This window comes from Humulus lupulus, chromosome X (assembly GCF_963169125.1).
Source record: "Humulus lupulus chromosome X, drHumLupu1.1, whole genome shotgun sequence".
In the NCBI taxonomy this organism is placed as follows: Eukaryota; Viridiplantae; Streptophyta; class Magnoliopsida; order Rosales; family Cannabaceae; genus Humulus; species Humulus lupulus.
This window is the reverse complement of record NC_084802.1, coordinates 217,559,230-217,631,318: the sequence shown is the minus strand read 5'-3', so window position 1 is coordinate 217,631,318 and position 72,089 is coordinate 217,559,230. Positions and strand designations below refer to the sequence as shown.

General features: G+C 38.4%; 1 protein-coding gene and 1 non-coding gene across 3 annotated transcripts; one reads left to right on the top strand and one right to left on the bottom strand.

The window, feature by feature from the left end:
* The first annotated feature begins 45,621 nt into the window (after window positions 1-45,621).
* On the top strand, window positions 45,622-50,707 carry LOC133804488 (uncharacterized). 2 transcript variants are annotated; one of them, XM_062242645.1, is made up of 9 exons: window positions 45,622-46,111; window positions 46,213-46,397; window positions 47,586-47,665; window positions 47,755-48,039; window positions 48,132-48,190; window positions 48,285-48,321; window positions 48,403-48,474; window positions 48,609-48,933; window positions 50,167-50,707. In XM_062242645.1, exons 1-9 carry the CDS (start codon window positions 45,988-45,990, stop codon window positions 50,551-50,553), a joined length of 1,554 nt encoding a protein of 517 aa, XP_062098629.1. In that variant the 5' UTR covers window positions 45,622-45,987; the 3' UTR covers window positions 50,554-50,707. The 2 variants fall into 2 exon arrangements, with proteins under 2 accessions (XP_062098629.1, XP_062098628.1); XM_062242644.1 differs by having other exon boundaries at window positions 45,633-46,111; window positions 47,481-47,665.
* Window positions 50,708-57,862: 7,155 nt separating this feature from the next.
* On the bottom strand, window positions 57,863-57,969 carry LOC133807910 (small nucleolar RNA R71). The gene has a single exon (XR_009879794.1). It is a non-coding gene; the product is annotated as a small nucleolar RNA R71 (small nucleolar RNA).
* Between the last annotated feature and the right edge of the window lie 14,120 nt (window positions 57,970-72,089).

Below are 72,089 nucleotides of genomic sequence, written 5' to 3'. Positions count from 1 at the left end.
ATGACAAGTGTCATATTCCTATTGGCTCTATCTAAACCTTAGGTTATAATAAATAATATATTTAGGACCAGCAATATTAATCAAACCTTATGTTATAATTAATATTCTTAAACTATAGGTTAAAGTTTAAAAATCCATAACTGTTGCTATGAGTTTCCAACTAAGTCCCGGCTCGAACCAAAATCCACAGTAATAAACATACTATAACTACTACTAGTTATTACTACTACTACTACTATCTAACTAGCTAAGTAAATATTCTGGGACTCTACACAATGATAGACTACAAGAAGAAGATGGTAACCTTTGAGGCTGAAGGTGGGGAACCCTTTGTATTCTCTGAGGATGTGTATCGATTATAGAGAAGTGAACAAGTTGACTATCAAGAACAGGTATCATTGGCCAAGGATTGATGACATGTTTGATCAGTTGGAGGGTAGGACGATATTCTCCAAGATAGATCTTCGATCTGGTTATCACCAGCTGAGGATCATGGAGGAGGATATACTGAAGACAGCTTATCGCACCAGGTATGGGCATTATGAGTTTTTGGTGATGTCATTTGGATTGACTAATGCCCCGGCATAATTTATGGATCTGATGAATAGGGTGTTCAAGGATTACCTCGATCGGTTTGTGATCGTCTTTATCGATGATATACTGATATAATCTCAGTCAGAGACAAAACACGAGCAGCACCTCATATTGGTATTACAAAGGTTGAGAGAACACAGGTTGTACGAGAAATTTAAGAAATGCGAGTTTTGGTTGTCACATGTAACTTTCTTAGGTCACATAGTCAGTAGGGATGGGATTATGGTGGATCCAACGAAGATAGAGGCGGTCAGAGATTGACCAAGACCGAAGAATGCTTCAGAGATCAGAAGTTTCTTGGGATTGGTAGGTTATTACAGATGCTTTGTAGAGGGGTTTTCCAAGATTGTGTCATCACTGATAGAGTTAACACGCAAGAATCAGATGTTCATATGGTCAGACGAGTGTGAAGACAACTTCCAGAAGCTCAAGAAAAGTTTGATCACCGCTTCGGTTCTGAGTCTTCCTACAAATCAGGAAAAGTTTGTAGTTTATTGCGACGCCTCGAGGCAAGGCCTGGGTTGTGTTCTTATGCAAATAGGGAAGGTGATTGCCTATGCATTACGTCAGTTAAAGGAATATGAGAGTTGAATATTGCATACATTTATTAGTATGATCAAATAACATTCAATAGTACAATATTGCGTATACCATTGTATTGAGACAATTACCCTAAGAGTATTGTGTGAAAACTGTGTATGCAATATTACACAGTTTAAGATAGTCTTTACTTAGGGTAATTGTCTCAATGTATTGGTATACGTATTATTGTACTATTGAATGTTATTTGATCATACTAATAAATGTATGCAATATTCAACTCTTGATATAAATATTTATTCCCGCATATATCTTATAAGATTGATTATAACATTAATATTGATATGTCACATAAGTTAATAGGATAATATACATGATTAATTATAGTTTTTAAAATAATGATTAAAAACTATTATGAATAACATTAATATCTTTATTATAATCATTTACAATGTGTTGCTTATGATATATAGGTAAATGTGTTATAACAATTGCTATGGTTTAATATATCTTATTAAACCATTATAACATAACTAATCCAATATATGTATATGCCATGACACTAATCATGTACATCTTATAAATAATAAGTTAGTAGTTAAACTATTACACTGATAACCTCAAAATTATAAATATACATATTATAGGTCACATATTGTGTGTTACCCTAACAAGCTGAATACTAATTAAATGGAATATTTTATATAATTACTGTTATAACATGATTATTGGGTATGTTAAATAATATTCTTGTCCCCACTATATTAATGACCAATTGATATCAATAAATAATTATTAGATAACAATAATATTCATATTATTAATAATAATTATTGTTAATGTAAATGATAACTTTCACTATTATTAGTATTAAATAACATATATATTAACAAGATTATTAGAAGATAATACATTACTATATTACATGATCATATAATATAACAATATTATAATTATGAACAAAATATTTATATTATTATGACCAAGTTTAGTGCATTGATAATATTTATAGTAGATCTAAAATCATATTCTTACTACTCAAAAACTGAAGGGATTGGTCAATCAATGCCCTAATATTATTATATAATCATCATATAAATATTATCAAGTTAATTATGTTATATTATAATATAGTAATATAATATCTATTAAGATTAACAATACTAAATGAGTCTTGTTATGTTTTTAATAATCACGTAAGGTTATTTGCATTATTACTATGAAATATCAATATTTATTCGATAAGTATAATAATATTAGGACATTTATTATAATATCTTATTATGACCAAGTTTAGTATATTGATAATATTTATAGTAGATCTAAAATCATATTCTTACTAATTCATTTAATATATAATTGTGTGGTTATAATATATTATAGTATATGTATAACTATATCATATACTATAATATATACATTATAATATCATTATTATATTGTTATCATATTATTAATATAATATGTACATCTATTATATACCATTATGATATAATATTATAATGTACATTAATATTATATGTATAATGTCAAAACTATATATTATTCTAAATAATATACTATACAATTATAGTGATATTATAAATTATATAATATCATTATAATTCGTATAACAATGTCAGTATTAATATTATATGTTACATATGATAACATTATTGTTGTCATGTTATCATATAATATTATATTGGAAATTAATTTGTATAGTTTGTTATTACTTTTGTAAGTATTAATAATCACATAATTATTAATACTTATGTGATTATATTAGTAATATCATGTGTAATATTTATAATATTATATAATCAAGGTAAAAATTATATTAAACGTTGTACGCCCTAAACATCCACGGGTTATTAGCAAGCTGGAAAATGGTATAATCCTATCAACCACGTGGAAGCCACCTACCCGGAGCTGCTGTTACGAGTCTCTACCTCTTTAGCTCGAGGTAGTCAAAGGTTTAGTAAGAATACTCGAAGGCATCGGGTCAATAGTGTGGGCACCACGAGCTGAGACTACATCAAGCTCGAGGTACGACCTGGAGCTGACACCTCCGACCCTTTATAAAGTCAACCACGCAATGTAAACATGCGCATATCAGACATCACGTGTCTACTCCATTCATGAATTCTCGGACACGCAGCATAAACATGCGTGTTCAGGCACCCCACGACTGGTTTGGGCCATGCGGCCCATTATCCCCATTACCTATTGATTAGACAACACTTCATTGTCAGGTTTTAGGAATTAATCATAAGTGTCACAGAAGTGACATGATGGGTAAGAAGGTCACGGGATGACCCCCTTTGCCAACACCCAGGTGTCCTCTCCCTATAAATATGGAGACCCTGGGCATTTCAAAGGGTTGGCTTCTAATTTGTAAAGAAATACCCTGTAAGGAATACCAGAGATATATCAATAATATTGACTGGTGGACTAGAGGGATTTTAACCTTCGAACCACCTAAAAGGAAAGGAGTTATAACCTTCCCCCTAAACCATTCTCACCAGTTTAACACATAAATATTTACATATTACGGTTCATCATTAAGCACCAATCCATCCCGTTTATTCATATAATTATCTGTTGCCGAAGAACCGCGTCAACAGTTTGGTGCTTTCATTGAGAGGATTTAGATTGGTGCTATTGCAGAAACCTAATCATGGTGGTTACTCGCTCAAGGCATGGTAACGAAGCGGATCAACGTGATGGGCAGAAGGCCCACCATGCCGCCATATCTGATGAGCAAAACCCTGAGGTTCAGCAGCCAATGGGCCAAGACGACACTGGAAGTTCGGCTCCCTGGCCGCCCAATCTGAACCCGGATTTCTACACGGCGGTAGAAATGGAAAATGAACAGTTGAGGAGTCAGCTGGCGAAAGCAAACAAGCAGATCGAAGAAGTTTTGGCCCGATTACCCCCTCTTACAACCGATGCTAACGTCGGAAAGAGGCATGGTGGGACTCATAAGTTCCGCCAGGGTAACCGGTCCAGGCCCAGTCGGTCGGTCAGACCCTCAACATCGAATTCTACTCCCACGTCGCACCACCATGAAACTGTATTTGAGGAACTTCCTAGGGTCGATCAGCAATTCAGCCGATCGATCTGGACCTCAACTCCTAGCTCGATCCCACCCTCGAGTGTGCCCAGGAGGGCTCCTGATGACAACCCGCCCCGGCCAACCGTCCTGCACCACGATCAGACCGCCGAGCGGCCGCGACCTAGCCTAATCCGTCCTTACGGGACTAGGATCGCGTCACCGATTAGGCATCCCTCGTCACCAATAAGATACCCATCTCCTCCCCATCTAGTCCGAGACATTCTGGCTCATGGGAGCAGCAGGAGAAATCCTCCTTCCGTCAGACCTTCCCATCGCAGCCGAGCGCCCAAGGAAATCCCGGATCCTCACCCTCAGCGGCGGGCTCCGAGCTTTTCAAACGGAAGTTACTGGATTGAGAGTCATCGAAGTGGCACATCCAGCGAAGACCTGTGCCATCGTTTAAGTTCAGCTCAAAGCCCTCGGGCCACCCCGAGGGCCGACCTCCGAGATCGCCTCAACTCTCAAAGAGGAAGCCCAGCTAAAAATGGTAGTCGTGCTCACCAAGGGGAAGGTCTATCGGAAGTACGTGACAGCGGGAATGTCCCACATAACCTATCTCAAGATAGAAGGGACAATAACCCGCCTAATGCGTACAATGGAACTGGAGTCGTTGAACAGCCCCAGAACAACCAAGGAAGTAAGGACCAAACCCTGGAGCGTCTAGCTCAGATGGAGGAGCTGATGAGGAAGCTCTTATCGGAAAAAGAAAAAGATGAGTACGACTCGGGGGATGAACTCGAGCTCTTCGCCCCCAGCATAGCAGCCACGGCGTATCCACCTGGTTTCCGTATGCCTCACTTGTCCAAGTTCAATGGAGACGGGGACCCGTCAGATCATTTGGGTATGTTCAACACCCTGATGATGGCCCACAACATCGGTCCCGAGCTGAGGTGTTTAATATTTCTTTCCACCTTGACTGGGCCGGCCAGGCAATGGTTCAAACAGAATAAAAAGCAGTCCATCAGCTCGTGGAAAACCTTTTCTACCGACTTCAAGAGGGCATTCCGAGCTTCTCAGGCTGCCCGCGTCAAAGCCGACACCCTGGCAAACGTAAGACAACAGCCTGAAGAAGCTTTGAAAGCTTACCTGAGTAGATTCGCAAACATCGCGGCTCGAGCCAGGGACGCAGATGATAGTTCCAAGCTTATGGCCTTGAGGACTGGGATCCTCGTTGGAGGCGAACTCTGGGAAGAGATACAGAGAAAAGGTGTCAAAACCGTGAACGAATTCCTAAATAGGGCCCAGGGATGGATAAACATGGAGGAGGAGCGAGCATCGGTCGCGGGAACCAGCCAAGCCTCTGACCAGCCCGCTGGAGTGGGAACGGATGTCATGACAGCGACCCAAACCGTTACACAGAATAACCAATTTGGTGGAGGCAAGAGAAAAGGGAGTAGCGAGGGCGGCCAGCATGACCCGAAGAAGAACAAGCCCGCAGAAAAGTTTAAGCCAGTCTATGCGACTTATACCGAGCTCACAAACACTAGGGAGAACATTTTCCTAGCGAACTCTGCTCGCCTCCCCTGGAAGAAGTCGGAGCCTTTGAAGCACCAGAAGGCTAAACGAGACCCCTCCAAGTTTTATCGATTCCACAACGACATTGGCCACAACACTGACGATTGTAGGCACCTGAAGGATGAGATCTAGACTCTCATCAGAGCTGGACCCTTGGTTCAGTATGCGTGGAATAGAGTTCCCGCCAGTCAACTCGCTCCAGAAGCTCCGATAAGCCAGCTCGGGTCTCGGATAAGTCAAGACACCCCTCCTCCTGTGATAGGGGGAGAGATCTCCACGATCTCCGGAGGCCCCCATCTGGCCAGCACGAGCAGAGGCGCCCAGAAGAGATATGTCAACGAACTAAAAGCTCATAATGGAGTGGAGTTCATCCCAGAGCAGCATTTACCTAAACAGCAACGACTGGAGAGGCAACCAATCATATTCACCGAGGAAGATGCCAGTCACGTCCAGTTCCCTCATAACGACCCTCTTGTCATAGCCACCCAGCTCGCCAACCGAAGAGTTAGGAGGATACTGGTCGATAATGGGAGCTCGGTGAACCTGCTGTTTCGGTCTACGCTGAAAAAGATGGGTTTGTCTGTCACCGAGTTGAAAGCCACCTCCATGATGCTATATGGATTTTCTGGAGAAGGGTCGGCAGCAATAGGAACAATCGAGCTGGTGATCACCTTGGGAGAGGGACCCCGGACTGTCTCAAAACTCCTCGAGTTTGTGGTCATCGATTGTCCCGCCGCGTACAATGCTATTTTGGGCCGACCTACATTGGTAGCGTTTGAAGCCATAACCTCCATCTGCCACCTCACGCTAAAATTCCCCTCTTCCACAGGGATATGCATGGTCTGAGGTGATCAACTCGCTGCCAGGGAATGCTATAGCATTTCTATGAAGGGAAAATCAAAACCCGGGCAGCAGACAATGACCATCCAGGGTGGGAGTGAGGAATCTCAGGAAGTTGTGCCTAGTCCTGAGATTGAAAAACCTCAGAGTGCCAGAAGGGAAGATATCATCTTAAATAATGATATCGACCCCAGAATAGGCGAGGATAGATCCGAGCTCCAGGCCATCGAAGAGGTAAATATCGACCCACAAGACCCCTTGAAGGTGGTGAAGTTCAGAAAAAATCTATGTAGCAAAAGGAGGGCGGAGCTGATTAGGAGACATGATAGGGATCAGTCCAAGCATCATCATGCACACCCTCCACTTGGATAAAAGCGTGCCTGCAAAATCCCAGAAACAAAGGCGCCTCAGAACGACCCGAGATGAGGCCCTGGAGGAGGAAGTATTCCGGCTCTTAAAGTGCGGCTTTATCCACGAAGCAAAGTTCCCGGTCTGGGTTGCTAATCCTGTGTTGGTCCCGAAGCCCAACGAGAAATGGCGAACTTGCATCGACTTTTCCGATTGGAACAAAGCCTGCCCCAAAGATTGCTTCCCCTTGCCAAGGATTGACCAACTGGTAGATGCCACAGTGGGGCACGAGCTCATGTCTTTTATGGATGTGTACTCGAGCTATAACCAGATCGCCATGAATCCAGCAGACCAGGAACACACTAGCTTCATGACCCCAACTAACTTTTACTATTACAAGGTCATGCCTTTCGGGCTGAAAAATGCAAGAGCTACGTACCAGAGGTTGGTAAATAGGATGTTTACCAATCAGATCGGGAAAAATATGGAAGTGTTTGTTGAAAACATGTTGGTCAAGTCGAAAACTACCGATAACCATGTCTCCGATCTGGAGGAATGCTTTAAGATTTTTAGAGAATACAGCATGAGGCTAAACCCCCAAAAGTGTACTTTCGGGGTCGCGTAAGGAAAATTCCTGGGTTTCATCGTCAATACCAGAGGAATAGAAGCGAACCCCGATAAGATCAGGTCGTTACTCGAGATGCCCTCACCCTGGTCGTGAAAAGACGTTCAAAGTCTGACAGGAAGGGTGGTGGCCCTTAATCAGTTTATTTCTAAATCTACCGACAAGTGTTTGCCATTCTACAACCTGCTCCGGGGAAATAAAAAATTCGAATGGACCGAGGAATGCGAACGTGCCTTCCTCGACCTGAAAGCACATTTAGCCGAGCCACCGGTATTATCCGAACCAACAGCAGGAGAGCCTCTTTTCCTTTCCCTAGCTGTCACGGAAGATGCAGTTAGCGTCGTATTAGTCCGAGAAGAAGACCGATCTCAAAAGCCAATCTATTACATCAGCAAGAGGCTTCTCGGAGCTGAATCCCGATAACCGTTGATGGAAAAGATGGCTTTCTGCCTCATTACGGCCTCCCGAAAGCTCAGGCCATATTTCCAGTCCCACTCAATACACGTCATAACCGATCAGCCTTTAAGGCAGGTTTTGCAGAAACCTGAAGCATTGGGGCGTCTGTTGAAGTGGGCTATCGAACTCAGCCAATTTGAGATACTGTACATACCGCGAACTGCAATAAAAATCCAGGCCCTGGCTGATTTTGTGGCAGAGTGCACAGGGTTTTGAGAAGATCCTGTAGAAGAGTCAGCTCAGGCCTCATGGAAGGTCTTCGTAGATGGCTCGTCTAACGAGAACGGCTCCAGGGCTGGAATCATATTGATATCCCCAGAGGGACATAGATTCCACTCGGCGTTACGATTCGGATTCAAAGCGTCCAACAACGAGGCCGGATACGAAGCTTTATTGGTGGGGCTAAGGGTGGCTCAGGAGCTGAGGGCCAGCTCCATCCAGTGTTACAGCGATTCCCAGCTCGTGGTAAACCAAGTGTTAAGAGAATACCAAGCACAGGGAACCAAGATGGCTGCTTACCTGGCCAAGGTAAAGAAAGAGCTATCCGCATTTGAGCGCAGCTCAATCGAGCAGATACCTCAGGAGCAGAATGCCAATGCGGACGCCCTGGCAAAGCTCGCTACCTCTGGGGAGGCGCAGACTTTAGGGCTGGTGCCAGTAGAGTTCTTGGAAAGACCGAGCATAAAGGAAGTCGGGGCGGAGGTCAAGATGATTGACGCCAGACCGACTTGGATGACTCTCCTCCTCAAGTATCTCACAGCAGGAAGGTTACCCGAGGGATGAAATGACGCAAGGAGGATACTTTACCAGGCCCCAAGGTATACAATGATAGATGGGATATTATACCAGCGTGGACACTCTTTACCTCTCCTACGGTGTGTTCTGCCAAGCGAGGCGAAGACCATTTTGCAGGAGGTGCATGAGGGTTTTTGCGGAGATCACACTACGGGGCAAAGCCTATCCCTGAAGATACTAAGGCAAGGGTATTATTGGCCCACTCTGTCAAAGGACTCGATCTCCTACGTCCGAAAGTGTGACAAGTGCCAGCGATTCGCCACAATTTCCCGGGCTCCTCCAGTCGAGCTGAAGATGATCTCGTCCCCATGTCCATTCGCGATCTGGGGGATTGACTTGGTTGGTGCCCTCCCTACTAAAAAGGGAGGAGTTCACTACGGGTGGTGGCTATCGACTACTTCACAAAGTGGGCAGAAGCAGAGCCCCTGGCGACGATCACTTCAAAGAGAGTCCTCGACTTCGTGGTCAAGAGTATTATCTGCCAATTCGGGCTGCCAAAGAAGATCGTGTCGGATAATGGGATGCAGTTCGATAGCGACCTCTTCACTGAATTCTGCGAGAGGCACGGAATTGTTAAAAGCTTCTCCTCCGTGGCCTATCCCCAGGCCAGTGGGCAGGTCGAGGCTGTCAATAAGACGCTAAAGGCAAGCCTTATGAAAAGACTGGATGAAGCCAAGGGAGTTTGGCCCGAACAGCTCCCCCAGGTACTGTGGGCATACCGGACCTCGCACCGAACTTCGACAGGTCATACTCCTTTCTCTCTGGCTTTCGGGAGTGAGGCAATCCTTCCTGTCGAAGTAAAGGTAGCCTTGCATAGAGTCCAGACATTTGACCAGGAACGGAACGACGAATTGCTCTGCGCATCCCTCGACCTAATTGACGAAAAATGAGAAGCTTCACAGCTGCAGTTCGCGCATTATCAACAAAAGATCACTCGTTATTTCAACTCAAAGGTCAAGAAACGTGTCTTTAGCGTTGGCGACCTGGTACTCAGAAGAGTCTTCTTGGCCAGTAAGGATCCCAAGGACGAAGTGTTGGGACCAAACTGGGAAGGGCCCTATCAAATAACGGAGGTCGTGAAAGAAGGAACCTTCAAGCTAGCTCGTCTTAACGGAGAAGCGGTCCCACGAACTTGGAACGCTATACACCTAAAGAAATATTATCAGTAATATCTTTGTAAGGCTTAGTTAGAAAAGCCACCTCTGTTTATTAAGTAATAAGAATTAATCTTTTTACATTATCATATATGTGGATGTAACGTCAAGTAACCACAAAAGACCCTTTCTTGATTACTTGGGGGGCATATATCCTGGACATAACCAGGTCCTAAAACTTAGAAGTTGATTCAAATTGATTGATCGACATTTTTCTTAAAAAGCGCGAGATATCAATTAAGGATTAACCTGAACTAAGTTTTTAAAAATAATGTCCTGGATATAACCAGGTCCTAAAACTTAGAAGTTAGTTCAAATTGATTGATCGACGTTTTTCTTAAAAAGCGCGAGATATCGATAAAGGATTAACACGAACTAAGTTTTTAAAATCAATGTCCTGGATACAACCAGGTCCTAAGACTTAGAAGTTAGTTCAAATTGATTGATCGACGTTTTTTCTTAAAAAGCGCTAGATATCAATAAAGGATTAACACGAACTAAGTTTTTAAAATTAATGTCCTGGATACAACCAGGTCCTAAAACTTAGAAGTTAGTTCAAATTGATTGATCGACGTTTTTTCTTAAAAAGCGCGAGATATCGATAAAGGATTAACACGAACTAAGTTTTTAAAATTAATGTCCTGGATACAACCATGTCCTAAGACTTAGAAGTTGGTTCAAATTGATTAACAGATGTTTTTTCCAAAAAGCATGAAATGTCAATCATAACACCAACAGAAACTAAGTTCTCACCAAATGCATTAAAGAGGAGTAACAATAAGGTCAATCCAAATATATATAAATAGATTAAAATAAATCTAAGGAAATCAATTGTCTCGAGGATAAAAAACCTCGTAATGTAAAGTTACAAATAAAATAATTAGAGAAAAAGGAGCAGAAAATCCTAAGCCCCGCCAGGCCGCTCCGACGAAGTCACCCCCCCCAGCGTCCTGCTCGGTTGCAGTGCAAGTCTCCCCGGTCTCAAAGGGCGCCTCTTGTTGAAGGCGAGCTTTGAACTTCTCCAAAAAGGACTCCCACACCTCTGGCCCCAGGAAGGAAAAGTCACCATCCTGGTTGAAGGCCCAGCAATGATACAGCATGGCCTCCATGGAGGAGCTGGAAGATGCCCTCTCAGCCACAAGGGCGGCCTTGGCCTCTTCAAGTTCAACCTTCGCAGCGTCCAGGGCGACCTTGGTAGCCTCGGCCTCCAGCAGCTTAGCCCGGGATGCCTCCAGGTTGGCCTGCGCAGCAACCAAGGCGGCCTGCGCGACCTTCTTGCTTTCCCTGGCAGTCGCCAGGGCAGCCTTGGCATCCTGTTCGTGTTGTTGAGCAGTCGCGAGGGCGGCCTGGGTAGCCTGGTGCTCGCCCCTGATCTCATCAATCCTGGCCTTGGACCGAGATATGCTCCAGTGGAGAGCCAAAGCCGCCTGCAAGATAAAAAGATAATAAGGCAAGTGCTTTAGAAAAAGTAAAGAGAACCAGTGGCAAAGCATACTTACCGTGAGGGTCATCCCTAGTGAAGACTCCATTATTATATATTAATATAATGTTTGATTGATTGATTAAATAAGTGTTACAAAAAGTGATTATTTAATCTAGTGGGGGAATTTTATATTATTTCATATAATATAATATTAGATTAAATAATGTGACAAAATGTGATTTGTCACACCTTGTAACATATTATTGAGAGTCACAAAATTGGTCACATGTGTGTGCCCAAATGTGACATATTTTGGAGTTACAAAATCAGTTACAAATTTGTAACTCTCAAATATTACCCAATAGCGTGTATATTATATGTTACACATTTGAGATTGGATTTCATAAAGCCATTATGAAATATGACTGTTGGAGATATGATTTTAACCCCAATAATGTTTTTTGGGAGTTACAAAATCATTTGGGAGGGTTTGGAACCGTTTGGAAAAATAGCACATTTTCAAGTGCTGAAAATGGGCTGTGGCCGCGGCCACTGAATGATGGTGGCCGCGGCCTGGGGGACAGAGAGCAGTGGCTGCGGCCACTGATGTCCCTGGCCATGGCCACAGGTGCATTTCAGGCTAAATTTTTCAGTTTTTTCCAAATGTGTTGAACGGTTCTAAAAACCCAAATAACTCCCAAATCTCAATTTTAATTCCATATTAATCCAATTAAACATTGGTAACATCCATGGGGGTTGATGGAATTTGAAATCCAAAGGGTATCTCAAACTCTATAAATAGGAGCCTAATGCTCACTTGTATGCATACTTTTTTTCCATCCACAAAGCACTTGGCTGGAAAATACACCAAAAGGCTTGATAATTCCAGAGAGCTATTTCCTAGAGAGATCCCTTAGTGCTTAGAGAATAGGGGGGAAATAAGCTTTTGGACAAAGGTCTTGAACCTTGTTCAAGTTAGTGATCCCCACTACTCTACACTTTGGTTGTGTGAGAGTTTCTTTGTGTTTTCATTCTTTTGATCTTGTTGATCTTATTTACTTATATTATTATAGTATTGAGTTTGTAATCTTCTTCTTCTACATCTTTCTAGTTACTTGTATTTTGAGCAATTGAGTTGTAATATTTATTTAATCAATTACCTTGTCTATTGTAATTTTTGCATAGAGTTGTATATTGGTTTTTCCACTTTTCCATTGAGAAATTACAAAATATATTCTCTAACATCCATAACATTCTCAAGGCTCCTCGTCTCAATCTCCTGCAAGTCCCTCGGGGTGGCGTTGTAGCAGTGGTCCACCATGTAGGTAGTGGTCTCGTAAACCGTCCCCCAAAAGGCCTCGGGGATTTTCTCCAAGGCCTGAGTGTTAACCGGGACGCGCACGGTGGAATTCGGAGCTGGCAAGGTCTCGATTGGTAGCTCCAGTTCCCGGCTGGAGACAGAAGGTCGCAAGGGAGGTGGAGCCATCTTCTCTATGGCAGGAGCGAGCGGAGGCACCTTCTCTATGGCGGAAGGGCCCTGGCCCTTCCCCTTGGCAGGAAACTTGGAGCTGGTCCCGGGGGGAGGATTTTTCTTGGTCAGCCGGAGCCTCTTCACCAAGGGTCCAAATGACCCGGAGGAAGGATTTCCACCCTGGAACATAGATCGCAGAACGTTGTCCCCGGGCTGTGACATCTCCTTGCCTGAAACAAAGAACGGAGCATCAGTATGCATGTAAAAATATTTGATTGCAAAACAAAAAATCTAAAGTATGTATTGAAAAAGGTCCTACCCTCCGAGCTAGAGGAGGAATCTATTGTCAAGACCTTCGGCCCCGGAGCTTCTACGGGGGAGTCTAAGATAATGACTTCACAAATGAGAGGAGGCTCTGGGTCCGGATCCGCCTCAAGACTGGACTCCTCTACATACTGCCTAAGCCCCGGAGCTACTACACCCTCCAGAAGGGAGGGCCACGACCTAAGGTTTTTCCCGTACTCCTCAAAGAAGGCCGACCTAAAGGCCAGGGTATTATCTACTACTACAGTGCATCTAGGGCGGCCCATATCATGACGCAACACTAGCTGGTCAACACACTGGAGTAGAGTGATGTTACGATTTGGGTCGTTTCGGTGGCGGTGAACGAGTTGGCTGGGCTTAAACCTAGCAAGACGTAAGTCTGCGGCGGCCCTGTCTAAATCCCTAAACAAGTAAGGGTTACCTTGGCCGGAGGGGCCGGCTGCTGCCCCAGACCGGGTCCGCTCTGTGTTGGTCTCCTGGGCGACCTCAAGAGCCCACTTCCGGCGCACGAAGGGCACCTCGTCTTCCTCATCCTCGTCGTCATCCGCGGCCTCCTCCTCGAGGATGGGCGTCATCTCGCGAGCTGTTGGGGCAGTCCGCAGCCTCTTCAAGGCCAGAGTCTGGCCCGAAGAAATTAACTTACACGCCAACATCGTTTCATCAGACACGAGCTAGCGGTAGTCTTTTTCACTTGGGGGGAGCCCCGCCAAGGTTTCGTATTGCCCCCGAGGGTCACCGATTTAGCCGTCCTCGCAAAAATAGTTGCACGATAGTACTCGAATCAATAACGTATGGAAAGAAACTAATCAGCGATGATCTTGCGAGCTGAGGTTAGATAGAACTTACAAGGGCGGTTGAAGTAATGGTATTCGCAGTTGCGGAACCCCGTCGACATGAAAAATTGATCCTAGAAGTCATTGGGGTGGCTGGGCAGCTCGATGACCGCGGCAGAGTTAGGAAAGCGGGTCAAGTAATAGAACCCATCACCTTGCCCCCATTGCTCCGGGCTGGCTTTGAGACAGAAAAAGTAGAGGATGTCCGCCGATGTGGGGACCTCCCATTCCTGCTTCAAGAACAGGTACTTCAACCCCGCTAACAGACGGTAGGAGTTAGGGGGGAGTTGAAAGGGGGCCAGCTTCACGAAGTTCAGGAAATCCACGAAGTACTGGTCCAAGGGAAGAAAGGCCCCGGCCTTGAGGTGTTCGTCGCTCTAGGCCGCGAACTCCTCATCGAGCGGTGCGCAGCTCCACTCGCCCTCAAGGGGAGGACGGGCGACTAGAGCACCCTTCCCTATCTCGATGTTGTGGGAAAGCATGATCTTATTGACTTTCCCCTGGTTGTAACCTTCGAGGCAATCTTCTCGGCCTTGAAGAAGGCGTCAGGTCCCACCTCGACCTCCTTCTCCACGGTGGGACCGAAGTAGGGGATGGGGGAGTCAGTTGCCACCTTTTTCCCCTTGCTGGCCTGCTGGGATGACGAGCTGGCGGCACTCTTCTTGGGCATACTCTTCCTGGGTCCCATCTGGTCGCCTAACGAACAAAGATGAAGAAAGTTTAGAAAAGGCGACCTAAGCATAAGAAAGAATCTAGCGCAAAGAATGGTTTCCTTTACACGGGCTGAGGTAATCTCAGCCCGCGGCGAGTGAGACCACGCGGTTCTATGAACACGCGCCTATGCTCCCAACGGGTCCCCGATTGCTCGGGATTCGTGTGTCAGGAGGGTCAGGATAATGTTTGTCTTGGAGGGAAAGTTTCAGAAGGCAAAACCGCCTAGAAAGCGTGGCCCCTAAGCTACCCGGTTTTTGCACCCCAGAAACTTGTTGCCTTCCCCTCTCCAAACAGGCATTTAAAAAGATTACCCAAAAAAATCACCCCAGAATTTTGTCCTATGTGTCATGTTCCTAAGAATTCTATTTCCTATGGTCGATACCCCTAGGATAAAAGCCTATGCACAAAATACCAGCCAAAAAGAAAAACAACCTACAATATGCGGCTACGAAGGGAGTTTACCTAAGCAAAGAAAAATGGAAACATTTAAAGCATACAGCAAGCAGAGGACTTACACAAGCTTTTTGCTGCATAAAAACTGAAAAGGGGGTAGGAGTTGGAATCCTGGTGGAATCTTTGGAACCAGAGTCACGGAAAAACCCTCGTGTCTGGAACTCAGGAACGTCTGGAACAGTGACCGGAAGGAAAATGGGTTTTGAAACTGAGAAGAGAGAAGAAAGAAGATGAGAAAAAATTTCAAATAAAAGGTGGCTCATGTGAAAAGTGGTCAACCTTATATATACGTAAAAGGCAAAAGAATGAGGGTCGTTCGATTGTCTTGATGTGGGATACGTGGGTCGTAACTCGAAAGACGAAACGACGGCCAAAGATAGGCTAGGCTATTTAATGCGGTTCTCGGAAGACGGACCGTCACCAACCACGATGCTCCACGTGTCCGATACCAGCGCAATGGGCGGGACATGAAGAGTCGACAAGGAAGCCTAAAAGCCCCCACTGTGGCCACAGATGACGTCATAGGCCACGAGCAGGGGCTTGGGGGGCAAATGTATGCCCTAAACATCCACGGGTTATTAGCGAGCTGGAAAATGGCATAATCCTATCAGCCACGTGGAAGCCACCTACTCGGAGCTGCTGTTACGAGTTTCTACCTCTTTAGCTCGAGGTAGTCAAAGGTTTAGTAAGAATACTCGAAGGCATCGGGTCAGCAGTGTGGGCACCATGAGCTGAGACTACATCAAGCTCGAGGTACGACCTGGAGCTGACACCTCCGACCCTTTATAAAGTCAACCACGCAATGTAAACATGCGCATATCAGACATCACGTGTCTACTCCATTCCTGAATTCTCAGACACGCAACATAAACGTGCGTGTTCAGGCACCCCACGACTGGTTTGGGCCATGCAGCCCATTATCCCCCTTACCTATTGCTTAGACAACACTTCATTGTCAGATTTTAGGAATTAATCATAAGTGTCACAGAAGTGACATGATGGGTAAGAAGGTCACGGGATGACCCCCTTTGCCAACACCCAGGTGTCCTCTCCCTATAAATATGGAGACCCTGGGCATTGCAAATGGTTGGCTTCTAATTTGTAAAGAAACACCCTGTAAGGAATACTAGAGATATATCAATAATATTGACTGGTGGACTAGAGGGATTTTAACCTTCGAACCACCTAAAAGGAAAGGAGTTATAACCTTCCCCCTAAACCATTCTCGCCAGTTTAACACATAAATATTTACATATTACGGTTCATCATTAAGCACCAATCCATCCCGTTTATTCATATAATTATCTGTTGCCGAAGAACCGCGTCAACAAACGTAATATAAATTTTTACCTTGATTATATAATATTATAAATATTACACATGATATTACTAATATAATCACATAAGTATTAATAATTATGTGATTAGTAATACTTACAAAAGTAATAACAAACTATACACATATATTTGTAATATATAAGAATAATTATTTAGTAATACTTAATTAAATTAGTCTTGAAATAACAATTTATAAATACATCAATTCATATCATATAATATGATATATCGCTGGAAAGATATATGTTAATTTCTTATATTATAATGCTAATAATATATACAACACAATAAGTTGTATAAATAATTGATGTATTATTTAATTAGTTACACATAATAGTATAATATGATTATACTATACATGTTATTAGTTTTATTGTTGTATATTTAATATTGTTATAACCACATTTAACTTACATAAATATGATAACTATGGTAAGACATATGATAAGTTATTTAGGTAATAACTTAGTTAAACTATGGTACTAACACTATGATATTATATAATAAAATGTTTATATTATGTTAATGTTAAATTATACATTGTACTAAATATTACAATGGGTTCTCTACATTGTAATATTTGTTCATTAAAACCCATTATAATAATATCATTATAATATTTAGGGTACATTGATTTATAATTGATACTATCATTATAAATATTATAATGATAATATTATTATAATATATAATATTATCATATATTTAATTAATGTCATTATTATGATAATATTTATATTATGTTATTATAATAATAATAATTGATACTATAATAATTTGTTATGATATTAATTGATATATTATTAATTTGATTATCATATAATTAAACTATAATAACATATATTCAGTTACCTATATGTTTATAATAATTGATATTAAACAATACTCATAATTTAACATACTTATATTTATAGAGTATGTTAAATAAATATGATATATATTACACATATTAAATATTATGATATGCTATTTGTTAACACCGTTTTTTGTCAACTTAAAATGTAGAGCACGTAAACAATAAAAACTATGGCAAAGATGAATAGTATAGTAGAACAAAGAGGATTTTTTACGTGGTTCAGCAGTTAACTCTGCCTAGTTCACGAGTCTCTTTTATTAGGACTTTGGAGTTTTCTGTAAATCCTTCAGGGATGAATTCTCCAGAAATTCTCTCAGATAACAAAATTTCGTCCCCTTCAAGTGTTCATGACATCTCTATTTATAGAGAGTTTTCAGAGTTCGTTCCCACATATTTCGGGAAGATACTCCTCTTCATTAATAGGAATAATGACATTAAATTCTGTAACTCTTATATTCAAGGAAACGTCCCCTGAAGACCAGGAGACACATAACAGACTAGTTAATATCCCTTTAATGTAAGGAAGTTACAACAATAAATATCTTTATTTGTGGGAGACACGTTACTTCAGATGACTCATCAAATCTTTGAAGTCAGCAACCAGCATTCTATCAACCAAGGTCTACAGGTAGGTTGCGAAGTGGCCTTCTTATTCCGAGACTTACTCGGAGCAAACAAATGCCATCGAGGCTGTCACATTTCGAACTCGTATCCCTTTAAGCTCGGACCGCCTAATTCGAAGGCACTCGACAACGGATGCATCCCGCTACTATGTTCTTTCGAGCTTAGAAACAATTTCGAACTTACACGCCTTTGAGCTTGCCATCTTGCCTCGAGGGTTTTACAGCTAGACCTTAAATATGCGTTTTATATGTTCCGAGCTCACACTTGACGAGATCAAATTTCGAGGTCATAATCTCATGTCTTCAAATTTGGGAGTAACAGTTTGCCCCCTCAAAAGTATTAGTTCGAATCCTATGAGAAGGAAACTTTTGAACTACTTCCATTGGGAATTGTTCCATCAAACATACTCGAGTGTGGACACGCGTCAGCTGGGTATTGCCCACTCAGAGTACTTGAGTACCTTGGAAACCCGCCCACGTCTATCCGCCTGCTACGTGGGTTCCTAGTCGCTTGATCTGATACGGAATCTGGCCAATGGCCCAGATTGATTCGACCCTTTGCATTCCCCCAGACCTATAAATAAGACTCCAGTCGTCTTCCTCCTTTCATTTTTACATTTATCAGAGGAAAAAGAAAAGGAAAGAAAACTAGAGGCAAACTCAGAAAGAAACTTGCTTTGTTTTTATTATGTTTCTCAGCCAAAGAAACAAAGAACCATCAGCTTGTTCGAGACTGTGAGAGTGTACTTGCAGCCTCTCCTTCAATCATCTGTCTCTCTGCAACCACCATCTACAGTGTGTAAGTATCTGTTCTTGGCTTTATATATTTTTTCCTTTTTTACGTGTGTTTCCGCTTCTGTTGCCTTTTAGTCACCAGGATGCTTCGACTGATTGATATTAGGTTTAGGTTTCCACATTACTGGTTCTAATTCCATTTCATATGTAGGAAAACCCAAATATGGTCTTTTTTTTGGGTTTTCAAATTTCAGAAGACATATCTTGCATACCAAGATATCGGGTACAAAATCTGGGTTTTAAAGAATGCACGATTCCCAAAAATACCACTTTGGAATAACCACCACCTTTTTTCCCTGATATTTCAGGATTTTTTTAAAAAAAAATTAAATCCACTCTCCTTCCTTTTTCGTGAAATACACGCCCTGACGCTAGTCAGGTCACTTTGATCGAGCTCACTTCATATCCAAGCACTTTTGATCTTGAACCATCCAGAACGTTATTCTTGATCCCTTGCGTGCATGGCCCTCACCATTTTTTCTTTCTTGCTAGATGTCACAGAATCTGGAAAGATGGTGGGGGTCGTTGCTTGCAATCCCATACTCGCCAAAAACTCCGAGCCCGGAGTCGTTGTTTTCCCGGAACCAGCGTCTGATTCGCGAGCACGAGCTAGCACGTGAACAAGAAGAAACCCGAGCTCACTGTCGACGTCAGATCGTCGAGGTCATAGAGAGGAAAATAAAAGTTCTCTAAGAGGCTCTTTACCCGGATTTGGACTCTAAGCTTAGACCGATTCCCCTCGATCCCAAGCTGAAAGTGACAGTCGCGTACAAGCTGGGAGATCTTCGATTCTCACTGATGGGAGAACCCTCTACTTCACAGCCGAGGAGGGAATTTTTCGAGTCCGAACATTATTGGAGTTCAGTCACGTCGCTGGGACAGATATCTGACATTCTGGCCCCGCACGACTTGGGACTGTCGGGCTCACTTAGATGCCGAGCTCCGACTACCCACGAGCGGAGTTGTCGTGCTCCAGGGGATGGAAACCCTGACAATAAGCTGAGGTATGCAACTTGGAGCCAGGAGCACATGAAGGCGGGAGCTGTTCTACCTTTGAAGTCCTTCTTTAAAGGCTTCTTGGACTATGTTGGGCTGGCTCCCTTCCAGCTCAACACCAATTCTTATAGGGTTCTGTCCGCCCTAAGGTCGCTTTACCACAAGCTGAAGTGGGAAGGACCTTCTCCTGAAGAGATCTTGTATCTCTTTTGCTTGAAAAGCAATCCCTCCCGAGCTCGAGGAGGAGATGGCTTCTATTATCTCTCGAGCTATCCCAAGGAGAAAAAGATGTTTGAAGACCTTACCAACCATCCTCCTGATTTCAAGAAGGCCTTCTTCTGGACAGATGGCCTAGCCCCGTCTCGATTCTATTCGTTCAGACGGATTCGTAATTATTTCAACCTCCTTCTTTTGTGCTCGAACTTTGCTTTAGGCTCTTGCTTAGCTAAAATGTGCTTAACTTTTCAGCCAACTATCATCGCCCTACTCCCACTGATGAGATGAAGGAGCACAGAGAGACTCTGCTCTAACTTCCTTATGGCAGGAGATCCCTTTCATACCTCCTGCATGAAGACAAGCTCCGGGCATGTGGGCTCTTAGGGGAGGATCAGTCTACATCGGACTGGTCCAATAAGAAATACGACCGGTGGGAGCTCGTTCCTATGCCAACCGGCAACCTCCCCCCGAGAAGAGAGGCGAGGCCTCCGCCTCCAGTTTGTCATAGGAGCCCACAATCGGGGAATGAGGCCAATGACGAGGCCTCAAGCTCGGGCTCGGATGAGCAAGGTACAGTCATCCTTAGCTCGAGCATGTGGTCCCCTTCCCTACTAAAGCATAAACCCGATAGGTTAGTATTGTGTGAGGATGATAGGAACCATTTTTATGTATGGTCTTGGGTATATGAACGAGTTCATAGGTTTGATAGTTGGCTTAGGAAATACGACACCATGTATAGCCTAAACGAGGTATGGAACGGAATAGCCATCCAATATGGGACCAACGACTATAGGGACCTTTCGAGGTTGACGTCCACCTATATGGAGGGTACTCCCCCTGCCTCTTCTGAAGATGGGGGAATTTCATGGTCGCCGAGCTTAAGCTCGGGGGAGAGTTCCAGTTAGGTTTCTCTCCACTTTTCTTTTTATCCCATGTATGTTTGTATTATGCTGAGTTACTTTATTTTTTGATAACTCATTTTGTGGGTAACTGTGCAGGCGAGATGGACTCCGATCTCGACAATATCCTTGAGAGTGGCGGAGCCAAGAGGAGTAAGCGTCCCAGGGGGTCGCGAAAGACCGACCGACCTGCCAAGGTCCTTAAGAGGACCGAGAAAACACCACCTCCCCCGGCTCCGGTTGTTCCAAGCTCAGCTCTAAGTCCATCTGCCCAAGTCGGGACTTCCTCATCGACCCTACCCTCGGCTCCTTTTGCATCCCAAGCCAATCCCCCAGCTGGCCTGCCTCCGAAGAAACCCTCGTCCTCGAAGACACCACTGCTCTCGATCTCTACTCATGTTGACGAGTATGTGATCGACAATGCTGCTGGATCCCACTGGGCAACACTAGGCTCGGACATCCTGTCTCGGGTGGGCCAAAGCTTTGGGAACTTTGACGCTCCTCACTGGCAGTTTCTGAACAATGCCAAAGACTGCAACACTCTTTATGAGAAGAGTGTTGAGCTCCACGCTGCAGTAATCTTTCTTCTCCCACCAGTTAGTTGCATTTACACTTAGTCCATATACTAATTTTGTGTTTTTTGTATGTCGGGCTCTTGCTGTCGATGCTCAGCTTAATTATAGGCTGAACAACGAAGTCCACTCGAGCAAGACTGCATTTGTGTATCAAGGTAATAAAAGGAAATATAATAAATATACTTATTACAAGATTGCGTATCCCAAAGGAAGTAAATGAAAGTATACGACCAGATTGGTCGCACCTAATCGCGAGATTTGACGAATCAATAATTGTCTGGTCGATAGTCAAACAGTACTCATTCATTGCCACGTCCCTGCCACGTGTAGGTCAATCCTGCCACGTCACCATGAGTCGTTTTTGGGTAAACAATTATAATAAGCTCAACATTATCAATAATATTATATACATATAATTTATCATGTTATCATATTGTATAATATATATATTATAACTATACACTTATAATTGATAATATTATGAGTGTATAAGGATCTAATTAAACATGTATTATTATAATTATACTATATACTATATTAATATGTATATAGTATAATATATATTTATAAATTAGTGTAATAATGTAATTAATATGTATAATTAGCTATTATTATATAACAATACATAAGATTTTATTATAATAATAATATAAATATTATATTATGATATTATAATAATATAATATCATATAATAAGATTACTAATATATTTATGTTACGTAATTTTATGATAGGATACTTAATATGACTTATCATGACATAATATAATTTATCATTATATGTAAATTAATATAATAATACTATATAAATGTTTTATCATAATGGTATTTTAGTATAGGGTTATTTTATACATTAAATTATAATGTAAGTATTATAATTAAGTATAATAATGATATCATATATTAGTTATGATATCATAAAATTAATAATGATTATCCTTAGTATAGTCTTTTTTATGTGTCACTTCAATTCTAATATGTTTACTCCTTTGAATCTATTACACTATATAGATTGGTGATAATGATAATAAATAATATACATATATTAATAGGATATTAATATATGTATATAATATCATAACATTATATTAATAACTTAATAACATTATATGTAATTCTAAGAATATAATAATGATATTTATGAAACAATGTGAAAATATATTTATACTTATTGTATTATATTTTATTGCATAAAATTACACATATGATATTACAATAATTAAACTATAATCAATTATTACAGTTTGTTAACTATATTATTATAGTTAACTGAGATTATTACGAAAATATCATAGTTACACCGGGATCAGATTATGAATACGATAATAATCTCAAATATCGTATAATATGTATTATATCCCTTAATGTATAATATATATAGATGTGTTTTATATGTTTAGTCTTATATTATTTACCTATTAGGAGTATATACATAGTAATTATAATACAATATAAGCACATAATAGTATAATTACTATGTGAAATAATACCATTATATAAATATACTATAACCAATATATAGTGATAAGATTATATATGTATTATATAATACCGGAGGTTGAGCTTGTGCTTGGGGTAGCTGATTATTGTTTGTGAAAACTCCAGCTCCCTGCCCCAGTACAGGGTTATACTGGTTCCCATATGCTGGCTGCATGGGCTCTTTTCGGCTGTTCAGATGTGCCCACAAATCGAGGTTCGAGGGGTTAGCCTGCCCCCAGTTTTGATTCAGATGATCTCAAAGATCAGGATTATTCTCATAATTCCCAGTATTCTTGGGTTCGGTATTATATACACTCACCGACCTACGAAGCTCCAAACTTTCGCTCATGAAACTAACATTTCTTTTTGGTTGAGAGGCTCGATGGTTGCGAGGTGGATCTTCCACTCGCCCCTCGCTCCGGTTGTTTGTGACCTCGACATGTGACTTCCTGCTGGTTGGGATGCCGTATGTCCTCAGGTTTCCTCTCGATCGCCCCCGTCTCCAAGTCGAGCTCTACGATTTCTGTCTTGATTGCCACTCCGAGGAGGTCTTTGAGGTGCTCGATCCTCTGTTTGGTTCCTATGAGGAGCCGGTTGGGGTGCCTCTCGAACCGGAGATGGGTGCCTTATTGGAGATGAAGGATGCCTTATAGGCGACAGTGGGGGCCTTCCATTGTTGGGCCTAGAAGGTCCAGAATTGGCACGAAATGGATCCGGGTTATTCCTGACAGGCTCAGGGTTAGTGTTTCGAGCTGCTGAGGGAGCTCGATTATTCCCCATTCCTGCAGTTACACTCACCGTCGGATTTCCAGTAGTAGTTTGAGTATTCCTCCCAGGGTGATCGTTGCCTATGTTTCCCCTGGGCCTTGGATGGGTCTGTTGGGCCCTTTGTTCGGCTATTTTGGCAACCGTACTCCCGTGGGGATGCCCTCTGGCCCTTCGAGGAGGTGCCTGGGCCTTGGCAGCCTGCCTGGCCAATACTTCATTACGCCGTGTGGCTTCGGCCAATTATTGGCGCAGTTGGAGATTCTCCGGTTCCACAATGGGCACGTACCTCTCAAGATTATAATAGAGGTCCTCGTCAGGCCTGGGGTTGGAGTAGGTGGCCCCCTATATTTAGATGATGCACTCCCCTCACTGGGCTATGGTTCTTCATGGGCAGCTTCCCAGGTAGTTATCAGTCTGAGGAGTTCACTCCTCAGGGATTTGGGGCAATGGTCGTCCACTAGTTCCTGGATTGTTCGTGGCGGCCATTGATTCTATGCAAGAGGTTTCTGATTAAACAATACGAGGATTTGCTTAATGTTGTCAACGAAAGCACCAAATTGTTGACGTCATTTTTCGTCAACTTAATTTTGAACAGTACTAAACAACATTTTATAAAGAATAGAAGAACATAAGAACTTTTACGTGGTTTAGCAGTTAAAATCTGTCTAGTCCATAAGTCAATATTATTGATCTTGATACTCTCTCAAAGCTTTTTCAGAGCAATTCGGCAGGGTATTCTCAGTACCATTTTGTGTGTGAATACAAATGAAATTTCCCAAGCTATTTATAGGTCTGTTTGACAGAATATATTCCCCCTATTCAGGGAAGTTACAATCAATTATTCAAATTGGAAATAAATGTAAATAAATACATTAATTACGTAATATCTCATGATAATTGAGATTTAATATCTGATAACAATAAATCCGCAAGGAATAGGGATTTCCTAACAACTTCCATGTGTAAAATGCATTCCTAAACTCAATCGTAAGGTGGACGTGCTTTCGAGATCGAACAAGACTTCGAGCTTGTTATTCCAATCACCCCTCCTCACCTAGCAGTTTCGTTGAACCCATTCTTCGGAGACCAATGCCTTCGAGCTTGTAACTAAGGCTCGAACAATACACATGCCTCGAAGGAGATTCTCGCTTTCGAGCCTCAAACTCGTGCTCGATTGCCAATAACAACATATCAAGAATTATGTCAATTTATACAAGTGTTTAGTCAATGTTTGTTATTTTCGAGCTTACGCTTTTCGAGCCTATATTTTTAGGCTCATTTGTTCATTCTCGAAATTTGGATGTAACAAATGTTGGATTAACTTATACAGGATCTTTATTTATTTTCATGTATATCGAATATTAAACAAATTAATACAAGATAGCCTAAAACATGTTTCTAAAATTGAATTCAAAGAGAAACAAAGAATAGAATACTTACAGTATACGCAGCGAAATGAAACAGTCCTTCCTTCAATTTCTCTAACTCGTATCCTCTCTGTCGCGGAGTATTATCAAGAAACTGAACCGGTCTTCTATTTTCTTCACAATCTTCCAATGTATCCTTAGAACCACCTAGACTAGTGTGGGCAATTCTCAACACATGAGATAGATATAGAGAGAAGAAGAGAAAATAACAAAGAGGCTTAGAAAATGACTTGTGTTTAGAGAGAATCTAAAACTATACGAAAACCAGTGATTAAACTTATGTTTTGACTTCTCTCTAAGCACTCCTTTATAGACTCAATTAGGTCATTTAATTTAATTAAAAAATCAATAAAATAATAGTCATTTTGAAGCCCTAGGTCGAAATTATCATGGGCTAGAGGCCCGTGAAATTTCCCATTTGATTATAAGTCCATTTGACTTAAAATCAAGACCTATATTATTTTCTATTGATTTAATTAATTAAATAATTATTTAAATCCTTTATCAAATTAATTATTTATAATTTGAACCTTGATTTAAACTTATTTATTAATTTAGATACCAATTTATCTTAATTAATAAATCTGCCATAATTTCTTTTTTCTTCTCAAAATTACACAACTCTGTGAAACTATCCAAAATTGACCTAGTCAACTTTGATAATTCTAATTGATGATTAAATCAATTAATTGAGACTATCTAGATGATTTTATCCAATGTACAATGGGGATTATGGGCCTATGAAATCAAGCTCCAATAAGTTATCATAAATCTAACAAATAAATTTACTAACTTATTAATTCCTCGTGACTCCACTATAGACTCGGAATTGCACTCTTGAATTCATAGAATGCTCTAAAACAAATATAGATATGCTATTAATTATCCATTGTTACAACCATAATTGTCACTCAATCCTCTATAGACGGTCTACAATGAGATAGGACTAAAATACCGTTTTTCCCCTCATTGTATTTTATCCTTAAAACACTTAGTTCATTGTAAATGATATTTCAGTAAACTAATTTAATTACGGAAATGAGATCTCTATCATTTATCACCTTGAACCAAACTAAAAGGAAACCATCGTTTCACTTCTTCATCAGAAACTATAGATGTTCATATCTATGATTAACACTCCCACTCAATTATACTACCGAGTTCCCAAGATGTAAGTATGGGCTTGTCCGTAGGGTAAGCTAGTAACGAACAAGTCAAAGAACTCAAATAATACAACCAGTTAGAATACTAACCACTCAGAATTGAGATTGAATTGACCTATGGTCAACTATATGATATGACTAGAATAGATAATAACGGTATGTTTACTTATCTTATCAACTGTCAATATCGGTTTAATCCGATGTAACAAATACATCCGATCTTATCTACTTTGCTAATGTTCTGGAAAGAACATAACACTGTAATGTGTAAGTAGATCATATCATAGATTGGATAGACAGTGTAAATCCGGTGCCCTGACTAATCTTAGGACTAACTTATTTTGAACATATAATCATATTTATATTCCATTGTGATTACGTCACTATAAATAAGATTAGCTATATGCTCAGGATTTAATAGAAGTTTATATTAAACAAATAATCATGAAAATAAAACATGTGAGCAAAGTGATTAATTAAGTAAAAAAAAATTGATTTTTATTCTTTTATTGATAATAAAATGAGATTACAAACAATTTGGGTTTTAATTAGGGCATGAAACCCCAACAAACTCCCACTTGCACTAATTGAAACTAATGTCTTAATTCTATTAATCTCATTTCCTTGATATGCTTATCAAATGTAGCTTCTAGTAGTGTCTTTGTAAACGGATCCGCAAGATTGTCTTCAGTTGCAATCTTCATAACCTTCACATCTCCCCTGGCCACATATTCTCGAATAATGTGATACTTCCTTTCTATATGCTTACTCCTCTTGTGACTTCGAGGCTCTTTCGAGTTGGCTATCGCTTCTGTATTGTCACAAAACAACACAAGCAGTTTATCCATTTCTGGAATAACACCAAGATCCGAATAGAACTTCTTTAGCCAAACTATTTCCTTAGCTGCTTCTGACGGGGCTATGTACTCAGCCTCCATGGTGGAATCTGATATTGCAGACTGCTTTACGCTTCTCCAAATCACAGCTCCACCCCCCAAGAGTAAACAACATTCCAGAAGTAGACTTCCTGTCATCGACATTAGTTTAAAAATCTGAATTGGTGTAGCCTACAGGGTTCAGAACACCACCCTTGTAGACTAACATATAATCCCTAGTCCGTCTCAAATACTTCAGGATATGCTTAACTGCTATCCAATGTTCCGGTCCTGGGTTTGACTGATACCTGCTCACTACTCCCACTGCATAGCAGATATCTGGTCTAGTACACAACATGGCATACATCAGACTTCTAACTGCAGATTCGTAAGGAACTTTTCTCATTGCATCTTCCTCTTCAGGAGTCTGGGGAGATTGCTTCTTTGAAAGATGAATTCCATGGTGGGACGGTAGATGCCCTTTCTTGGAATTTGTCATTGAGAAACGTTCAAGCACTTTATCAATGTAAGCTGCTTGAGATAGAGATAAAAGTTTGTTCTTTCTATCCTTGATGATCTGGATACCTAGAACATAACTTGCTTCACCCAAATCCTTCATCTGGAATTGAGTACTCAACCAATTCTTCACATTTGATAATTTCTTAACATTGTTTCCAATGAGTAAGATATCATCTACATAAAGAACCAGGAATACCACTATTTGATTTGCCTTCAGTTGGTAAACACAGGGCTCATCAATATTTTGTTCAAAGCCATAGGTTTTGATTATTTCATCAAACCAAAGATTCCAGGAACGAGAAGCTTGCTTAAGTCCATAGATGGACCTATTTAACTTACAAACTTTTCCTTCGTGTCCAGATACTTTAAATCCTTCTGGCTGACCCATATAAATGACTTCATCAAGCTTTCCATTAAGAAAAGCTGTCTTGACATCCATTTGCCAGATCTCATAGTCGAGGGCGGCTGCTATGGATAAAGAGGATATGAATGGATTTGAGCATGGCTACCGGACTAAAAGTTTCCTCATAGTCCACGCCTCTCTTTAGGTATAACCCTTTGCCACTAATCGAGCTTTATAAGTCTTGATATTTCCATCAATACCTCATTTCTTCTTGTAGATCCACTTGCACCCAATGGCCCTAAAGTCACTAGGTTCTTCCACAAGATCCCAGACGGAATTTGAGTGCATGGACTCCATTTCCTGTTTCATGGCTTCGAGCCATAGTTCCTTTTCAGGGCTAGTTGTTGCCTATTTGAAAGAAAACGGATCATCATCACTAGTGTCACCAACAACCATATTGGTTTCGCCATCCAAACCATAGCGAACTGGGTTCCTAGAAACCCTCCCACTACGACGAGGCTCCGTGACTGTTTGCTCAGGAACAGTGGTACTTTCTTCATTTAAATCGACTTGCGTCGGTTGGACGTGAAGAGTGGTAATTTCATCATCAACTCGTGTTGATGATGATGGAACATTGGTTGGAGTCAATTCTTTAACCATCTCCTCTAAAACTACTTTCCTGCGAGGTTTAAAGTTCTAGACATAGTCATTTTCCATAAAAGTAGCATTTGTAGAAGTAAACACTTTCTTTTCTGAATGACTATAGAAAAGTCCACCCTGAGTACCTTTAGGATAGCAAACAAACATGCAAAATTCAGTTCGCGGTTCTAGCTTTCCCTCCTTTTTCCTCAGGACATGAGCGGGACACCCCCAGATTCTATAATGGCGTAAACTAGGTTCACGACCATTCTAGCGTTCTAAAGGTGTTTTGGGGATTGATTTTGATGGAACGACATTGAGAATGTCATTCGCGGTTTCAATTGCATGTCCCCAGAACGAAGTTGGTAGAGTTGAGTAACCAAGCATGCATCTAACCATTTCCAATAAAGTTCTGTTTCAGCATTCCGCTACACCATTTTGTTGCGGAGTACCTGGGGCAGTAAGTTGTGATAAAATCTCAAGTTCAGTTAAATGATCTTGGAACTGCATATCCAAATATTCTCCACCCCTATCAGATCGCAAAATCTTTAACATTTTACCTAATTAGTTCTGAGCCATTGCTAGGAATTCCTGAAACTTTGAAAATGATTCTGATTTCCTATGCATTAGGTAAAGACATGAGTATCTAGAGTAATCGTCAATGAAAGTGACGAAATACTCAAAACCACCACTGGCTTGTACATTCAAGGGTCCACAAACATCTGAATGCACAAGTCCAAGTGGTTCTTTGGCCCTATCACCATTTGCAGAGAATGGACGCTTGGTCAGTTTGCCTTCTAGACAAGATTCACAGACAGGTAATTCACCTAAGGTGAGTTCCCTCAAAGGTCCGTCCTTTGTAAGTCTTTGAATCATATCATAGCCAATGTGACCTAGTCTCAAGTGCCATAAATACGTCATATTATTATTATCGGTTTTTTGACGTTTATTGACCTAGGTTTAGCTACGTTGGATAAATCATTATTAAGAGCGAGGGGTTCGTTAGGTCGCAAAATATAAAGCCCATTTTCCAAACATGCAATACACAATTGTGATCCATTGAAAGAAATAGATATATTAAAACTTGTGAAAGTCATAACAAATCGTTCTAATTGCAACATGGAAATTGAAATTAAATTTCCACTAAAATCTAGAATAAAAAATACATCTTTTAAAATTAAAAATTTATTACTTCAGACGAGCTCTTCCTCTAGCTTGGACCGCAACGAACGCTCCGTTCCCAACTCTAAGCTTTAAGCCACCTTCGTTCACTTTCTCCCACGATTCAAGAAGCTGTAAAGAGTTACAAACATAGTTAGTAGATCCAGAATCAATAATCCAAACAGAGTTATCATTCTCTGAAACACATGTTTCCAAGATAAATGTACTATAATCATTACCTTTGTTTTTATCTGCTAGAAACTTGGGGCAATCTTGTTTCCAATGCCCCTTCTCTTTGCAGTGAAAACATTTACCTTTACCTTTCTTGTTTTTCTTGTTTTTCCCCTTATGTGTCTATGCACTTGGTTGTGCACTCGCCTCTGCAGGCTTGGGGTTGTTGTTTTACCCACCTTTCCTCTTGTTTCCAGCTTTTGAAGACGAAGCTTGGTTAGCTTCAGCCTTAGCTGGATCAGCAGCAGTAGTAGTAGTTGTCTTCTTTTCTCCTCCCTTACTAGGTCCACCCATGATAGACTCAAAATTCTGAAGCTCATTCATGAGCTGCGTCAGACCATAGTTGAGTTTATTCAACACATAGTTGGTGGTGAATGGAAGGAAAGCTGGAGAAAGACTGTTGAGGATTAAGCCAACTTGAGCTTCCTCATCTATTATGGCTCCGTGCAGTTCAGCTTCCTGAAATTAGTTTGTCATCTTGATCAAGTGATCACGAACATGTTGAGAAGGTGCCATTCAAGCATTGGCATATTTCTTGGTGGCCTCAAAACGAGTCTGTGCTGACTTGGCACCAAACATGTCTTGGAGCTGATCCATGATTTCGTAGGTTGTCTCGACATTCTCCATCTTTGTCTTGAGAGTGTCGATCATACTAGTCAACATGTAGTACCGCGCCTTGTTGTTAGCCGCCTGCCAACGCTCATACTTGTCCCTCACAGACTTGGTAGCTCCTTCAGCTGGAACTTCCGGGGATTCCTCAATCATGACGAACTTGGAGTTGTCACCTATCAACACAATGTTGATGTTTTGCTTCCATTTAAGGAAGTTTTCTCCAGTGAGTTTCTCCTTCGAAAGTTGAGAAAGGATGGGAGTAGACACAACCATAACTCAAAACTACAAATTACCAATAAAATAAAAATCAATCACATTTGTTCAATAAAACTTCTATTCACACAAATTTCAAGAAATAGCACAACATATACCAAAAATATGTAAGATATGAGAAAAAAAATACCAAAAACAATCATATCTCTATTTCTTTAGGTTTTTAACTAATCTATGATATCCTTCTCCCGGTTGGCGAGAGTCAAAAATACCACTAGTTAAATAGAGTTGCAAACTCATTTAATAATGGACACCACTATTAACAATCTACTATTCGATCAAAATAAGAAAACAAATTCTCTTATTTTATGAGCTAGACCCACGGTTTCAATAACATAGATTTAGTCCTAGTAGTCACTGTAGGGGTGAGTCTAGTAGAATTTGACCTATAATTATCTATCTTTCGAAATCTAACCTTGTCAAAATAACTAATGAGCACCTTCCGTAAGGGGACGATTCAAAGCGCCTTCAGGCCCCATTAAGCTATTGACTATGTTAAACCAACGGTGGAGATCGAATAAAATCCTTAAAATAAGCTCATTATAAAATTAAAATAGTATTTTTATTATTTATTTTTAGAAAATTAATGACTATGATTTTCCCAAAAAAATTAAACAGATTAAAATTTTTAAAACCAAAGTCCTATAATTTCTTATTAATTCTAAAGTGTCACATTGAAACTCAATTAATTTATAATTAATTTGTTGTTAATTAATATTTAGGTTTAACTAATATAATGAACATATACAATTAAGTCCAACTCAGGTAAATGGGCCTTAACAATTGGGCTTGTATGGAGGAGGGTTGGGTCTAGTATGTCGTTCCCACTACAAATGGGCCATATCTTCCATACAAGGTCCAAAAGACAGGAATTTAAACCTTCGTTTTATTAATTGTTATTAATTGATTAGACCCACTATAGTCATGCAAAACAAATGGGCATTCACAAGTGGAATCACCCACAAGAGAGGAATTTAAACTTTACATTTTCTAATGGGCCCAAATAAAACCTATCATTTTATGAATATTTTATTTGGCACAATACCATATATCTAACAAACATATGAGCCACTATATGCATCTAAGCCCAATTGCAAAAATACCACATATAGTGCAAACAGACATGTTATAATTGGATGGGCCTAATCATGTTACTATATGAGCAATTCTATGAATTTATGCAAAAATACCACAATTAATTATCTAGAATTTATCAAAAAATTCAAATTAATTAAATTTGTACAAAAAATAAGTCAATTTAAATAAAATTTATCAACAACTAACAATAGTTAATTTAAATTTATTTTATCAACAATCAACTTGGTTTAGATTAATTTGAAAAAAATATATTAATTTAATTTAAATAGGATTTATCAACAATTAACCAAAGTTAATTTAAATCACATTTATTAAAAAATATATTTTATTAATTGGTTGAAAAAATGATATTTTTCAAAATTTAACCAATTTAAAATTTTAAAATCAATATCTTAATTATTTTCTAAAAATATCTTGTGTTGTTACAACTATTAGCTAATATTTTAATCATTTTAAAAAAAATATATATATAAATAGTTATAACAACCCTAAAATATCTCAACAAATTCAAATATCTATAAAAATATCTAACTAACAATGTTCAAATTTCAAATAATTTAAATATTAAAAACTATAGAATAAAAAAATATTTATATTTTCAAATAAAGATTTAATAAAAATATCAAGAATTTAAATGAAAATATCTTAAATATCTGATATCATAATTATAATATTTTAATATATTAAAAGATTTAAAATTAAGTTGTTAGTCTATTTTTTAAATTTGAATTTGAATGTTTGTAGAAAATATCTAATTATTTAAATCTCAACTAACAAAAATATCTTATTTAAAAAAACAATTTTAAAAACAAAACAAATCTAATATTTTTGGCTTTGATTATAAATAATAATTTTTCACAATTCTTAATTTTCATTAATTTAAAAAAAAAATCTGATGAACAGTACCCGTCAGTACGGGTACTGTTAACTGGTTGGGTTGCTGGGCTTGCGCGCGCGGGCAGGTGGGTGGCGCGCGCTGGTACGCGCGGTGTGCCCGCGCGTGGCAGCCAGTGCAAAAAAATTTCAAAATTTTTTTTGTGTGCAATTTTTCAAACCAAAACCATTTTCTAATTAATTTTTAACATGTTTTACACAAAATAAAACATATATAAAATTAATAACATAGAAAACACAACAAAATAACCTAAAAAATTGCTAAAAATCAATCTACTTCATAAAAACATGAAAATCCATCAAATTATTCAAACATATCAAATAATCCAATTTTAAACATGTTCATGCATGAAAATGAAGATTACCAAAGACTCTGATACCAGTTATTGGATTAGCTTATACATGATCTTTATTTATTTTTATGTATATCTAATATTAAACAAATTAATACAAGATAGTCTAAAACATGTTTCTAAAATTGAATTCAAAGAGAAACAAATAATAGAATACTTACATTATACGCAGCGAAACGAAACAGTCCTTCCTTTAGTTTCTCTAACTCTTGTATCCTCTCTGTCGCAGAGTATTATAAAGAAACTGAACCGATCTTCTATTTTCTTCACAATCTTCCAATGTATCCTTAGAACCACCTAGACTAGTGTGGGCAATTCTCAACACATTAGATAGATATAGAGAGAAGAAGAGAACATAACAAAGAGGCTTAGAAAATGACTTGTGTTTAGAGAGAATCTAAAATTATCAGAAAATCAGTGATTAAACTTATGTTTTGACTTCTCTCTAAGCACTCCTTTTATATTCTCAATTAGGTCATTTAATTTAATTAAAAAATCAATAAAATAATAGCCATTTTGAAGCTCTAGGTCGAAATTATCATGGGCTGTAGGCCCGTGAAATTTCCCATTTGATTATAAGCCATTGGACTTAAAATCAATGCCTGTATTATTTTTTATTGATTTAATTAATTAAATAATTATTTAAATCCTTTTATCAAATTAATTATTTATAATTTGAACATTGATTTAAACTTATCTATTAATTTAGACACCAATTTATCTTAATTAATAAATGTGCCATAATTTCTCTTTTCTTCTCAAAATTACACAACTCCGTGAAACTATCCAAAATTGACCTGGTCAACTTTGATAATTCTAATTGATGATTAAATCAATTAATTGAGACTATCTAGATGATTGGGGCATGGTGCAAAATGACCCTTGATGTTGTGTGAAAGTAAGTAAATGTCCATGTTTTTAATTTTGTAGTAAAATAGCATAATCATCTATTTAATATCACATATTACTAAATACACACTTTAACAAATTACTATTTTATTCTAAATATTTTAATATTATGGTATATGTATATTAGTTTTGTTTAATTGGTTTTTATTTTAAAGTTATTTTGATTTTTTTTCGTTTTTTATGGGTTGTTGAATGATATACTATACCACAAAATATATATACTGAGTTGAAAAATAATATACCATCAAAACTTACAAAATTATTACTCAAAAATGTATATACTATGCTAACAAAGTTATATACTACCATTAAAATATATATATCATGATACAAAATTATATACTACCACTATGTATAATAAAATAGAAATTAAATATCACAAAAAAAAAATTATATACCATACTACAAAAAACATATACATTAATTGAAAAATAATATACCAACAACCTATAAAAAACTTAAAAAATCAATATAACTTTAAAATAAAACTAATTAAACAAAACTAATATACATATACCACTATACTAAAGTCATACAATCCTAAATAAATAAATAAATTATAAAAAAAGGTAATTTAGATAATCAACAATGTAAAATGGTCATTTATCTACAATTTTAAAAATGAGGACATTAACTTCTTTATGGCTTTATGTTGGGTCATTTCCTATAATTTCTCTTTATCCAAGGTACAATGGGCCTATGAAATCAAGCTCCTATAAGTTATCATAAATCTAACAAATAAATTTACTAACTTATTAATTCCTCGTGACTCCGCTATAGACTCAGAATTGCACTCTTGAATTCATAGAACGCTTTATAACAAATATAGATACACTATTAATTATCCATTGTTACAACCATAATTGTCACTCAATCATCTATAGACAGTCTACAATGAGATATGACTAAAATACCGTTTTACCCCTCATTGCATTTTATCCTTAAAACACTTAGTTCATTGTAAATGATATTTCAGTAAACTAATTTAATTACTGAAATGAGATCTCTATCATTTAACACCTTGAACTAAACTAAAAGGAAACCATCGTTTCACTTCTTCATCAGAAGCTATATATGTTCATATCTATGATTAACATTCCCACTAAATTATACTACCGAGTTCCCAAGATGTAAGTATGGGCTAGTCCGTAGGGTAAGCTGGTAACGAACAAGTCAAAGAACTCAAATAATACAATCAGTTAGAATATAACCACTCGGAATTAAGATTGAATTGACCTATGGTCAACTATATGATATGACTAGAATAGATAATAACAGTATGTTTACTTATCTTATCAACTGTCAATATCGGTCCAATCCGATGTAACAAATACATCCGATCTTATCTACTTTGCTAATGTTCTGGAAAGAACATAACACTGTAATGTGTAAGTAGATCATATCGTAGATTGGAAAGACAGTGTAAATCCGGTGCACTGACTAATCTTAGGACTAACTTATTTTGAACATATAATCATATTTATATTCCACTGTGATTACGTCACAATAAATAAGATTAGCTATATGCTCAGGATTTAATAGAAGTTTATATTAAACAAATAATCATGAAAATAAAACATGTGAGCAAAGTGATTAACCAAGTAAAAAAAATTTGATTTTTATTCTTTTATTGATAATAAAATGAAATTACAAAGAATTTGGGTTTTAATTAGGACATAAAACCCCAACAACAAATACATACTGTCTTATAAAAAAAATTATGATTCTAACTTTATACGTGCTAAAAATATAAAAGGAATTCGACAATACTGTCATTGTTTTAGGAGAAATTTACCTTCTTTACTTTTTTTATAATTTAATTACAAAAATCTCCTACAAAATTTTATTTGCAAAAATACATCGCCATGTCATAAAAAAATACCAGATTCTAAAACTAATATACTTGAATTTGAAACTTTCCCGAAATCCCGTTTTTCTCGTTTTTTTGGGTTTAAAAAAGTAACATTTTAGTTACTTAAAATGTTAATAAGTAACAATTAGTTAATTTTTTCATGAAAAAAATTATTTTTATTGCATATTATTTTATATATTTTTTGGTTACCTCCAATACTTATTTTTTGAAACTTTTTTATCTGAAGACACTGATTAGTCATTTTGAAGTTATATTATGGTGTCTTATTAATTAAGATACTTTTACGTTGTCGATTAGTCATTTTTTAGAAACTAATGAGTTACAATAAAATATAACAAATTACTATATAGCTTATTATTAAAAGTTACTTTTAGTATACCGTAGAGTAATTTTTTTATATTCTATTTAAAACTTACCAAACAATATCCTACAGAATTTATTTTAAAAAAGTTACTTGGAATATTTTTAAATAAATTTAAGTTGTTTAGAATACAATATAGTATCTTTTAAATGTAAAATAAGAATACAAATTTTAGTATATTAAATTTTGATCAAGTTTAAAATTTAGTTACTTTTTGGTCAACACAATATAAAAAACAAACTAAAATGTTGCTTTTTATTCTGGTCATTTTCTCTGTCGAAGGGAAAAAACATATGCTTCCCACATATCAAAATGATGACCTTGAAGAGTAGGTCGCGATGGTACCACTTTTGAGCTCAATTGACTAGCGGTGTGGCCGGAAAAGATTTTTTAAATTAAAGATAAGAGAGAGTGTAAGAAATTAATAAAAAAAAGAGTATAGTGGAGAGAGAAAGGAGCCCCATACCATGAAAAAAAACAAAAAGCAAATAAAAAAAGTTAAAAAAAGCGGTATAAAAAATATGAAAAAAAGTAACTAATGAGTAACTTATTAATATTTTAAGTAACTAAAATGTTATTTTTTTAAACCCAGAAAAATAGAAAAACCAGGATTTCGGGAAAGTTTCAAATTCAGGTACTTTTAGAATCCAATATTTTTTGATGATGTGGCAATGTATTTTTGTAAATAAAGTTTTGTAGGTAATTTTTATAATTATTTTATATTATAACTATATAATTGTAAGAATCACTTGTTTTAGTGCATATATTATAGTCGTCTCCTATAGGTATTTTGCTAAAGGTGTATTGTGTTGTAATAGTTAGTGGCCCATCTAATTTAGGCTTGTGTAGTGTACTTGGATTGCGTTAGTATGCCCATACAAAAACTCTTGCAACTACCACTCATGAAGCCCAAAAGGCAAGCACTACTTAAGAGGCTCAAAATTTAGTCCCATTACTGAGGACACTGGGTTGGGTACAGTCATTCTCAGCCAGCGTTAATCTATTCTCTATTTTACGGGTAAATAGTATTGGCGGCCCGGTTTTATCATATCATTTATCATTTAGGTTTCAATATTATTTTTTAGCAATTAGTTCTCAATTTTTATATTTTGACTCAGATTGGTCACAAAGTTATATTTTATTAAATAAAACCTAATTTGTAGAGATAAAATAAAATTTTTAACAAAAAATAAATGTAGCACCATTTTTGTCATTTTTTTTTCAACCAAATTAATTAATTAATACCAAATGTATTATTTTAGTATATTGACTTAAATATTTTTATCAAATATTAAAATTTATTTTCTATTATCCTTTTAAAATATGTAATATCACTTATATATTAATTAGTTTATCATTTTTAATAAAAAAATTTAGGTATTTTAAATTTCAAAAGCAATAAATTTATTATAAGTGCTTCTATCTATAACATCATTTTTTTATCACTACACATATTTCTATTAAAGTTAAAAATTCTTTCCACATATATTAAAACAATGATGTTATAGATAGAAGCAACTTTAATAAATTTTATTAGGGGTGAGCATCTAAACCGACCGCACCACACTACACCGCAAACTGCGGTGTCAAAAGTGGAATAATTCGGTATGGTTTGTATCTTGGCTAAACCGCACGATGCGGTATGGTGCGCGGTTTGGCGGTGTGAAATTTTGGTTTGCACCACACCGAACCGTATACTTACAAATATGTTAAAAAAAAATTAAACTTTACATATATACTATTTTTTAGTAACCCAATCTAAAACAATGACTCGTGTACACCAGAATCAGAATGTACACATAATATATATACACATATTATAGTAATATGTCGGGATGAGTGTTAGGAGAGTTAGGCGAGCTCCCCATAACCCTTCTGGTTATGGGGTTGATAAATCTTTTTTTCCTTTTCGTTTTGGGTGTGATATTGATCCTATTCCTAAGTTTTCTAATAATCGATATTGGAGTTTCAAGACAGCACATAAAGTTTTCGTGTTTTCACTCACAGATGATGGCGGGGCTGTTCGATTGTGTGAAAGAACGAGGTTGTCAGGCTACGAGATTGTGGTGTCTTTAGATGGAGCAAGGTGGTTGATCGGTGAGATCCAGCGGTTAGTTTCTCTGAAGATTGATGATAGGGTGGGTTTCAAGAGCTCTTTTAGAAACAGTTCTATGACTGTTTTTGTTGAGTGTTTCAAGAACATTAGAGGTGTTTTCCTCAAAATGTCCACACTTAGAAACAGAATGGTCAGAAGCATCATTATTCCTGATGAAGGTTGGGAGTCTAGTTGGATGGAGATGGAAAAGTGCCTTATTGGGGTGGTTGGAAGACAGGAAAAGGAGTCAAGAAGGAAAAATTTTCCAGATCCTAGGATCTTGAAGCTTTCCTGGGCAGAAGTGGTGTCAGCGAAGGGTGAGGTTGATCGTAAGGACACTCTTAAGGATAATACTTCTCAGGCTATGTCGATGAGGAAAGGTTTCGCTGTGATGCTGATTCAATCTGGAAGTGCGACTGCTTGGGAGTTTGTTCTTAGTTATTTTCAAAAGCAGTTTGGGAATCAATTGGAATTGTCTTTCTTGTCTGATGATAGAGCAATTCTGTGGTGTCCCTTTGCCGATTTACAAAAAAATTTAATATCTAAAGGGGAGACTCTTGTCTCGAATAAGTGTTCGATCTCTATCTCTTCTTGGACATGGAAATCTCAATTGCTCGAGAAGAAGTTTATATGCTCTCAAGATTGGATTGGAGTGGATGGATTACCACTGAACTTATGGAATATACATGTTTTTAAGGTGATTGGGGATTTATGCGGGGGTTTGATGGAGGTGGATAATAGCACTTTAGATTTGGCAGATGTGTCATTCACCCGCTTGAAGGTAGTGGGTCAGCCGAAAGGTTTCATCCCGGAATTCATCTCTCTGCCTTATGATGGTATCTTCATATCCTTAAGAATTTTCAAAATTGGAAAGATGGGAAATTCTTCTGTTTCTTCAAGAAATGGTGGCAGGAAAATCTGGGTTAGGAAAAGAAGCCAGGAACGATGGTCAGAGTCAAAGAATCTTGAGCCGCCTAGGAAGAATCAAAAGGAGAGCTGTCCAGCTGAGGTCGCTGTGATCACTGGCGTTTCAGTTGGGTCGTCGGCGGTCAACCTTAGCAGGTTCCGTTCTCATGGCCTCATTAACGTGCCTACAGTTTTCCAGAATGATGTATGTGAATCTTCAGGGATCGTTTCCCTAAATTCTTGCTCCTCATTAAAGTCTATTTTCAAAAGACTTTTTTCAGACTTATCTTCTGTTGATAAGAATAAGGAGGGCACGTGTAGTTTTATTAAAGACACGCGGACTGTGCTGGGTTTTCAATTTGGCCTTTCTTTTGATGGATTGGGTTGGGCCTTGACTTTGGAAAAAGGGGCTGGTTCTTTTATAATTGATTTCTCCTATGTAAGGGCTCTCTTCAATCCAATTTTGATGGAATTTGTTATGGGATGCCGGCCCAAGAAGGATTTAAAAGCTAGTTGGTCCAAACCTCCTCGTAGGATTAGAAGCCCAAAGATCTGTGAGGCTTTCGGCAAGGGCAGAATCCTCCTTTGGACAGACCATTCATAAAAATTTTCAAGCCGTGGGGAGGTTTCTCTTCATCAGTCAACAGAGGAAGAGACAAGCAGCGAGCTATTTACTAAAAGTCTGAAAGTGTACTGTCGTAGGCCAAAAGATTCCTTTCCTGAGAGTTATTCTCTTTTAGAAGAACAGTTCGACACTGCGATGGCTACAGAACAAGTTTTGGAAGAAAATACTAGAAAGTTGTGGTGTGGAGATGATGAAGAGGAGGGTCTTGAGGTTAAACAGGTTCCTCGATTGGAGAAAGATGCCGTGGCTTCAGAGGAGATTTCTGTGGTTCAGGCAGATAGACCTCATGACTTTACAAGGTTGGCTTCGATGATGGAATCGTTTGGAATTTCATTACTTCCTAATTATGAAGGGGAGAAAGGGAACGGAAGTCTTTCCCCTTTGCCTAAAAAGAGTGCACGTGAACTAAAGAAACTTGAGTTTAATGTTAATTTTGTCAAGAAGAGTAACTTTGGGTGTCGGAAAGTTTCATGAAGATTTTATCATGGAATGTAAGGGGTAGTGGCAATAAAGAGAAGCGGAGGGCAATCAAAGAAACCATTTGCAAGGTGAATCCAGATCTTATTGTGCTTCAAGAGGTGAAAAGGGTTAAAATAGAGAGAAGTTTCATAGGGAGTATTTGGAGATCCAGATTTAAAGCTTGGATTTTTCAGCCGACAGTAGGAAGATCAGGGGGAACTTTAGTGGTCTGGGATACTCGTAGTGTATTTGTTTCGGATTCTTTGGTAGGGGAGTTCACCGTCTCCATTCGTATTGAAGCTGAGGGTAAGGACCCTTGGTGGTTTTCGGGTGTTTATGGGCTTGTGGTTTATGGTAATCGGGATAGTTTTTGGGATGAGTTAGCAGGTTTACATGTCATTTGTGGTAGTCATTGGTGCTTGGGGGGAGATTTTAATGTGGTAAGGAGGGGAGATGAGAAACTAAATAGCGTAACTAACACGCGAAGTATGAAGGATTTTGATTCGCTAATCAGAGAGATGAACTTGGTGGATCCTAAGCTCCATAATGGTTGTTTCACTTGGACTAATTTCAGACAGAAGCCTGTTTGTAGTAGGCTCGACAGATTTTTATTTTTCACCTTTATGGACAGAGTCTTATCCTTTCATTCGTCAGGAACTGTTGGTTCGTATTATCTCAGATCATTATCCTATTATTTTGGATTCTAACCCTTCTTCGTGGGGACCCAGCCCGTTCAGATTTGATAATTCCTGGCTTGAGCATAAAGACTTCAAGGCTCTTTGTCAGAAGTGGTGGAACTCGTCTCCGTTGATGGGGTGGGCGGGTTATGGTTTCATGGAAAAACTTTCTTTGGTTAAAGATAAAGTTAAGGGGTGGAGTAAGGAAGTTTTTAGGTCAAGATCTTTGCTCAAACAGTCCATGGAAAAAAGGATGTTCGAGTTGGATAGATTAGAGGAAGGTGGTCAGTGGAGTGATCAACTTCTTTTGGAGCGGAGGAAGATTAAGAAAGAATGGCAGCAAGTAGTCTTTGAAGAGGAGAGAGGAGTTTGGTTTAAGTCGAAATGTCAATGGGCAAAACAAGGAGATTCAAATACTAAGCTCTTCCATAGTATCCTTAGCGCTCGTAAAGCTAGGAATTTCATTTCAAGAATTGAACTTCAGGATGGGGCAATCCTTGACAAAGATGGGGACATTGAAAAGGCAATTGTAGATTTTTACTCCGCGTTGTATTCTGCGACTCATAGGAGGTGGCGTGGTGTGGAAGGTATTTCTTGGGAGCCTATTCCCTCTTTTTTGTCCCAACTCCTTGAGCGGCCTTTCTCCGAAGATGAAATTCGTCGTTCAGTTTTCGACTGTGATGGGTCTAAGGCTCCGGGTCCGGATGGTTTCTCCTTGGCTTTCTATCAGGATAATTGGGATACGGTTAAAAATGATCTCCAAGCAGTGTTCGATGGTTTTTTCAAGGATGGGGTTATTCATGGGAGGACCAATGAAACATACATTTGTCTAATTCCGAAGAAGCTGGATAGTTGTCGGGTTCGAGATTTCAGGCCAATCAGTTTGGTGACTAGTCTCTACAAAATTATTTCAAAGGTGCTGGCTGGTCGTCTCAAATGAGTTCTTTCTGATACAATAGCTGAGACTCAAGGAGCATTTGTAGAGGGTAGACTGATTTTGGATACAGTGCTGGTGGCTAATGAAGCAGTGGAGGAGTATCGGAGTAAAGGAAAGCAGGGGTGGGTTTTCAAAATTGATTTTGCTAAAGCTTACGATTGTGTAGATTGGGATTTCCTGGATTTCGTTCTGGAAAAGAAAGGTTTTGGTGGAGTTTGGAGGAAGTGGATGCGCGGGTGTTTGTCTTCTGCCTCTTTTTCTGTGTTCTTAAATGGGAGACCAAGAGGGAAATTTAAGGGTTCTAGAGGCCTTCGCCAAGGGGATTCCCTCTCACCTTTCCTGTTTACCTTGGTTGCTGATGTTTTGGGTAGGATGGTGGATAAGGCCAAGAGCGTATCGGCTTTACGAGGTTTCAAAGTTGGAAAAGATTTCGTGGAAGTCAGCCATCTTCAGTTCGCAGACGATACGATCTTTTTTGTGGAAGATAATGAGTCGCTGTCAGCTTTTTTGGATATTCTGAAAGCCTTTAGTGTGGTTTCTGGTCTTTTTATTAATTTGCATAAATTCCAATTGTTGGGGATTAATTTGGAGGAGGATTTAGTGGAACTTCGGGCAAGGGATATTGGGTGTGAGGTGGGTCAGTGGCCTATGAAGTACTTGGGTCTTCCTCTTGGGGCTTCCCCTCACAACAAAGGCTTTTGGGAGCCCGTGGTTTCTAGCTGTGCTAAGCGGTTGGATGGGTGGAAGTGTGCCTTCCTTTCTAGGGGAGGTAGATTGACACTCATTCAATCGATTCTTTCTTCTATACCGGTTTACTATTTGTCGCTGTTCCGTATTCCTAAAGGGGTGGTAGAAGTATTCGAAAAGTTGATGCGGGACTTTCTTTGGGAAGGAGCGGATCACACTAAGTCGGATCATTTGGTCTCTTGGAAAGATGTCTGTAAATCTAGGGACCACGGTGGCCTTGGTATTGGCAATCTGGAGGCAAGAAATAAGGCCCTGCTCATGAAGTGGTTGTGGCGCTTTCCGTTTGAGAAGAAAACTTTGTGGCATAGAGTGGTGCTGAGTAGGTACGGGGGAGATGGAGGGTTTTGGGACACGAGGAGAGGAGGGAGGCTGTCAGCTCGGGGTCCATGGAAAAATATTTCTTCTCTCTATGAGGATTATCTTAAGCTGGTTAGTTTCAGGGTGGGGAAAGGGGATCGTATTCGCTTCTGGGAAGACACGTGGATTAACGAGGCTCCTTTAAAGATTCAATTCCCAGATTTATTCTTGATTTCTACGTCCAGCAACTGTTTGGTTAAGGATGTGGTGGTTTTTGGGGGTGAGTCGGGCTTGGAAACTCAGGGTTGGGATTTGCGCTTTAGAAGGAATTTGTTCGTTAGGGAGGTCACCAGTCTTACTGAGTTATTACTTTTGTTAGAAAGGGTGGCTTTGCCGACAATTCTGGACGATCGGAGGGCTTGGACACCTGACGTTAATGAAGTCTTCTCTTGCAGGTCGGCCTTTTGGAGGCTTAGTTATGCTCAGTTGGGTTCAGTTCGGGAGTGGGCAAAACCTTTGTGGAAAAGTGACTCTCCCTCTAAAGTTAAAGTGTTTGGTTGGTTGATTTTCAATGATAAACTAAATACCCACGACAATTTGCAACGAAGGAGACCTTACCATTGTTTGTCCCCTGGGTGGTGTGTTTGTTGTAAGCAGGCAGGGGAATCCACTAGCCATTTATTTTTGTAGTGTCTTCTTTCTAGAGAGGTGTGGGGTAAAATCCTCGATGAGTTTGGTATTCTTTGGTGTATGCCCTCTAACTGTTCTCAATTGTTTCTAACAAGATTTGGGGGCGGAAAACAGATTTCTTGTCTTTGGCAAACTACCGTTTTGGCAACTTTTTGGGCATTATGGCTAGAAAGAAATAACAGACGTTTCGAAGATATTTCCAACTCAGCAGGGATTATTTGGGAAAAGATAAAATTTTGGGTGGCTACTTGGGTGTATAGAAACAAATGTTTTGCTGGAGTCGCTTTCTCGGACCTTATTAGGGATTGGGGCAATTTTTGGATTTAACTTTTCAGAGTGGGGTATGTTGTGGGGTTTTCTTTTTATTAATCCTATTTGTAACCACGGTTTTCCTCCGCCATAAGTGAGGGCTCTCAATTTTATTGGGAGGAGGTCAATTACTGACCTCTATCTCTTTTTCAAAAAAAGTAACCCAATCTAAAACTAGGAACCCACTTAAATTAGGAGTTCACTTAAATTAGGGTATAACCTTATTTTCTAACACATCATACACGATAACAACTCCTTCATCTCTCATCTCATTTGTGCCTCCTTCCTATCACCTCTCTATCTCACACATTTTTTAACACACTTACACCGTGGAAAACCACTCAAACCACACCGCAAAAAATGGTTTGGTTTGGTCGGTTTGGTGCAATAAAATCACACCGCACGGTGTGTTCTAGCTACTACACATCATTTGTGGCGTAGTGTATTAAAAAGTGTTCAAACCGCCCAATCCACACCGTGCACACCCCTAAATTTTATGCTTCCAAAATTTAAAATATGTAAATTTTTTTATTATTATTTCTTAATATTTCAAGAAAATATTTAAATCAATTAATAAAATAGTATATTTGGTAATAATTAATTAATTAAAATATTTATAGAGAGAAAAAATAGGTGTTGTGTTTTTTTTTGTTAAAAAAATTAGAATTTATTTCATAGCAGAAAAATAAAGATAAAAAATATAATTCCTACAAAATAAAAATGAGGTAGTTGACTGATACTAGTGGTAAAGTTGGGACCCAAATGCTAGACCATTTTGAAAACGACGTGATACCAGACCTCTGCTGAGAATTTATGAAGCTCCTTTGCCTTGTTGCTTCTATCCATTTTTTTCTTCACCCCTTAATTTGTTAATTAATTATAAAAGTTTGTTTATAATTAATTAATAAAAAGGGCAAGGCGGGAACTAATTAAAGTGAAAACCGATGAAAGTGCTTCAGATTTTTTTGTGTATTGGGAGGAGAGCCGTTACACGCTTTCTGGGACCCAATTATTATTATTATTATTATGGTTTTGCTATACAGCTTACATACATGCATATTCTTTTGAATTTTGTTGTTTTTTTTTGCTTGAATTTCCTTTCCTTAAGACAAAATTACCTTTCGGCGGTAGATTTAGATTTAGACTTTCGTTTCATGTGTAATTGGAATCATCCTTTACTGGAGTAGAGTTCAATAAGAACTATATCCTTTACTGTGTCTAATCATCAATTTATAAACCTAACATTTCGTGCCATAAATGGAAACTTGATGCCGAGGTAAGGTTCATTCAATAAGCACCCAATAAATAACCTAATAAATATAGTATTTAATGCTGTATCATTATTTGTATGTGGTTTTCTTAACAATGCTCTATGAAAAAAAAAGTGCAGAATAGACAACCAAAAATTTAACCGATAATTTGGATGATTTTCCACCAAATTTCAATGCTTTTAAGAATATTTTTTAACATTTTTTTCGAAGAGTGTATATAACTCTAAAGAATGGCTAATAGCTCATTTTTGTAGTCCATCAATGTTATTGTTTTGTTTTTGTCTGAAAAAAATAAAATAGTTAACAGTAATGTAAATTATTGTGAGGAAAAAATCCGCAATTGGTTCCGACATATGACCAGAACTAAAGTCAAAAAAGAAGAAAGAAAGTGAGCATGCGAATCATTGGACTTCGTCTCCAGCGCTCCCTCTGTTCCCACTTTCCCCCAAACCGTTACCAGTTAGAACTCACTCTTACCTAGCTCACTCTCAAACTGAGTTCATTCATTGTAACAGCAATGTCAAGTTTCACTTCACTCTCACTACTCTTCCTAAACTTTCTCATAACACTACTTCTTCCTCTTCCCTTTTCTCATGGAGATTCTCACTACTTCCAAATATCCCCAACACCCTCTTCTTCAGGTCACATTTTCTGTTTGTTTCTCAGGATTGTTATATATATATATATTTTCTTTCTAATGGCTTGATATTTTCGCGGCTGATTTTGTGTGTAATGTGTTTAGGTTGGGAATCAGAGAAGTTGTGGGGAAACCCCACAATATCGTTTGTGGAGGGACCCTTTGTGCCTCCTGTGGAGGAGTACTCGTCGGTTGTCTTAGCCGCTGAGCGAACTCGCCGGAAAGATCCTCTTGATGGGTTCAAGTTGTACACTAGAGGGTGGAATATTAGTGAACACCATTACTGGGCTGTAAGTACATTACACACAAACAAACACCACTCTCTAATAAAATGTCATCGTCGTTTTCTTCATGTTTGACAATCTTTTGTCGTTTTCTGCTACAGCTCGACTTAATTTTTAATTAATAGACCAACTTTAAAATAATTAATTAAATAAATAAGAGCACGATTTTGTTATTGATTGAGTTGTAGTTTTGTTTAGTTCTTGCATTACTTTTGAGTTTGCACCAGAAGATGCCAAGATATTATCACTTAGATTACAGAACATGTTGTTTTGGATGTAAAAGGATGATGCATTATGCTTTGCAAGCTCCAATGATGCTAATCAACTTACTTTTCTATACGTTCTTTACTTAAATGTTAGTTATGGAACATCTTGGAATTTATTCCAACAAAATTATGTTGAGATCTGATTAGTATAATAGTATGATATTTTGGTGCTGTTTGGTAATTATTAAAAAAGCAGTTTTAAATTTAATTAATTAAAAAATTGACAATTAAACATAAAACCGTGTTTGGTAACTCTATTTTTATTTTTTTAAATTTTAAACAAAATTTATTAAATTTTGAAAATAGAAAATTATCATTTTCAAAATTTTTTTAAATTATTTTAAATTTTTAGTTTTTTTTTTTCTTCTTCAAATCACCACCTCATTTTATATTGCTAAATAAAACATAAAAATAAAAATTATTAAACGCATTTATTATTTTTTATTTTTAAAAACAAAAAACAAAAATAGTTATCAAACATATTTTTATTTTTTTAAAATAAAAAACAAAAATAAAAATAATATTTCCATTTTTGTGTTTAAAAAATTAAAAAACAAAAATTTTACCAAACAACCTATGATACTAAATCCTTTAATTAGTAGAAACAAGGGATAGGAAAGGAGTTATTGATGGTATGCAAATTTTCTTCGGGGCTTTCCCATTGTGGGTTTTGTTTGTTTAAAATTACTTGAAAATTTCCCAAGTTATTAATCCATTTTACCTTCTTGTAATAACATTTTAACTGATGTTCGGCTTACAATTTTGGCTATTTTTTTCTTCGTGTACTTTCCTTCTTGTATCTAAATCTTCTTTGCATATCCAGTCTGTAGGTTACACTGCAGTCCCATTGTTTGCCATTGCTGCCATCTGGTTTTTGGGCTTTGGATTGTGCTTATCTATCATCCTTCTATGTTACTTTTGTTGTCAGCAAAGACGACCTTATGGCTATTCTCGGACAGCTTATGCTCTTTCTATTATATTCCTTGCACTCTTTACCATCTTAGCAATGTACATCTCTCTCTCTCTCTGCTCTCTCCATCTTTTCCACTAAGTTCTCTGGGGTTGATTTGTTGATGTGTTCATGTTGTCATTTGCAGCATAGGATGTGTTGTGTTATACTCTGGCCAAGAGAAGTTTCATCATAGTACAACTAGTACATTGGAGTATGTCGGAAATCAGGCTGATTTTACAGTAGGGAAACTAAGGAATGTCTCTGATTATTTTTCTGCAGCTAAGCAGCTTGGAGTGGATCAAGTTTTTCTGCCATCTAATGTTCAGTCCGACATTGACCAAATTGAAACGAAGATCAATTCTTCTGCAAGTAACCTTGCAGACATGACAAGAAAAAAATCAGAAGACATAAAGGATCTCTTAGATTCTGTGTATGTGAAAGATTATGGAGTTTCTATTACTTGTTTCTTTGCAATGTTTACCTCATGTTGACAACGAAATCAATATGTTTATACTCATTCAGGAGATTGGCGCTCATCGTAGTCGCTGCAATCATGCTTGTCTTGACATTTCTAGGACTCTGTAAGAACCTTTGATATTCCTGAGTTGTTTCAGTTTCCAGGTTATTATAACATTTTAGCACTGTTTTCTCATTTCTGTTTTTTTTTTCCTCCAGTATTTTCAATTTTTGGGATGCAACTTCTCGTGTACATGTGAGATGCCAGTACTCTTACATTCCTTTCTATATTCACCTACATTCTCACGGTATTGATTCACACCACCATATGTTGCAGCCTTGTGATCACCGGGTGGATACTAGTCACTGGAACCTTCATTCTGTGTGGAACATTCCTCCTCCTCCACAAGTAAGTCTATTTATCTGATGTAACTAAAATTTGTCTTTAGTTTTTGTAACTTGAGTTTCGATTGAGTTATATGCAAAGCTTCAAGTTCATATTGTATCTCCTTTCATAACACATAACATAAATATGCATACTAGTGTGGCTGCGGATACATGTGTTGCCATGAACGAGTGGTCGGTGAACCCCACAGCTCACACAGCCTTAGATGAAATCCTGCCCTGTGTGGACAAGGCAACAGCTCAAGAAACATCACTGAAAAGCAAAGAAGTCACTTGTCAACTCGTTGATTTGATCAACGAGGTTCTCACCAATGTGTCGAACATAAACTTCGCGCCAAACTTCGTTCCTCTTTACTTCAACCAGTCTGGTCCATTGGTGCCACTCCTCTGCAACCCCTTCCACCATGACCTCTCTGATCGAACTTGCACCGCTGGTGAGGTGGACTTGAACAACGCCACTCAGGTAAAAGCTCAAAGTATTTATTTAGTAGTACACAAAAACACTAACAAGAGGTAACACATTTTTCTCAGGTCTAGCTTAACTAAATATCTATAGTAGGCAAAATTAATGAAGCGAAAAAATGGAGAAAATACACTTATCAAGGAGGACTAACATAGCATTTTCTATTCATGCTATGTTTGTTAAAGAATATTATATTTCAATGGAATAATAAAAACTAAATTTGCAACTCAATACAAATATACAATTGGACAATAGGATTGATAAAATAAAGTTACAACTCTAATGCACAAAATATAAGTACAATAGATATACGAAGAACTAGAAGAGAAATGGATTACAAACTCAAGACAATAACAATACAAATAAAATAAGAACAAAGAAGAACCAGAGAAAAATATGATGAACACTCCAACACTCACACCATAGTAGCGGGGATCACTAGACTTGAACAAGTTTCGAAATTTTTGTCCAAAAACTTATTTCTCTCTATTCTCGTAGCACTAAGGGACTCTCAAGTTTAGGAAATAGCCATATGAAATTATCAATCCTTATTGTTTTTCAGCCAAGTGCTAAAATTGATGAAAAACTCCTATTCACAAGTAACCAAATAGTCTATTATAAAGTTATGAGACCATTTGAATTTCAAATTCCATCAACCCCTTAGCTGTTACCAATGTTTAATTGAGTGTTTATGGAATTAAAATAAAGATTTTGGAGTTACTTAGCTATTGAAAATGTTCAATTTGATCAAAGAGCAAAATTGGATTTGGCTGTCAGCCCCTCAGACTGCAGCCTTGGATATTCCAGGCTGCGGCCATGAGCTTCTGTCTCTGCTCTAGATCACGGCCTGGAGGTTGTTGAAACCTCCCAATTTTGCACATTTTCTCAAAACGCCCCAATATATTTCCCACATGATTTTGTAACCTCTATATACCTAATGAAAGTTAAAAACATATCTTCAACAACCATACAATATTATAACTTTATGAAATTCAATATTTGAAATGTGTAACTCTCAATCTACACTTTATTGAATAATTTTTTGGAAGTTACAAATTAGTAACTGATTTTGTAACTCCAAAAATATGTTACACAATTGAACATCTCCGCTTGTACAATTTTATAACTCTTAATATTATGTTATAATATCTGAGAAACACATTTTGTTACATTATTTAATTATATTATATAAAATAATATAACAAATGTTTTGTGTTTTGTATATTTTTATAGGTGTGGGCGAATTATGTTTGCCAAGTTTCAGGGAGCGGGACATGCACGACGACAGGTCGTTTGACGCCAACGTTCTATGACCAAATGAGTAGTGGAATAATCATGAGTATTGCCCTGAACAGCTACGGTCCTTTCCTTACGGATCTACAAGACTGCACCTTCGTGAGAGAGACTTTCAGCGACATATATTCGGATCACTGCCCATCTCTACGACGATACACCAAATGGATATACATTGGTTTGGTCATGGTTTCTACTGCAGTTATGTTGTCGCTCGTCTTCTGGGTCATCTACGGTAGAGAACGCCGTCAACGTCTTTACGGCACACATTCAACGGCTGATGATCAATCAAGTTACCACCCCCGTGTGGAAATAGAAAAAGATTGACCTTTACAAAATGTGCTTTTTTTTTTCTTTTTCTTTCTAGACTGATTCTTGGCACTGTTTTTATCTCTTTTAAAAAAAAATCTGGGCTTCTCACGTTAGTGTAATATGTATGATAAAATGTCATCTTTTGTCTATTGTTTAGATTGTCTAGTTATGACATGAGAGAGTTAGTTGAATGTTTTTTTTTTCCTTGAAATTATTTAGTTAGTTGGTTACTTGCAAATTTCAAATCAAATGGCATGCATGCGTTCATGGATATGTGAATGTAGACACTAGATTAATGAATTGTGTCAATGGTGGTGTGAATTGTTAGATCTACACATATTTAATGCAAGTAAGGTCTAAGAAATTATGAAAATCAAACAACGTGGCAGAAGAGCTTAAATTAAAGAAAGCATTTTGTTGTGCTTCCAAAATCCAAAACATGTCGCTAGGTGGCAGTCAATTGGTCACTCTAAATACAGCCATGTCATGTGAGAATTAAGTACCAACTTTTAAAGAGCCCTCCAACGTTTTGGGCTATATCTTATCCAACATGTTAACAAGCATCATAACCCTGTTTTATTTATTAAATTTATACAACTGCTTCATTTTCTTAATCAATGCAAATATATTATACTTATTTTTTCTTGTACGATACGCAATTATAATGACAATATATATATATTTAAAATTTTCCGTTGAGCACCTTATCGCTTTAAAATCAAACTTTTTGTTCAAAATTATACATACAATAAACATCTATATAAAAATACTCCATATAAAAATAATTTCTCTTTTATTATAAAAAAATTTAGTATCAATTTGAGCTAGTTATAAATAAGAATATCTTTTAAAATATAATTAGTTATACATTTTTTAAGTCTCGCATTGAGAAAATATGCATCTATATAGTAATAATTATATATACAATCAAATATATATATATATATATTATGTTATTTATTTGTACACAAATAAGAAAATCAAGGATTTATTTTACATTTGAATTACTAAAGTTACCTTTAAATATGTAATAATTATTAGGGAGCTTTATTGTTATTGTTGTTAAAGTTGATACTTTTAGGTGTTTGAAATTTTTTTGTACCAATACCTCTATTCAGTTATAATATCTCAATTAGAATAAAATTAGTATGGTCCCAAATCTATTATTATATAGAAGTTTTACTTTGTAGATATATATTTATACACTAGGTAAATTTACTTAGCTTTATTTGAAAATTTTATTTTTATTATATTTTTTAATTATCATATAAATTTTAAATAAATAAACAATATCATTAATAATAAAATAATATGTTTAAAACACTGATTGAAATTTATGACTAAAATATTAAGACTATTGTACAGAAAACGAAAAGGAAAACGAAAATTAAAATTTTTAGTTTTTGTTTTCATGTTCAACATATAAGCCTCTCTACATGAACTTTTATATAAATATATATATATATATATATATATACAAATTCTATGTGTTGACTAGCTTTTCAACTAACAACTAATTAAACTAAAATTTAAAACACATGATTTTTACATGTTCTCTAGGAGTTTTAGGCAGCGTATATGCTCACTTTGAAGATAAGAATTGGATCCTTTATAATGTTTGTCCTAACCCTATTTATAGGCTGCTGGGGCAATTAAGCTCACTAATTGGAGTTGATTATAATTATTCTCCCTTAATGAGGATTTATTACATGATAAATGAACATTCACGTAGTAAATGAGCTGATGGGCTCTAGCGTATCTTGGTTGGCCCATTGTGAGGAATGTCATCTCACTATTTTGTCAGGGGAAACGCCTCTAACATTGTTAGGTGGTAGCTGCACATTTTCCCAATTTGACCCCTGTATTTTGCCCCAATTCATAAAAAAATAATTGATAAAATCAAGGGTATTTTAGATATATTGAAAATTTGTTTGACCAAAATCGGGTTCAGGGTATCATTTTGTTTCATTTTGCAAAACACATGGTCCGTTTTGTCATCTAACAAAACACATGGGCCGATTGAGTATTTGGGCAAAACACAGGGGTCAAACTGGTATTTTTCATTTTATTATCATTATTATTTTGTATTCTAAATTTAAAAAAAAACTCAAATAAAGATAATTTTAATATGACATCAAATCAAATAACTTCAAATTTTAAATAAAAGTGAAATTTTGTAATTAACTAAACATATAACTTACGACTAGTTTTTGACATCAAAATAATGCAAGTTTGAAATATAATATTTCACACAAAGTGATAGATTTTTCAAGTAATTTTCTAACAGTATCTAATTCATTGAAATTGGACTCTTGTGTCGAAAGTTATGACTAAAACATTGAGAAAGTTTTGTCAAATTTCGTAATTAACCAAACCTTTAACTTACACCAGTTTTTTAACCCTAAATAATGTGAATCTAAAAAAAAAAAAAAAAAAATACTATTTCACACAAACTTATAAAATTTTCAATTATATTTCTAATAGTAACTAATTCATTGAAATCAGACTTCTAGATAAAATGTTATGAGTAAAGCACTAAGAATTTTTTTTCAAGAAACATATTTTTATTATTTGAGACGTATTTTTTATTTTATTATTATTTTTAAATTTCAATTTGTTAATAATATTTTAGTATTATATAAAAAAATAATTGTTTTTGGTAAGATCATTATAAAGAAGATATTTTTTGTAACCAACAAATTGTTACAGTTGACAGATGCACACCAAATTTTGAAAAGAGTGAATTACATTATCATCTTAGATGACAAAATATAGGAGAAGCAAGAAACAATGATCTATTTACTTATACATACAAATACATATAAAGTGAGGGAGGAGGAGAAATAATTCTTTTACAGGGTAAGTAGACAAAGGATAGAACCAGAGATTGTGTGATTGAGAGAGAGCAATGATGGTGATTTTAAATTTTTAATCACTGTGTTATAAGTTTTATGATTGGTTAAATACATAGTGAAATTGGTTAGACACGAAGAGGTGAAAAAACCATAACGATTTCACTAAAGTCAACATGAGCGGGTTGACTTTTGGGTCCAAAGCGTTTCTTTAGAGTATATAAGAGTACTAAAAAATTTTGGAGGCATTTGGAGACATTTTGGGGTAAGTTTGGGGCGTCAAATCAATGGTACATGCGTTGCGTCGCCTGTAGGAGGCAACACATCGTCTGGGAGACAAACCCCCAAGCAGGCGATGCATCGCCTTCATGGTGGCATCGCATCGCCTGGGTGGTCCGTACATGACCATAAAATTATGTGTTTTGGCTCCAAGACTTAGTTTAAAATGCTCTAATCTAATTGGTTGAGACTAATGAGGGTTCATATATTATTTAAAAGGTTCATTTGAGTTTTTGGTGGATTGATCACTCACCACTCTCTCTCTAACTCACAAGATCACTAGTTTTCTCCAAGGTCTTCATTAAGAAAGCTTGACTTGCATGAAGATTAAGGGCTTGTGATTGACGACCACGGCTGGCGATTAATGACCACGGCTGGCGATTGATGACCACGTCTGGCGACTGCCCGAGGGTCTTGGGCGACCTGCTATGGCTCATGGCGATTTAGCTGGGTCTTGTGGTGTGTATTAGTCTAGCTTGTGTGACCAGCGAGAGCGATTTGCTAGGGTCCTTTTCTTCTTATGATTGGTGCCAGTGTAGCCATCTATGGATCATTTGGCTTTACACGATGGGAGAAGTAGGCCAACTCTGGAGAGTCCCGCCTCTTCCTAAGTGTTGGGAGAGTGGTGAGGGCCACTCCTCATGGCGGCTGGTGGCGACTATTGTGCCTTGCCACTTTGTCTTGACACATCATCATCTCGCGGGCAGCCATGTGGCAGTGTTGAATTTTTGGTATAACATTTACCCCCCCAATTCAGGCTCCATGCAGGAGTGGGGCTGACTTACATAGGCGAGGGGGTTGTTCGCATGCTGTAGTTTGTCACTTTGTCGTCACTGGATTTCTTCCGGCTTTGACTCCTTCGGTTGGGGAAGTCGTCGAGCGGGATGAGGTGGAATTGGAAATTTTCACTAAGTAATCCGTTCTCATCCATAGCCGTTAGGAAGTCCTCTTAGTGCATCCTCTGATTTAGGCTCCTTGTACTGAGGGAGCCAGCAGAAAGAAAGGTGGAAGCCGGGACCCATGGGGCGGCCATCGACTTTGTCTATTTCCGGGGGGAGATATTCAAGTCACAGCGGAGCGGCATTTTTCATTTCGAGTGACTTGTCTTCAAGTAGGGCGCAACCTTCATCAACGACTTGTGCACGACTGGGCAGTATGGCGAGTTCCTTGGGTAGCGGGGACTCCCCGGTCTTTCCATTCCCTCATCCTCGCGACTGCACTGAGGCCATGTTGGGGCGACATCCTGGTTATGAAGCCACTTAGGGAACAACTTCTTCTGGCCGCATGCTCGGACATGTTTGGTCTTCGCGCCAGCTAGCATGTCATTCCCCCGGATTTGCTCAACACTGATTACTCTTCATGGAGGGAGTTGGCTTCTCCTCCATTTTCGCTTTCTCACTTGTACTAGAATTTTGACCATTTACTTTGAGAGAAATTGCATGGGTAGTGTAGTGTTGAACATAGAGAAGATATGCTTGATTTCTCGAGCATATCATTTTTTCTGGTGGTGCATGGGTAACCCAGATTTATAGGCAGCAGATTCCCGATTAATGTGGATCTGTACAACCATTATTGTGTAGAGTTTAGAGGTTGATCAGTGATCTAATGTCTGCGACTGGTGATGGGATGGCTGCTTAGCCTGTACCCGTGTGGTCTGACCCAGAGTTAGGGAATCTTTTTTCTCACGTCTTTTCACTATAGCTGGGCGTGGTCGCCATCGGTGAGGTGTCCAACGGCGATCGGCGACAGGGTCTCGAGCGTCTGTTATGTAAGCCTGTGCATTGCCTCTTTTCGGTGCCATTCATGATTTTCCCAATTTTAGGAGTCATCTTGAACATTGAGCATTTCCTTTTCCATCGCACGCTAGTAGGTCCCGCCTTAGTAATCCGTCCGCTGGCAGTGGTAGGGAGCCACCTAGGCGCTCCCTTTTTTATAAGGTGGTGATGAGGCCTTGGGTCCTTGCTCATTTTATTCCTTGGCTCAAGAGAAGTGATAACTCTTGAATAAAGAGCTATTTTTCATACTTTTAAGCTTATTAATATAGAATTAGGTTGAGTGATGTTTGTGTATTTTTGTTATTTTCTAGTTATTTTCTTTCCTGTTTGTGTTCTTGAGTCCTTTTTTGTGTTTTAGAGCTGAAAGTAAAAAATTAGGAGTTTATGCATGAATTTTTCCAAAGAAAACAATGAAAAGTGAAATGGCTCCTAATTGTTTATTTTGTGCTGAAATATCAGGTTTTGCTGGAGCATTTTTCAGCAGGATTGAAAGAGGAGAATTCAACATATAAGGGAGCAACATGTGGCATGTCATTAATTGACTTGTCAAAGGGTGATGAGGTGGCAAAAATCAGAGTTTTGTCTGCATTTCAAAGAAGAAAATTCTGGAAGAATGGAGAGTATCATGAGTGGGAGGCATAGAGGGCAATTTTGTACTTTGGTGAAAATGGTTTTGTACCCTAGCTGAAAGAAAAGGAAGGACAACCTCCATTTACCCAATTAAGCCATCTTTGAGATAGAGAGAACCAGGAAGTACAGAAGGTTTTCAGCAGTACAAAGAAGGGAGGAGAACAAAGACGTAGATGAATAGATGAGCATTGATTTCATCATCATTTTTGGGCTTTTCTTCTACTTTGTTTGTCATTTCTTTCCTATTTTCTCTTTGTAATTGGTATTTTAACTCTCATGGACATATTTAATTTTTTATTTGTGTTTCTTATTTTAGCCATGAACTAGATATTTTGAGGCTTGGATTATTAATGAACTCTATGTCTTAATTCTAATTTTCTAGCACTTTATTTTAGCAATTTACCCATTGTTCATTCAAATATGCTTATTGATGAATTCTTGTTGTTGTTTGGCCACCCTTGGCAATATATTGAGTTATATTTGTGCTTGAAAGTTTGAATATAATGGATATATTTGAATGACACAAGTGAATAATCTTGTTAGGTTATGTTTGTGAATAGCATAGGAATGTATTATTTGCCTTGTGTAACCATTATGAATCGATGCTTAATTCTGGGTTCTTAAACTTGATTGGCATAGGAGTATGTAAAATTAGGTGAAAGCATTAATACCATAGGGTTTGGAAAATTTCTATGAGCCTGTTTTGAATTCTTGTTAACTATGGGTAATTTTGCTGAGATTTTTCTGCAGCGAAAACATACATGTCATTTGAAATAGAGGGATTTAATAATTCAAGCCTATTTCAACCAAATAATTTTACCTCACTTTTAGATTAGCATTGCAGTTTATTTTTGAGCATTTTTAATTGATTCCAAGTAGTTTTAGTTTACAAAATCAAAACAATTTAATTTGGTTACTTTTGCAATTGTTTGGTAATTAATTTGTATGTTTAGTTTTAATTTGCGATCCCTGTGGAGATGATACTCAACTTATCACTTTATTACTTGTTTTGTGACTGTGTACACTTGCACATAATTGATAAAAAAATATCACAACAAGTTTTTGGCGCCGTTGCAGGGGAGTGAAATTAAAATTTTTTGTATTATTAATTACTTTGCAATTTGTTTTTCTTAGTTTGTACTATTCTCTTTTGCTTGTTCTTGTGCTTTGCTAGATTGATTCCATTGCATGAATGAACATCAAGACTTTGAGCTAGCCCCTATTGACCTTGAGATTGAACGTACATTTCGAAGAATGCTAAGGGAACTTCGGGATCAACTTCACCTTGCTATGGCTCAAAAAGGTGAAGGGGTTGAGGAAATTAGAGCTTAATCCATGCTTAATGCGACTGTTGGAGTTTTTAATGAAGCAGCCAATGCTTTGAATGTTGCTAATGCAATTGTTATGGCCGATGATATAGAAAAGGCCATAAGAGAGTATGCTGCCCCAATGTTTAATGAGCTGAATTCTGGTATTGTTAGGCTTGAAATTCAAGTAGCTCAATTTGAGTTGAAGCCTGTGATGTTTCAAATGTTGCATACAGTGGGTCAATTTAGTGGGCTGCCTACAGAGGATCCTCATCTCCGTCTTCGTTCATTTTTGGAGGTGAGCGATTCCTTTAAGTTGCAAGGCATTACTAAAGAGGCCTTGAGGTTGAAATTGTTCCCTTTTTCTTTAAGGGACAAAGCTAGAGCTTGGCTCAATACACTTCCTTTCAACTCAATTACTACTTGGCATGAGCTAGCTGAGAAATTTTTGATGAAGTATTCCCCTCCAACGAAAAATGCCAAGTTTCGGAATGAGATTATTTCTTTTCAATAGTTGGAGGATGACTCGGTGTGTGATGCTTGAGAGAGGTTCAAAGAGTTATTGAGGAAGTGCCCACATCATGGTATCTTAAATTGCATTAAAATGGAGACTTTTTATAATGGTTTCATTTCCTCCACACACATGGTTTTGGATGCTTCGGCAAATGGGGCTATTCTTTCTAAGTCCTACTATGAAGCATATGAGATTTTGGAGCGGATTACTAACAATAATTACCAGTGGTCTAATGCTAGAGTCCTAACGGGAAGGAAAGTAGCGGGTATTCATGAAGTAGATGCTTTGACAACTTTGACCGCTCAAGTTTCATTTATGACCAACCTTTTGAAGACCATGAGTATGGGGGGTAACTTACAACCAGCTCCTATGGGCCAAGTAGCAGAGGTCTCTTGTGTTTATTGTGGAGATGGGCATACATTTGATAGTTGTCCATCTAATCCCTCTTCAGTTTGTTACTGGAGGAATCAAAATTCCAAACACAACAATCCTTATTCTAACTCTTATAATATGGGTTGGAGGAATCATCCAAAATTTTCTTGGGTAGGTCAAGGGGCTAGTTCAAGTGGTGCAGCTATGCCAAACAAGCCTACTTATCTACTAGGTTTTTCTCAACAACAACCAAGAGCTCAACCACCTCCTCCCAAGTTTCTCAAACAAGCTCTTTGGAGAATTTGATGAAAGAATATATGGCCAAGAATGATGCAGTGATTCAAAGTCAAGCAGTGTCTTTGAGGAACCTAGAGATTCAAATGAGACAGGTAGCTAATGAATTGAGGAATAGACCACAAGGCACCTTGCCTAGTGATACCGAAAATCCAATGAGAGAAGGTAAAGAGCATTGCAAGGCGGTCACCTTGAGGAGTGGTAAAAATATAGAAGCAGAAATGAGCTCACTTCATTCCAAAGTAGTGTGGAAAAGGGAGAAAGAGTTGGAAGTTCAAATATGTCAAATGCTAATTGTGAAGCAAATGCTGCATCAATTCCTTAGCAAAATGCATCTAAAAAGCTAATTACCAAGCCACCTCCACCATTTCCTCCATGGTTTCAAAAGTGGCAACAAGATGGTCAATTCCGCAGCTCGACATCAATATACCTCTGGTGGAAGCTTTGGAACAAATGCCCAAATATGTGAAGTTTTTTAAGGATATTTTGACAAAGAAGAGGAGGCTTGGTGAATTTGAAACCGTGGCTTTAACTGAAGGTTGTAGTGCTATTTTGAAGAATAAAATTCCTCCTAAATTGAAGGATCCAGACAGTTTTACAATTCCTTGTTCTATTGGTGGTAGAGATGTTGGTAGAGCACTTTGTGATTTAGGGGCTAGTATTAACTTGATGCCCATGTCGATTCTCAAGAAGTTGGGAATTGGATAAGCAAGACCAACCACTGTCACTTTGAAATTAGTGGATCACTCTATGGCACACCCAGAAGGCAAGATTGAAGATGTACTTGTGCAAGTTGATAAGTTTATCTTTCCGGTGGATTTAATTATTCTTGATTATGAAGCGGATAAAGATGTTCCAATAATTTTGGGGAGACAATTTCTTGCTACCGGAAGGACTTTGATTGATGTTAAAAAATGAGAGCTTACTATGAGGGTGAATGACCAACAAGTGGCTTTCAATGTGTTCAATGCTATGAAGTTTCCGGATGAGGTTGAGGAGTGCTCTTCTTGGAGTGTGATTGATGCTATTGTGGCTGAAAAATTGCAAAAAGAAACTTATAAAGAGGGAATGAGGGTTATTTCACTTGAAGAGCTTGAAGAAATAAGTGAAGAGGAAGAAACTCAAGTTACATGGGTGGAATCCAAGCAACCTTTTACTAAATTTGGAAGGAATTTTGAGTCCTTAGAGTTATCGGAAAGAAATTTCAAGTCTTCCAAGCCATCTATTCAAGAACCACCAAAGTTGGAATTAAAGCCCTTGCCTAGTCATTTGAAGTATGCTTATTTGGGTTGTGAAGAGACTTTTCCCGTGATTGTTTCTGCGTTGTTGGGAGTTGAAAAGTGAATATGTTGCTTGAGGTGTTGAAGAAATACAAGAAGGCTATTGGTTGGACTATGGCGGATATAAGGGGTATAAGTCCCTCACATTGTATGCATAAGATTCCGCTGGAAGATTGTTGTAGCAACTCTGTTGAGAAACAACGAAGGCTAAATCTCATTATGAAGGAAGTGGTAAAAAAGGAGGTGATTAAGTGTCTTAATGCTGGTATTATTTACCCAATTTCAGATAGTTCTTAGGTCAGCCCAATTCAATGTGTTCCCAAGAAAGGTGGAGTCACAGTGGTAGCTAATGATAACAATGAGTTGATTCCCACAAGAATGGTGACATGTTGGCATGTTTGTATGGATTATCGGAAGCTAAATAAGGCAACAAGAAAAGATCACTTTCCACTGCTTTTTATTGATCAAATGCTTGATAGATTAGCGGGGAAGGAGTGTTATTGCTTTCTTGATGGGTATTTGGGCTACAATCAAATTTCTATTGTTCCTGAAGATCAAGGAAAGACAATTTTTACTTGCCCATATGAGGCATTTGCTTTTCGGAGGATGCCATTTGGGTTATGTAATGCTCCCGCTACGTTTCAACGTTGTAAGATGGCTATTTTTTTAGATATGGTGGAGAAAACTCTTGAGGTGTTTATGGATTATTTTTTGGTGTTTGGTGAATCTTATGATGTTTGCTTGGCTAATGTTGAGAAAGTATTAGAGAGATGTGAAGAAACACACTTGGTGCTTAATTGGGAAAAGTGCCATTTTATGGTGCAAGAAGGCATTGTATTGGGTCATCGGATTTCTAACAAAGGCATTGAGGTAGATAGAGCCAAGATTGAAGTCATTGAGAAGTTGACACCACCTACTATAGTCAAGGAAATTCGAAGTTTCTTGAGGCATGCAGATTTCTATAGGAGGTTTATAAAAGATTTCTCAAAAATCTCTAAGCCTCTTTGTTCTTTACTTGAGCAAAATCGAGCTTTTGAGTTCACTAATGAGTGTCAACATGCATTTGTAACATTGAAGAAGGCTCTTGTATCCGCCCCTATTATTGTAGCTCCCGATTGGTCCCTTCCTTTTGAGCTTATGTGTGATGCAAGTGATTTTGCTGTAGGAGCTGTACTTGGCCAAAGAAAGGAGAAGGTGTTTCATTCCATATATTATGCAAGCAGGACACTAGCTGATGCTCAATTGAACTACATTACCACGGAGAAGGAACTTTTGGCCGTGGTATTTGCTTTTGAAAAGTTAAGAGCATACCTTGTTGGGACTAAGGTTGTGGTGTACACGGACCATTCCCCCATGAAGTATCTTATTGCAAAGGAGGATGCCAAACCAAGACTCATTCGTTGGGTGTTGCTTCTTCAAGAATTTGATTTGGAAATTCGTGATAGAAAAGGAACGGAGAATGAAGTGGCTGCCCATCTTTCTAGACTTGAAGATGATAATGATGATAATTTTGAGCAGCCAATTAAAGAGACATTTCCCCATGAGCAACTCTTGGTGGTGAGACAAGTTTCAATGCCATGGTATGCTGATTTTGTGAATTATTTGGTGAGTGGGAGGACTTCATCGGATTTGAAGGGCCAACAACTTAAGAAATTCTTTCATGACGTGAAGTTTTATTATTAGGATGAGCCATTTCCTTATAAACAATGTTCAAATCAAGTGATGAGGTGTTGTGTTCCGGAAGAGGAGGTTCAAAGCATTCTTGAGCATTGTCATTCAGCTCCTTATGGAGGGCACTTTGGTGGGCAAAGAACAACGACAAAAGTTTTCCAATCGGGGTATTATTGGCCTTCTATTGTCAAGGATGCTCATGAATTTGCTAAAAGATGTTATCGATGCCAACGGGTTGGTAATATTTCAGCATGAAATGAGATGCCATTGAATGTCATCCTTGAGGTGGAGTTGTTTGATGTTTGGGGCATTGACTTCATGGGACCTTTCCCTCATTCCTTTGGGAACTTGTACATTTTGGTGGCTGTAGATTATGTATCAAAATGGGTTGAAGCAATATCAAGACCTACCAATGATGCTCAGATGGTGATGAAATTCTTACATAAGCATGTGTTTACTCGCTTTGGTACTCCAAGAGCTCTTATTAGTGATGAGGGTACCCACTTTGTCAACAAGATTTTGGCTGCCCTTTTAGCCAAATATAGTGCGAGACACAAGATCGCTAAATCCTACCAACCTCAAACAAATGGTCAAGCAGAGCTATCCAATAGAGGAATCAAGGGAATTCTATAAAAAGTGGTGAATCCTAGTAGAAAAGAATGGTCTCAAAGATTGGATGATGCTCTTTGGGCCTATTGAATGGCTTTCAAAATCCCTTTGGGAATGTCACCTCATCGTTGGTGTTTGGGAAAGCTTGCCATTTTCCCATTGAGTTAGAGCACAGGGCATATTGGGCCACTAAGAAGTTGAATATGGATCTCCAAGCTGCTGGAGAAGCTCGTAAATTGCAATTGAATGAGCTTGAGGAGATGATGTTGTTTACCTATGAAAATGCTAAGCTTTATAAGGAGAAAACCAAGAGGTGGCATGACAAGAAGATCCAATCTCGAGTCTTTGAGAAGGGGCAGCGAGTTTTGCACTTTAACTCGCGTTTGAAGTTGTTTCCTAGCAAGTTGAAGTCCCGTTGGTCAGGCCCATTCACTGCGGTGAAAGTTTATCCCTTTGGAGTGGTTGACGTGTGAGAAGATCAATCCGGAAGGGAGTTTAAAGTGAATGGGCAACATTTGAAACATTATTGGGGAGGCGAGGTCGAACGTGAGAAGACCTCCATCACTTTGGAGGATTTTAAAAGTAGTAGTTGTTTGGGTTGTCAAGTAATTCATGCATTATCTTTAAGACAACCCAAAAGAAAGAAATGTACAATACTTCTCTAAATACAAAACAAAATGAAAAGAAGAAAAAATATTTATTTTTCTAAGTTCTTTTAGTTTTAATTTTGGTTAGTTTAATTTCATGTAATTGTGTTGTTTTTGGGAGTGGTGTTACATTTTTTCTTGTGTTTCAGGGGTTAAAAGGTGTTTTAGAAGTAATTTTGGGGTCTGATGGTTTTGTGGAAATTTTGCTTAAGCAAAACGGGTCTCATTTCCGAAAAATAGAGGAGTTCCGCTTGCTGGAGCAAAATTTTGAACTGTTTCAAAGCACAAGTCAGAGGGCCTCCCGAGCCCTCGTGGGAGGTGAGGTGTGGGCTCGCATGAACAAGAAAAAAAAAAAAAAAAAAGAGAAATACCCCAACCCGATACCCTCCCTGTCCCTTTCTCGTCTCTCTCTCGTACCCCTAGCCCTAGCCACCACTAGCCATAACCACTAGCACCATCTTCATCTTTCTCCCATCACCACCATCAGAGAACATCAGAACCCCGATCCCCAGAGTCGAACCACCTCCACCTCATCAACATCAAACCAACCACACCCAAGCCACGAGAAACCCAAGTGCGACTCCATTACATTCTCACCTCAGTTGAGCCCAATCTTAGAGCCCCAAGTGTGCGATCCAATTCATTTTGCGACAACTTGAACACTAGTCTAGCTGTGCGTTTGCCTTCTCATCCACGCCATGAACTCCTGGGAGTCCAGAGCCCAGTCACTTCATTCTTGTCACCTCCTCTTGGGGTACTATTTTCCTTGTTGGCCTTGTTGCTTTGTGTTTGTGTATATGAATTCATGGGTTGCCTCATTTTCGTTTCCATTCCGTTGCTACGAATATTGTTGGGTGTCAGCCTCTTTAATTGTGAATTGTTTTTGTTGGGGCAGCCATTAGATATGCAGAGCAGGTTGCAATTAGTGTTGGTTTTGACTATGCCACTGTTGTGATACTCTTGGGTAATTTTCTAATTGCTAAGCAGGTGGAAGTAGCATTGTGTTGCCCAATTCTATGATGCTATTGGTAATTTTTAATTTGTGAGCATCGGTAACCAATCTTGCCCCACTTTGGCCTCCCATATGGCAACCACAAAAACTAGAGCTCAAAAGCGTAAACCCACTACTCAAGCAGCCCCACCACTAACCAAAAAGAAAACCATAGCCACTAAATCGACCCCTAAAGCCACCAAACATCTTGTCAAAACTTAGAATAACCCATCAATTGCACCAGAGTCACCATCTCTATCACCCAATGCACATGAACCCATCATTCCCCTGACTTTACCACCACCACCAGCTACCCCAACCCCTTTGCCTCATCCCGAGCCTACCAATCCAGCTCCATCCTCATCAAAGCAAGCACCTCCAAAACAGAAAAATCCCAAAACAAAAGCCCAAACCCAAGACAACGTTTGCTTCGCCACTTGATGTTGCGCAGTTTATCAGTGCTCAAGCTAAGTTGCGCTATGAGAAAATTAACTCCAAGAAGTTATGGCTTGAGCGCGGATTTTTGCCGGCTGCCTTTGAATCTCCTGCTTATATTACTGAGGTTATTGAGAAGAATCACTGGGACAACTTGTGTCTGAAGCCTAAATGAGCTATTGTGCCTCTTGCGTGAGAGTTCTATCTTAATCTTGTTTCCAAGGCCCAAACTGAAGTAGTGGTGAGAGGCAAATCTGTTTCCTTCTTGGCTGAGGCAATCAATGAGTTCTATGGTTTGGAGACTTTTGAGTGTGCGGTGTTCAATGATATGGTTCTCGCATCTGCACCTGAGCATTTTTATGAGGTGCTTTGCATTGTTGCTATCAATGGGACTTATGGGATTGTTTCTTCCATTGATCGTCGTACTCTTCGGTATGCCTCTGTGACTCCCGAGGCCAGCGTGTGGCTCAATTTCCTCAAGTGTTGTCTGCTACCCATTACACATGACACAACTGTGAGCCAATATTTATTGCTTCTATTATGTTGTATTATGGAAGGGAGGAGCATTGATGTGGGCTAGCTTATTATGCAAGAGATATTTAGGTGTGTCGCGAAGAAGTCCGAGTCATTATTTTTCCGTCCCTTGTCACTCAGTTGTGTTTGAAGGCTGGAGTGGTTGTGGATGCCTTTGAGGAGGTGTTACAGGAGTGTGTGGATATTTATTTGGTTTCCATCCATAGAGTTGAAACCTATGGCTTCAAGTCTTTTTGTGGCATGGCTACTCCCGCTCCACCTCCTAGTAGTGATGCTCCTAGTTCTATCGATACTCCCACTAAGTTGGCCCATATTCGGCGTCACCTTGAGCATCTTGAGAAGTAGTAGAGAGGTTATTTCAAGTATGCCAAGAAGCAGGATGCTGCGTTAATCAAGTCACTTCAGCAAAACTTCACCAAGCCTATAGTTGATTTCCCTGAGTTCCTTAGCGCCATTTTGAAGAGATGGGCAGCTCCAGTTGTTTATGACAACCCTATCCCTTCGGATGCCAATTCCGAGGGATAGGCAGGGGGAGTGTTCTTAACCCAACTTTTGTTATTTCTATCTTTTGTGGGTTATGTTGTTCCTGTTGTTTTGTTGTAGTATTTTGTGGTTTAGTTCTTGTTCATGTCTTTGTCTTGTTTTTTGTTTATCTTTGTCTTGTTGTTTGTTTTTCTTTGTGTTGTTGTTTTGTCATTCTTTTGAGGATGTACTTTGACTTTGTTAGTGTTACCTAGGGGGCTCGATGAAGATCTTGAAAAAGTTACAAAAATATAATAAAATTAAGTTGAAGTTGAATGTCTACCTTACTTAAGTTTTAAACTGAATTCTTTGGGTGTGAATGTTGCTAGCGTTTGATTGATGAGAGTGTTTTTCTTTTTAGTGTGTGCATAGCTTGATTAAACATTTTTGAGACCTTAGTAAGAGCTAGATTCTTGTGAGAGCTTAAGTTTCTAGAATTACTTAGTGGTTTTCCTTAAGGCGAAATCCTAGACGTCACTACACCAATAACATGATTTAGGCCATCCTTGGACCATTTGATTCTTTTAAGCCTACTCTTTATGCATTTTATCCATAGTCATTCCGTTAATAGACTCTTTTCTTTCTTAGCCACTCATTAACCTAGCTAATATAATAACCTTCTTCCACCTTACCCCTTGGCAGTTTGTCTTTCTAGGATCGATTTGTTGTTGCATTTTGGGGGGTTGAGTGGAGTTGAGTGTGAGAGAGGCATTTGGGTGAGAATTTTCATTTTCTTTTTTCTTTTTTGTTTTCACCATTGGGGACAATGTTGAATTTTAAGTTTGGAGGAGAGTGTATTCTCATTTTTCTTGTTCTCTTGCCATGTAGTGTGTCTATCATTATTAAAAAAAAAGTAGCAATATATATATATACATAAGAAAAAAAAAGAGGATTAAAGAGTGCACTCCCTTGCATCAAAGGAAGTTTTGAAAGAAAAAAATTCATGAAAAAGTCGAGAAAAAAAAGTAATCAATTTTATTGTAAATAAGTTTGGGGGAGAGTGTAACTCTTTGAATAAAAGAAAATTATATTTTAGTTTTCATCCTTATATGTTTGGTAATAAAAGCGAGTGTCAAGAGTTATATTTTGTTGTGGGGTGTTCTTTGGGGAAATTAATGTGTGCGTTGATTTTGGTCCTAAAAAGATTGAGGTGTTTAGGGTAATTTGAGCCAAAATTAATCTCTCTTATTATACCTTCACCCTAGCCTATCATTACAAGCTTGATAAAGTCCTAATGATCATTGGTGTGGTTTTTGTCTACATTAGTGGAGAGGGAATCACTAAGTAACTTATGGAGGCGCTAGTTAAGCTTTAGGACCAAGGCCTAGTTTGATTTTGGGTGATCGAAATGGTTTAGGAAAAGCTATGCATGCACTAAAGGGAGAAACACTTGACTCATATTTTGACAACAACATTAACACTTGAAGATTTTGGTTTAAGGCTTGTGTAAGTTTGAAATTTGGCTTCTCTTATTCAAAATAAAATTCCCGAGAGCTTTCCCCTTTTTAGCATTGGAAAAGCAAAGTTTATCCTCTCTTGTTGTGTCTTGTCCTTGTTGGTTTTCCTTTTACTTTTGTTGTTCAATTTGTGTGTCTTTTGTTTTATTTTGAGATTCATCACTCGAGGAAGAGTAATGTCTTAAGTTTGGGGGTGTGATAACTCTTGAATAAAGAGATATTTTTCATACTTTTAAGCTTATTAATATAGAATTAGGTTGAGTGATTTTTGTTATTTTCTAGTTATTTTCTTTCCTTTTTGTGTTCTTTTGTGTTCTTATGTCCTTTTTGGTGTTTTAGAGCTGAAAGTAGAAAATTAGTAGTTTATGCATGAATTTTTCCAAAGAAAACAATGAAAAGTGAAATGGCACTTAAATGTTTATTTTGTGCTGAAATATCAAGTTTTGCTAGAGTAAAAGAAGTTTTACTAGAGCATTTTCAGCAAGATTGAAAAAGGAGAATTCATCATATAAGGGAGCAACATGTGGCATGTCATTAATTGACTTGTCAAAGGGTGGTGAGGTGACAAAAATCAGAGTTTTGGCTGCATTTTAAAGGAGAAAATTTAGGAAGAATGGAGAGTATCACGTGTGGGAGGCTTAGAGGGCAATTTGTTACTTTGGTGAAAAGGGTTTTGTACCCAGCTAAAAGAAAAGGAAGGAAAACCTCTGTAACGACCCAAATTTCCTAATAAGGTTTAGGACCTTGATTAGGAGGCCGGGAGGGCCATAATTGATTTATTGTATTATTATATGATTATATGCATGATTGTGTGGGTCATATCATTATATGATGATAAAGGCATGCATGGGACTATATACTCTGCTGTGAGGGTATTATGGTAATTTGGCTCATTGAGAGCGTAATTGTGTATTTGTGTGTATATTGGTAGGCTAATGTTGAGACCACATTATTATGTGGATATATATTGTGATCTGTGACTCGAGACGATCCTAGTGAGCAAAGTGGCGAAAAGTCATGGCGGGGATTTATACCTGGCTCGGGGTGAGCTTAGGGGTATAAATGGGAATTTAGCGAATATACTGGAGTCTATTATGACATTGAGGAATAATATTGATAACTAATTAGGTATCAGGAATTAAGCGGGAAATATTAGAGACACTCGAGGAATTAGCGGGAATTGGGTAAAATGACTAAAATGCCCTTAAGTGGATTAAAGGGTTTAGACTTAATGGGGAGGGCATACTAGTCATTTAGCTTACAGAAGTTAGATAATACCAGGGCTTTATGTTAGTGGGATTTGTAGAATATTGGAGAAGTCTGAAAAAGAAAGAAAAGGAAGGGAAAAGAAAGAAGGGAAAACAGAGAGGGTTCTCTAAGTCGGTTTATGTTTTCTTCACCAATTTCTTGAGGGTTTCTGGAGTAAAACTCAGAGGAAAGTTAGTCCAATTAAGCCACAAGGTTACTGAGCAAAGATTGAGGATTTGGCAAGGGTTTAGCAAGATTAGGCCATCACTTGAGGTAAGGTTCTGTAATCTCTTCAGTTGCTGGTTTGGTTTTTGTTTCTGGTTTTTGAGCTATGGTGCTAAGTTGAATTGGATGGAATTTTAGGGAATTCAGGCTTAAGACTGAGGAGAAGCAAGCCAAGAAGGTTTAGAGACAGCTTGTGGTCGAAATTCTATCAAAGGTATAAAGCCTAAACTTTAACTTTGTTGTTCAGCTGGATTTGATTGAGTTTTGGAGCTTAGGAGTGGCTATGGTGAATTCTGAGTTTGTGGATGCATGTGCTTAAGTTCTAGATGTTTGGGGTGCTTGGGATGAGTAGAGTATGGTCATGAGGTTGATTTTGAGTTTGGGAAAGAGTTGGAAGAGTTTTGGTTCGAGTTGGTTTGAGAAAAATCGCAGAAGAGAAAAATGGTGCTGGGCTGTCTGTGACTAGCGCTAGCCTTTGGGCGCTGTAGCGCTAGGCCAAGTTTGCTGAGGGATTTTGGCTTCTGTTTGTAGCGCTGTAGCGCTACCCTGCTTCCTGAAGTGGATTTTAGAGTTGTTTGCAAGGGTTTTTGACCTAAGGTTTGGGGTTTGGTTCCACCACCTTGTTTGGTGGAACTAGGACTTCCCGGGGGCTCGGGATTGGCCCCGGGGCTAGGTTTTGAACTTGGGGATTTTTAATGACTTTGGCCATGATTGTGATTAGGTAAGCGCTAGGGCTCGAGGGGGATCGTGCTCAAGGAGTCAAGTGATCAAAGCTAGTGAATTAAAAGGTAACAAAGCTGCACCTGATTATGTGGTTAGGTTGGGACTAAGTGTTCCCTATGCTTGTATGCGCTGTTATGTGAATGTGATTAACTATGTGAACACGATGGGACTAAGAGCTCCCGAAATTTGTATATCATGTCATGGGATGGTATTATTATACCATGGGACATGCGATAACTGACCTAAGAGTGTCGGAATCAATATTTGCGCACAGGGCGCGGCTCAGCCACTGGTAGCTGAGGCAGCTTATTTGTCACTGAGCTCGGTTTAGCTGGCCGGAGTCAGTGAGTATTACACTGGGGGCGGCCCAAGAGAGCCGAAGACAGTGTGTTAAATAGAGGGTGCGACTAAGGGCGCTAACCCTGAATAATACTTGATGGATTATGATTGTGAATATTGTGTTATGAATATGATTTGTTGGTTGTTTGGATGACAGACTGTTAATCTGTTGTGTGTTATCACTGATTGGATAAATGTTACAAAATGCTGAAGTCCTGGTTGTGCATTGTGAAATATTTGATAAATGATGTTGATCTTGCTATGTTATCATGCTTTCTTGCTGGGCCTTGGCTCACGGGTGCTACGTGGTGCAGGTAAAGGCAAGGGTAGGCTGAATCAACCATGAGTTGGAGAGCTTTGGGGGCGAGGTGTACATCGTCAGCTGCTCGGCCGCCACGGTCGAGAAATTGTACAAGAACGGAAACCTAAAATGTATATTTTGCCATTAGAGTGGCTTGAACTACTTGTAACTTCTAGAATTTGTTGTAACTAAGACACCTAAACCTTGTTTTGAGTCTCCATGTATTAAACCGTCATTTTTAATGAAAATAGCCTGTTTGTGACCAAAATCTTTTTATTCTTACTCTGATAATGGTATAGAGTTTACACTTTGTCTGAATGACTTGGCTAGCAAGTCTTACACTATTTTAAACACACAGTGTAACGGTCTTGGTTATCCAGGGCGTTACAACCTCCATTTACCAAATTAAGCCATCTTTGAGAGAGAGAGAGAACCAGGAAGTACAGAAGATTTTTAGCAGTACAAAGAAGGGAAGAGAAGGAAGAAGAAGAGGAATAGAGGAGCATTGATTTCATCATCATTTTTGGGCTTTTCTTCTACTTTGTTGGTCATTTGTTTCCTATTTTCTCTTTGTAATTGTTGTTTGAACTCTCATGGAAAAATTTTATTTTGTATTTGTGTTTCTAATTTTAGCCATGAACTAGATATTTTGAGGCTTGGATTATTAATGAACTCTATGTCTTAATTCTAATTTTCTAGCACTTTATTTTAGCAATTTACCCATTGTTCATTCAAATGTGATTATTGATGAATTCTTGTTGTTGTTTTCCCACCAATGGCAAGATATTGAGTTATATTTATGTTGGAAAGTTTGAATATAATGGATAAATTTGAATGACACAAGTGAATAATCTTGTTTGGTTATGTTTGTGAATAGCATAGGAATGTGTTATTTGCCTTGTGTAACCATTATGAATTGATGATTAATTCTGGGTTCTTAAACTTGATTGGCATTAGAATATGTTAAATTAGGTGAAAGAATTAATACCATAGGGTTTGGAAAAGTTCTATGATCCTGTTTTGAATTTTTGTTTAGGAAGTCCTCTTAGTGCATCCTCCGATTTGGGCTCCTTGTGCTGAGGGAGCCAACAGAAAGAAAGGTGGAAGTTGGGACCCATGGGGCGGCCACCGACTTTGTCTATTGCGGGGGGGGGGGGGGGGGGGGGGGGGAATCTTCCAGTCACATTGGAGTGACATTTTTCTTTCTGAGTGACTTGGCTTCAGGTAGAGCGCGACCTTCATTAGCGGCTTGTGCATGACTAGGCCGTATGGCGAGTTCCTAGGGCAGTGGGGACTCCCTGGTCTTGCCATTCCCTCAGCCTGGCGACTTCACTGAGGTCGTGTTGGGGCAACGTTCTGGTTATGAAGCCACTCGGGCAAAACCTTCTTCTGGCCGCATGCTCGGACTTGACAAGCCAGCCAGCATGTCATTCCCCCGAATTCGCTCGGCACTGATTGCTCTTCATGGAGGGAGTTGGCTTCTCCACCATTTTTTCTTTCTCACTTGTACCTGAATTTCGATAATTTTCTTGGGTAGTGTAGTGTTGAACATAGAGCAGTTATGCTTGATTTCTTGAGCATATCGTTTTTTCTAGTGGTGCATGTGTACCCCAGATTTATAGGCAGCAAATTCTCGATTACTGTGTATCCGTACAGCCGTTACTGTATAGAGTTTGGAGGTTAATTAGTGCTTTATTGTCTACGACTGGTGATGAGCTGGCTGCTCAGCCCGTACTTGTGTGGTCTAACCTGAAGTCAGGGAATCTTTTTTCCCACATCTTTTCACTGTAACTGGGTGCGGTTGCCATCGGTGACTTGTCCAACAACGATTGGTGATGGGGTCTTGCATGTCTGTTATGGAAGCCTGTGCATTACCTCTTTTCAGTGCCATTCGCAGTTTTCCCATTTTTAGGAGTTGTCTTGAACATTGAGCATTTCCTTTTCCATCGCATGCTAGTGGGTCCCGCCTTAGGAATCCATCGGTGGCGGTGCAAGGAGCCACCCAGGCGCTCCCTTTTTTATAAGGTGGCGATGGGGCCTTGGGTCCTTACTCATTTTATTCCTTGGCTCAATAGAAGCAAGGCCATCCTCTCATCTTCCTTCTTCGGGTGGAGCGCCTTGGTCACCGGAGTATTGGGATTACTCTCCAAGCATAGGCCAAAGGAGTCGTTAAAGTTGGCCATTCGACCACCACATTGGGGATTTCCTCAAGCTTTCGCCTCTCTTCCTCTCACTACAAGCCTATCGGGTCGAGCTTGTGCCTCTCGCTCTTGGGTCCACTCCAACAAGCTTCTCCTTCATCTTAGTAAGCTTTCTTGCCTATTAATTTTGCACATTCTGAGAATTTTGCTTGATTCTTGTTGAATGCTTGTGCTCTTGGATGTTCTTGGATAGTTCTCCATTTCTTGTTGGATCCATGAAATTAGTGCTAGAAGTTTATTGGGCTTGGTAGATTTAGGATAGGTCTTATAGAAATTTCACCGTGGGGGTGGTTTGAGGCAATTTTGGGGCTCAAAATCAGCCATGGGGGGTCAATCGGCATCGAG

Bases quoted from the DNA above. Each gene is read 5' to 3' on its own strand.
- LOC133804488 (XM_062242644.1), top strand. From the start codon at position 45,988: ATGTCAAGTTTCACTTCACTCTCACTACTCTTCCTAAACTTTCTCATA. The intron at 48,040-48,131 runs GTATGTGAAAGA...ATACTCATTCAG, and splicing joins AAGGATCTCTTAGATTCTGT to GAGATTGGCGCTCATCGTAG. The intron at 48,934-50,166 runs GTAAAAGCTCAA...ATATTTTTATAG, and splicing joins ACTTGAACAACGCCACTCAG to GTGTGGGCGAATTATGTTTG.